At 40.2% G+C, this 72,089-nt stretch overlaps 7 non-coding genes across 7 annotated transcripts; 5 read left to right on the top strand and 2 right to left on the bottom strand.

The window, feature by feature from the left end:
• Nucleotides 1-6,443: 6,443 nt before the first annotated feature.
• Nucleotides 6,444-6,516, top strand: TRNAV-UAC (transfer RNA valine (anticodon UAC)). Its single transcript has one exon. It is a non-coding gene; the product is annotated as a tRNA-Val (tRNA).
• A 7,132-nt stretch (nucleotides 6,517-13,648) lies between these two features.
• Nucleotides 13,649-13,722, top strand: TRNAI-AAU (transfer RNA isoleucine (anticodon AAU)). The gene has a single exon. It is a non-coding gene; the product is annotated as a tRNA-Ile (tRNA).
• Nucleotides 13,723-37,689: 23,967 nt separating this feature from the next.
• On the top strand, nucleotides 37,690-37,763 carry TRNAI-AAU (transfer RNA isoleucine (anticodon AAU)). Its single transcript has one exon. It is a non-coding gene; the product is annotated as a tRNA-Ile (tRNA).
• A 3,477-nt stretch (nucleotides 37,764-41,240) lies between these two features.
• Nucleotides 41,241-41,313, bottom strand: TRNAV-AAC (transfer RNA valine (anticodon AAC)). Its single transcript has one exon. It is a non-coding gene; the product is annotated as a tRNA-Val (tRNA).
• Nucleotides 41,314-49,840: 8,527 nt separating this feature from the next.
• On the bottom strand, nucleotides 49,841-49,913 carry TRNAV-UAC (transfer RNA valine (anticodon UAC)). Its single transcript has one exon. It is a non-coding gene; the product is annotated as a tRNA-Val (tRNA).
• A 611-nt stretch (nucleotides 49,914-50,524) lies between these two features.
• On the top strand, nucleotides 50,525-50,597 carry TRNAV-UAC (transfer RNA valine (anticodon UAC)). The gene has a single exon. It is a non-coding gene; the product is annotated as a tRNA-Val (tRNA).
• Nucleotides 50,598-65,593: 14,996 nt separating this feature from the next.
• On the top strand, nucleotides 65,594-65,667 carry TRNAI-AAU (transfer RNA isoleucine (anticodon AAU)). Its single transcript has one exon. It is a non-coding gene; the product is annotated as a tRNA-Ile (tRNA).
• The last annotated feature ends 6,422 nt before the right edge of the window (nucleotides 65,668-72,089 follow it).

The raw sequence follows: 72,089 nt of genomic DNA, 5'->3' as shown, positions 1-72,089 counted from the left end.
AGACAGCGATTGCATTCAACACCTATGTTTGTTCGTTAACCTTTCTCAAAAATTTGCCTTAATACCTATTTTGAAGAAATTATGGAGCAGCCCAATCTCATGCTGGTGAATAGAAGTACCAGATGTCCTTAGGGAAATGAAATGATAGAAGGAGGAAAGGGGCACCTAAAGTGATCATTATGAGAAATTTTCCCATAGTAATTTAGTTATAGTAAAATTGGTGAGTAGAACAACCGATAAAAATCACAGGGTTTTCTCAGAGGAGCACAGAAAAGGGGCCTCACCCCCAGTCCTAGTGATCACCACATTGGTTGCTAAACAACACTTCAGTTAATTAAAAAAAAAAAAAAAAAAAACTGAGTTGGTTGAAGAGAAGTTGAATGGAGGGGGGATTCCGACCTTGGGTGAACAGGATAGAGAGTAAGCGGAGTACAGAGAGCTTCAGGTGTAGGTTTGAATCAGAGCCCTCAGAGAAGAGAAGGTAAGTGGAATAACAGGTGCAAGAACAGGGAGGTCAGGGAAGGTCCTGTACAGTATGGAGGTTAGATTTCAATCTGAATATGATGAGCAGGAAAGAAGTGACTGCTTTTAAGACGAACACAACTTTGCCCATTTTGATCCCAAGGCTTCTTTGGCTTTTGGGTAAACATTGGACAGCCTCAGAACTCAGACCTCAGACTTCTCCTCTTCTCTATTTATTCTAATATCATAAAAGCTAAGGTCATCATCTTGTGATTAATCAGCTTATTATCTCAACATTTCATATGAAAAGAAGCCAATTGCACTGTAGTCAATTCATCTAATATGACGTGTACCTAAATCATTATCTTAATATACTAAATAACGTCTGTATTTCAACATTCTACATAAAGAAATAGTTATAGCATGATTACATTCTTAGGGATTATATTTTTCTATTTTCATTACTTCTGAGCATTTCAAGAATTGGATCAATGGTAGAATTTCTAATTTCATTTCCATTATTTTTGAGTATTAAGGTTCATGTGCATATTAATCATAAACGGGATGTATTGTTTTATGACTCATGCATTCAGTAAAATAAAAAATCAAAAGAAATACACTTCTTATGTGGGCATCACAACCTTTCTTCCTGTCAGGGTGTCCTGTTGGCGCTTCTTCAAAATGATACAACATTCTCGACTACTGAAGTGCTATGAATTTGGCCCAAACTACCTCTATTTCTTGTCCGAATTATTGCAGTAGCCTAACAACCTTCCTCCTGCTGGTTATCAGCTGCCTGCTAAGCCTGCCTCCAACCTTATTCTCTGTGATGTGTTGTGCCACCCAGGTTTCCTCCTTTCAGGACCAAGGCATTCATTTCCCCAGCTGACAGGAGTGTTACTCCCTCATGGAACAAATTTGAAGCCTGCTCTAGGAATTGCCCTCAGGTGAAAGGAACTGCTTCTATCAAGGCCATGTCCCCTCTCTGAAAGCAGCCCACACTAATGACTGCTCAGTACATGCCTATAAAGGTCTGACTCTCTTGCATCAACTCTGAAGGTCCATCCTATTTTCACAGCTCCTCAAGGGATCAGCTCAGGCCTCTGTTGCTCCCTGTCAACTTTTCCCCTTGTAATCGTGCTTCCCTCACTCCCTCACAGGTGTGGTTCCCATAGCATCCCCTAATAAACTTCCTGTGTACAAATATCTAACCCATTTGCATACAGTTTGTGCCAGGAGTGGTCCAAGAAACCACACACTAAATGGGATTTTGAAGCTGGATCGCTCTGTATTCCTGTGGCAATTAATATAGTGAACCCATGTTATCCTATACAAATGTCCAGACAGTCTTACTTTTTTTTTTTTTACTAGCCATGGACAATATAAGGCTCATGAGATAAAAGTCTCTTTAGATACTTTTACAGAGGTATTTTGCCTATTACATTTTGCCCTAAATTGTAATTAATCAACTTTAGCCTTCCCAGAACACAGAGAAGGGGCATCTCCCCAGGATTTAGTAGCAGGTGGGGCTGATCCACCTGGGACATTCTGGAGAGGAATCCTCTTGTCCTGAGCTGGGGCCAAATTGAACAAATCCTTCCCAGGGGTCTCTGAATCTTTCTCAAAGGCTTCTTGGGGTAGTATGAAGGAACCTTCTCTAGTGAAAGTTTCTATCGGATGAATTCCATGAGCTCCAGAACGTCTTATTTTGCGACGGAGGAGCGAAGTTTGTTTTTGCTGGAGGTGCAGATTTTATGTTTCTTCTTCTTTTTGCTGGAGTGTGGAAAAGGGAAATAGGAAACATAAAGAGAAACTTGAAAACATAGTATCATTTAGTAATAGTCAAGATTGGGTAAATGAGAGGGTTCTTTTGATGAGTGATGAGTGAGTCAACATACTTAGCAGTTCCTAAATGTAAAATAACTTTTTTACTGGTGGCGGGTTAGTTCAGCTGGTTAGGAGGTGCTAATAAAGACAAGGTGCCCAGTTTGATGCCCATGCTGCGTCAAGAGAATACGTTGCTGTGCTCACTTCACACCCAGCTGAACTACTGGAAAGAGCCTCTTTGACATAAAACCTAGATTAAATGTCAACTTTATTTCTTTAATCCTAGGTAGTGACTCCTACCCTCTTTGCTCTCCCTCTAAAGGGGTGGGTGAGGAGAAGAAGAAAGAGGTTTTTGAAACAAGTGACATAAAGCCTTAAGATAGAAATTTCAGTGAAGAAAATGATGCTGGGAGTGGAGATGGCCTTGGAAGTGGGTTGTGTGTCTAATGGCCACTGTGCATCTGACATCTTGTTCTCCCTGTCCCTTTTTCAGGGTCCAGTGCACTATATCCATATGACTGTCAAGCACTTTCTCTACCTGATTATCTCCTTATCTGACCTCTTTGGCTTTTGGGTAAACATTGTAAAGTCTCAGAGCTCAATCCTCAGGCCTCTTCTGTTTTTGTTGTCCTTCCCTGGCTAAGCTCATCATCTCATGGTTACATCTTCCATGGTCTTCATTGGAGTACCATTGTGTATCTCTAGCCAACTGATTATCTCCTCTTAGAAGTCTTACAGTAAGCATCTTAACCTGAACATATCCCAAATTGGAATTCATATCTATCCTCTGAAACTGTTCCAAACATATTGATCTCTATCTCATTTAACTGCAACTCCATCCTTCCAGCTGTTTAGGACTAAGAATTTGGGACCTTCACTGACTCCATTTTTGCTCTATTCAGCATATCCAGTCACTCTGAAAATTGTCCTTGCTTTATCTTCAAAATATATCTGGAATATGGCCAGTTCTCAGATACTTCCATTACTATTAGCTTGGCTCTAGCCATAATATTCTGTAATGTCGAATATTATTACCTGTTGCCATGGAGTAGATTCCAACTCAGGGTAATTCTATAGAACAGAATTGAACTGCCCCATCGGGTTTCCAAGTAGCTGGTGGATTCTAACTGCTGACCTCTTGGTTAGCCACCAACGAGCTCTTGACCATGCACCACCAGGGGTCCAGAATATTATCAATATCTCTTATTATGTCTTGAGTTTCCTTCCATTGCCTTTAACAAGTTACTGTCTACAGAATATTTAAAACCTGACAATGGCTCCTTATTGTTCTCTACTAAAAATGCATCAGTGGATCCTTACTGTACTCAGAGGAAAAAAAAAAAAAGCCAAAATCCTTGTAATAATCTACCAGGCTCTACATAATGTCCCTCCTCCCTAATCAATTTCCTCTCTGACCTTTTCTCCTACTCCTCTCCCCCTTGCTCACTCTGCTAAAGTTATCATTGAGCTTCTAGTTGTACTTTAAATACATTAGACATCTTTCTGCCTCAGGACCTTCGCACTAACCACTGCCTTTGCTTTCAACACTCTATTCCAGATACGTGCACTAACTCATCTTCTTCAAATATCACATTATTAGTGAATCCACCGTGGACTTCCAGAGTTTCACTATTCCTGAACGCCTTATCCTCATTCCTGATTTTTTTTGTCAATATATTTATGTACATCTAATAAACTATGTAATTTACTTAATCATTTTGCAATCTGCCTTTCTTTATCACTGGAACGTAAGGTCTATGAGGGAAAAGACTTTTTTGTGTGTTTTTAAAAATGTGTATTGTAATCAAACACCTATGCTCATCTAAAGACTTCACCAAAAGAGTAAAAAGACCACCTACAGACTGGGAAAGAATTCTCAGCTATGACATCTCCGACCAGCGCCTGATCTCTAAAATCTACATGATTCTGTCAAAACTCAACCACAAAAAGACAAACAACCCAATCAAGAAGTGGGCAAAGGATATGAACACACATTTCACTAAAGAAGATATTCAGGCAGCCAACAGATACATGAGAAAATGCTCACGATCATTAGCCATTAGAGAAATGCAAATTAAAACTACGATGAGATTCCATCTCACACCAGCAAGGCTGGCATTAATCCAAAAAACACAAAATAATAAATGTTGGAGAGGCTGCGGAGAGATTGGAACTCTCATACACTGCTGGTGGGAATGTAAAATGGTACAACCACTTTGGAAATCTATCTGGCGTTATCTTAAACAGTTAGAAATAGAACTACCATACAACCCAGAAATCCCACTCCTAGGAATATACCCTAGAGATACAAGAGCCTTCATACAAACAGATACATGCACACCCATGTTTATTGCAGCTCTCTTTACAATAGCAAAAAGTTGGAAGCAACCACGGTGTCCATCGGCGGATGAATGGGTAAATAAATTGTGGTATATTCACACAATGGAGTACTACGCATCGATAAAGAACAGTGACGAATCTCTGAAACATTTCATAACATGGAGGAACCTGGAAGGCATTATGCTGAGCGAAATGAGTCAAAGGCAAAAGGACAAATATTATATAAGACCACTCTTATAAGATCTTGAGAAATAGTAAACCTGAGAAGAACACATACTTTTGTGGTTACGAGGTGGGGAGGGAGGGAGGGTGGGAGAGGGTTTTTTATTGATTAATCAGTAGATAAGAACTGCTTTAGGTGAAGGGAAAGACAACACTCAATACATGGGAGGTCAGCTCAATTGGACTGGACCAAAAACAAAGAAGTTTCCGGGATAAAATGAATGTTTCAAAGGTCAGCGGAGCAAGTGCGGGGGTCTGGGGAACACGGTTTGCGGGGACTTCTAAGTCAATTGGCAAAATAATTCTATTATGAAATAATTCTGCATCCCACTTTGAAATGTGGCGTCTGGGGTCTTAAATGCTAACAAGCGGCCATCTAAGATGCAGCAATTGGTCTCAACCCACCTGGAGCAAAGGAAAAATGAAGAACACCAAGGCCACACGACAACTAAGAGCCCAAGAGACAGAAAGGGCCACATGAACCAGAGACCTACATCATCCTGAGACCAGAAGAACTAGTTGGTGCCCGGCCACAATCGATGACTGCCCTGACAGGGAGGACAGCAGAGGACCTCTGAGGGAGCAGGAGATCAGTGGGATACAGACCCCAAATTCTCATAAAAAGACCAAACTTAATGGTCTGACTGAGACTGGAGGAATCCCGGCGGCCATGCTCCCCAGACCTTCAGTTGACACAGGACAGGAACCATCCCCGAAGACAACTCATCAGAAATGAAAGGGACTGGTCAGCGGGTGGGAGAGAGACGCTGATGAAGAGTGAGCTAATTATATCAGGTGGACACTTGAGATTGTGTTGGCAACTCTTGTCTGGAGGGGGCATGGGAGGATAGAGAGAGAGGGAAGCCGGCAAAATTGTCAAGAAAGAAGAGACTGAAAGGGCTGACTCAAGAGGGGGAGAGCAAGTGGGAGTAGGGTGTGAGATGTATGTAAACTTATATGTGACAGACTGATTGGATTTGTAAACGTTCACTTGAAGCTTAATAAAAGTTATTAAAAAAAAAAAATGTCTTGGAAGAAGTACAGCCAGAATGCTCATTAGAAGCGAAGGTGGTGAGGCCTCCTCTTAGATGCTTTCCACATATTATCAGGAGGGACCAGTCCTTTGGGTGGCTTAAAGAACAGGATTTTTTTTTTTTTTTCTTTCTTTTTCACAGTTCAGGAGGGTAGAAGGCCAACTTCAGTATGTGTCTCTGGGGGGAGGTTCTTTCTCGTCTAGTTCAACTTTTTGATTTTGTTGTTTTTCGGTGCCATGGAGCTGGTTCTGACTCACAGCAGACCCTACAAGAAAACAAAACGCTGCCAGCTCTTGTGCCATCCCCACAACCATTGTTATGCTTGAGGCCATTGTAGCAGTGCTGTGTCAGTCCATTTCATTGAAGGTCTTTCTGTTCTTCACTGACCCTCTCATTTACCAAGCAGAATGTCCTTTCCAAAGGGCTGATCCCTTGTGATATCACGTCATATGTGAGAGGAAGTCTTGCCATCCTCACTTCTAGTGAGCATTCTGGCTGGACTTCTTCCAATACAGATTTGTTAGTTCTTCTGGATGTCCATGGGACTATACTTATAGTGGTTCCATGGTGTAGTGGTTAGCACATCTGCTTTACACGCAGAAGATCCTGGGTTCAATCCCCAGTGGAGCCAACTTAACCTTTTAACAGCCTGCAATCCTACTTCCTGTGCTGCTTTATGTGCTTCTAAGTAGATTCACCTGCGTCTGTTTTCTGGTAGCACCTGTCTTCCACCCAGCGTGTGCTCCCTTCTCTTTGACTCTAACCTGATGTTTTCATCTCAAGTGTTAGTAGGTTTAGGACACATTCTACAGCGATACGGCCTCACTGATAGAACAAAGAAATCCTATTGCCAAATGGGATTTCGTCTAGAGATATAGGGGTTAAATTTTTCAACACATATTTCTGGAGGATTCAATTCAACGTGTAACAACAATATGTTAAAATTATTATTAACCTTTTTAAAAACAGTCAAACTGTTTTCTAAAGTGGCTGTGTCATTTTGCATTCCCACCAGCACTGTATGAGAGTTCAAATGTGTCCACATCATCAGTAACACAGGTTATCATCTATGTTTTCTGGTATAGGCACAGAGTAAGTGTGAAGTGCTATGTCAATGTGGTTTAATTTATACATCCATGATGACTGTGAGTAGTACTGGTTGTATAGTGGTTAAGTACTACAGCGGCTAAGTAAAGGTTTGCAATTCAAATCTACCAGCTGGTCTTTGGAAACCTTATGGGGCACTTCTACTTTCCTATATGGTGGTTATGTGTTAGAACTCGACAGCAAAGAGTTTGGGCTTTTTTCTTTTTTGGTTTTATAACTATGGTGTTGAACATCTTTACATGTGTTCATTAGCCATTTGCATGTCTTATTTGCACAAATGTCTATTCAAATCTTCTGTGTTTTTAAATTTGGTTCTTTATCTTAGTATTATTGATTTATAAAATTTCTTTACATATTCTGGATACAAGTCCTTGATGAGATATTTGATTCACGGATATTTTCTCCCAGCCTATGGTTAGTCTTTTCATTTTCCTAATGGTGTCTTTCGAAGTGCAAAAGATTTTAATTTAGTTCTGTTAGTCAATTTTTTTCTTTATGGATAGTGCTTTTGGTGTCCAAGGTCACAAAGATTTTCTTCAGTGTTTTCACCTAAAACTTTCATAATTTGAGGTCTTACATTTCAGTCTATGATGGATTCTAAGTTAACGTTTGTATATGGTTTGAGGGAAGGCTCTAAATTCTTCTTTTTGTGTGTGGATATCCAGTTGTCCCAGCACTAATTATTAAAAAGCTATCCTTTTTGCCTTGATTTGCCTGGGTATTTTTCTGAAAAGGGTCGCTATGAATCGGAAAGCACCACTTGGCTATGAATGAGAAGATTCTATGCTTCGCTCTCACTAGCTAAATAAATTTGGGGAAAAAATCCATTCCTACTTTTCATTTATAGAAGTTGATTTCATTTTCTAAAATTAATATTTTAGGGCATAAAAATAGTACTAGCATAATTTGGTCAATATTTTTCTTTGTTTTATTCTTTAAAATATTTTTAAAATAGTTCATTAGGGACACAGAGTTCTACAGCTTGTTAGGAGAGATTCTGCTTTAGACATTGTCTTCAAAATTGATTTCATCCACAGTCACATGGATTTCTTTGGCACCACTGGCCCTGACAAGAGATTACTAATTCTTCCTTGTGGGAAAAGAAGCCATTTAAAATTTATATAAATTAATCTTTACCATTTTAAATGAGAGCGAGCCATTAGCAAAGTAATCAATCTAATCCCATATTCATCTGAAATTATTATCTTAAGCTAGTAAAAACTTCCATATTTTAAAATTCTGTATAAAAGAAATAGTCATAGCATGATTATAATTTTAGCTATTATGTGTTTCCATTTTTATTACCTATGGGAGCTTTTCAAGAATTATGGGAGCTTTTCAAGAATTGGATCAATGGTAGAATTTCTAATTTTGTTTCCATTACTTTTTAGTATGAAGGTTCATGTGCCTATTAATCATAAATTGGATATAATATTGTTTCATGACTCAAGTGTCCTCTAAAATCAAAAGCTGGAAAATGAAATGCACTTCTTACCCAGGCATCAGAACATTTCCTCCTGTAGGGATGTCCTGTTGGTGCTCCTGGGACATGATACAAAATTCTCAGCTCCTGAATTGCTTCCAATCTGGCCCAAACTACCTGCATCTCTTGCCTGAATTACTGCAGTAACCTAACAACCTTCCTACTGCTGCTTAGCAGCTGCCTGCTAAGCCTGCCTCCAACCTTGTTCTCTGTGTTGTGTTCTGGGTTGCGACACCCAGATTCCCTCCTTTCAGGAACAAGGCATTCATTTCCCCAGCTGTCACAAGTGTTGCTCCCTCATGGCACAAAGTTGAGGTCCTCTCTAGGAATTGCCCTCAGCTGAAAGGAACTGCCTCAGTCAAAGCCATGTTCCCTCTCTGAACGCAGCCCACAGTAACGGATGCTTAATACATACCTATAAAGGTCTGACTCTCTTGCCTTAACTCTGAAGGGCCATCCCATTTTCAAGGCTCCTCATGGGATCAGCTCAGTCCTCTGTTGCTGCCTGTCGACTTTCCCCCTTTAACCCTGCTTCCCTCACTCCTTTACAGGTGTTGTTCCTATATCATTCCCTAATAATCTTCCTGCACACAAATATCTAATCCACATGAATACAGCTTGTGCCAGGAGTGGTCAAGAAACCATACATTGAATGGGATTTTGGAGCTGGATCATTCTCTATTCATATGGCAATGAATCATATGTCATTAATATAGTGAACCAACGTTATCCCCTACAAGGACCCTGAGAATCTAAATATCCATGGACCATACAAAGCTCAGGAGATAAAAAGTCTCTTTAGGTGCTTTCACAGGGGTACTCTGCCTATTACATTTTGCCCTAAATTGGAAATTAATCAACTTTAGCCTTTGAGGGAGCACAAAGAAGAGGCCGTCTCTCCAGGATATAGGAATGCACAGGGTGGATCCAACAGGGATCCTCTTTCCTGTCTGGAAGGGAATCCTCACGTCCTGATCCACCTGATCCTTTCCAGGGGTTGCAGTAACCTTCTCAAAGGCTTCCTGGGGAAGGATGAAGGAGCACTCTCTAGTCAATGTTTCTCTAGGGAAGAAATAGACAAGCTCCAGAACGTCTTATTTTGCAATGGAGGAGCGAAGTTCATTTCTGCTGGAGGTAGTTTTTGAGTTTCTTTTCTTTTTGCAGGAGTGCAGAAAGGGGAAATTGAAAACATAAAGAGAAGCTTGAAAAAATAGTGTCATCTAGTCATCGTTAAGATTATGTATATGACAGTCTCCTTTGGATGAGTGAAGAGGAAGACAACAAAGACAGATCTATCTGAATGTAAAAGAGTACTTTTTTTTTTTTTTAAACAGTTGTCTGGTTAGACTGTTTGTTTAGAGTGTGGTGTTAATAATGCCAAGTTCCCAGCTTTGGTCTATGTTTGAGCCAGAGAAACAAGATTTCTGTTGATTAAAAATAAATACACAAATAACTTTGCACTCAATTCACACCCAGCTAAACTGAGAAAATAGGCACTCTGATATAAAATCTAGTTCAAATGTCAACTGTATGTCTTTAATAATCCTCAGTAGTGACACCTACCCTCTTTGCTCCCCCTCAAAAATGGGCATGGTGAAGAGAAGAAAGAAAGAGATTTTTGAAACAAGTGACACAAAGCCATAAGATGGAAATTTTAGTGAAGAAAAGGAGGCTAGGAGTGGGGATGGCCTTGGGGATGGGCGGTGTGCATGGAGGCCATTGTCCATCTGACACCTTGTTCTCCTTGTCCCTTTTCCAGGGTCCAATGCACTGTGTTTCCATGGGACTGTCAAGTACTTTCTCTACCTGATTATCTCTGCTACCTGATTGTCACCTCAGCCCTTGCACTGCTCTTTCTTACCGCTGAAACTAATCCCTATAGATTTATAGCAATCGCAGTCAGACACAATGCATATTTTCCTTCCTTCTTTCTTTTTTTTTTAAGGTATCAATTGACTTCCACTCTAATTGCTGTGCATGAAGAGAGTTTTTTTTTTTTTTTTTTCCTTTTCTGGATCTCCAAGACCTAGAATGATGCCAAAGCCAGAGTGAATGTATGAAACCTCTTAATTTTCTCTTGACTTTCATGTTACTTCCATAAATATTCATATATGCCATTTGTCTCCTGCCTGAAAATAATGAATTTTGATACATTTTGATACATAATTTGTGGGCAACACATATTCCAAAACACGTAAAACTTTTCAAATATGCTGCAAAATCCATTTGGTTGCATTGATTTCTCAAATACTCCACACCCCCCGCCCCCAAAACATAGACACACACACTTGCACAACCCAAAGCCACCAGGCCTCTCTAACTATGACCCAGGAATCGTAAATGTGCTTATAAGACTTATCCTGCTGTACAAAAGCCAAAAAAGACAAAAGTTTGACCCAACCAGACTTCTTGGGTGCATTGCCTCATACTTAAGCTAATATTTCCCAAAGAACTTTTATTTTTCAACATTACACCAACCCCCACTGGAGGGCAGCAAATACTTTCAGTGGAAGAATCCCCTTCCAAGAATCCTAACCAAAAACAAAAAACCAAACCCATGGCCACGGAGTTGATTCTGACTCATAGCGACCCTATACGACAGAGTAAGAATCCTAAGATCCCAAAAATGTTTGTGGACACTTTCTTTCCAACGTGTCATGCAAGAGTTTTAACTGGGAAATTCACATTGTTTACCCATGAAAGTTTTCATTAGAAAAAATTTAATAATCTTCATATATTCTTGGTATGCCCTAACTATTTAATATTCCAAGATTATTCTATGTTCTGTCGAAAGCTCTTTGAAATTAATGGTAATCATTATGTTTAAAAATACTTTAAAATTTGCTTTATTTAGCCTTACATTAGTTATATAAATAATTCCCCTAAAGTCTTTCCCTTTTAAAAATTCTCAACATATTAATGACATCATGTTGATTAAACCAAATGAACAAGACCTTTGGAAAGAAGAAAAAAATTGATGGAGACTCCTGATGACATTTGATTTGAAACCGGAAGTCCCTAGGGGTCGATTTCAAAGCGGGTAAGCTTTTGAGGTCCTCACTTGACAAAAAACCTGTACATTCCACGCTCTGAATCTGAAGGGAGCCACGTCCACCGGATCCACTCAGAGGGGCATCTTTGGGGCAGGGGCCTTCTCTTAAGACCCGCCTCCATCCTCTTGGAAACCTCGGAAACAGAGCGGAACCCGGCAGGGGAGGAGCTGGCACTGGCTATGGGTAGGGGAAGACCTGAGTGTCAGAGTCTCTAGGGAGAAGATGTACTGCTTTCAAGCCCAGACCAACAGAGAGGGCAGGAGAGTTCTTGCGTTGGTTACAATATATACGCTCTTCTATCTTCGGTTAATGGCAATAGGTGGTTGCTTTTTATATGTTTGGTAAGGAGGAAGGATCTCCGGAATAAAATTAGTTCATTTCTAAGCTCAGAAAACAGATGTTTTCCCACCGTGTTTCATAGCAAGCAAGGCCTTTCCTATATTGGGCAAACCCAATCACTGCAATTACGATGAAACTGGCCTTCAGTCTCAAGTTCCCTCATAGAGTTTTTCTAGATGCCCCAGGCTGGATAATCTCAAAGCCGTCTTTTCCTCCAGGAAATTCTCCTAGTGACGGTACACTTCTTTCACTCATACTTTTTGCCTATTAAAACGACCAAGCAAACTCCACTATTCATAACAATCAAAGTCTTCCCTCATAGATCCCATTCCTTTACAAACACAGGCGAGCTGGCGACAGGAATGAAGGATTTAATTTTAAGAAACTCCTCAGTATTGTCCCACGGAAATTACTCTTGTGTATGCCCCTCTAGGGAAAGAAATTACCCTTTAGGAAGCAGAACCCCAGACCCTCAGGACCGAACTCTGGAAGCCCGTGAGTCCGCACTAGGGGCCGGGCAGCTAGCTGCAGGGATATGACCCTGGAATGTCAAGCTGCGCGCCAGATACAGGGGAGGGGTGACTTGTAAGACTGGACTCTATATTGTTCATCCCTGGGACATCACACATCTTTATATTAGGCTTCACAGATGCCTAGTTCTTTTAAGTTTGTCTACAGTTTCTTGTTGCATTTAGTTGATTTACTGAAGGAAAATGAAAACTGTGATATGTTTTTGTTTTCTTTCTTCTTCCCGCCGTTTTCACTATCTTCCCTTAACATTCCCTTTTGTGCTTATGCAAAGGGAGTCGCCTTTTTCCAGGTTTTGCCTTAAGCATCGCTTAGTATAGCGGACCCACACACTCAGTACCTAGTGTATGATGGCAGGTGCCCCCAGATCAGTAGGGAGAAGATGGTGGTGTCTGAGCTTCTCCACTCCAGCATCCATGTTTTATGGGAGTGGCTAGAAAAGAGCAGCTTGAAACCTCCAAAATAATCTGAGCGTCAAGACCTACACTTTTTGAATATTGCAGGCAATGATTAAAAGAATATATTGGCCAGTTAGCAAAATCTAGAGCCTTTGTTTATTTTTCCAAAACCTGATTATCAGCCAAGATGATATTCTGTACACTTTTTCCAATTCTTGAACTGAAATTATTGACCAACCCACCATGCTGTGCAGGCACCCGGGACCCTAGAGGAGTAAAGAACGAGACAACACAGTCCTCGTCCTTAGAGAAAGGAAAGAGGGACATGAGCGGTGAATGACAACAACAACAAAAAAAAGGACCCACAGAGATCCACGCTGCAGGGCGTTTTCTCGAACACAGAGAAGGGTCATCTGCCCAGGATTTCGGAACAGGCAAGGAAGATCCACCGGGACGTTCCTTCCTGTCAGGAGGGGAATTCTCAGGACGTCAGCAGGGACCAAATCAACCAGGTCCTTCTCCTGAGGTGTCTGAATCGTTCTCAAAGATTTGCTTCCTGGGGTAGGCTGAAGGAGCCCTCTCTAGTAATATTTCTGTTGGGATGAAATCGACGGCGCCAAAATTTCTTATTTTCCATAGGAGAAGCGAATTCATCTCTGCTGGAGGTAGAGATTTTGTGTCTCTTTCTGCGGGAGTGAGGAAAGAGGAAATAAAAAAACATACAGAGAAGCTTGAAAAAGGAGTGTCATTTATTCATAGTTAAGATTATGTAAAAGCAAGTATCGTTTGGATGAGTGAAGAAGGTGTGAAAAACCTTCCTAGTATCTGAACATAAAAAAATCTTATCCCTCGGGTGGCCGGTTAGCTCAGTTGGTTAGAGCATGGTGCTAATAACGCCAAGGTCGCGGGTTCAATCCCCGTACTGGCCAAGGGGAAAAGTTTTCTGATTAAAAAAAAAATCTTGCTATCCTCACTGTACACCCAGCTGCACGTTGAAAATAACCTCGGTGATATCAAATCTAGGTCAATTGTCGACTTTATTTCCCTAATCCTCAGTAGTAACACCTATACACTCTTTGTTCCCCCTCTAACGGTGGGCGGCGGAGGGGGCAGTTTTTTGGAACAAGTGATATAAAGCCTTCAGACAGAAATTTGAGTGAAGAAAACCAGGGTAAGAATGGAGATGGTTTTGGAGATGAGGTGTGCCTCTGATGGCCGCTGTGCATCTCAGCATCTCATTTTCCTTGTGCCTTTTTCAGGGTCCAGCTCACTCTGACTCTGTGTCGCCGTCAAGCACTTTCTCTACCTGATTATCTCCTCTACCTGAGTGTTTATTCATCCCTTATAATGCGCTTTCCTACTCTTGAACATGGTGTTTCTACTTATTAAATAAAGACAGTCAAATATAATGCATATTTCCATTTTTTTAACCTACAAGTTGGCTTCTGTCCATGATACAATTTATGTCCATGAAGACAGATTTTTTTTTTCTTTTTCTGGATCTCCAAGATCTAGAACGGTGCCAAAGTCAGATGAACACAGGAAACGTCTGGATAGTCTCCTGACTATTGTGTTATTTCCACGAATATTCACATGTGCTGTCTCCTAACTTAACAAGGTTTCTCTTGACCCAACATGTCCCTCTAGCTACTACCCTGTTTCTCAGATGGCTTTATAAAAACATCCCCTAGAGCATTATCCAGATTTCCTAGCTCCAGTTTTGAAATCCACTACTTTCCAGTTTTTGACACCACCAGTTCATGGAAGCTTCTTGTCAAGATTAGCAATGACTTCTCACTTTTTCAAGAACTTCTCTTCCTTGACTTCTGTTAAGGATTCAATTGTGTTCCCCTAAAATTTGTGTTGAAATCCAAACCCCTATACCCGGGAATTTATTCCCATTGGGGAACCAGTTTTCTTTGTTCTGTTAATGAGGCCATAATCAGTGTAGGGTATGTCTTAAGTGTAATGACTTTTGAGATACAAAAAGAACAGATTAGGCCCTGTGACAAAGGAGGACAAACTGAGGAAGACAGAAGCACATGTGAGGGTTAACAAGGACCCCAGGAACTCTGAGGCTATGGAAACTGAGGCAAGGATCTTCCCCCAGGGCCAACAGAAAGAAAGAATTCCCCTAGAGCTGTGCCCTGAATTTGGACTTCCAGACTTCTACACTGTGAGAAAATACACTTCTGCTTCTTAAAGAAAACAATTGTGGTATTCCTGTAACAGTAGCCCTAAGGAAATAAGACTTCTCAATGTCAGTAAACACTATCTTAAAACTTCTTTTTTTTTTTCCAACTTCTAAGACACGGCTGTCCTGACTGCCTTTCTAGCTCACTGGCTCATTCTTCTCAATAGTTTTTGTTGGTGTCACCTCTCCTCACCCATCCTATAGGAGAATGTCCCACAGATTGGTCCTTGAACATTTTCTCTATACTTCCTCCCTCCCTGGTAATCTCACCCATTCTCATGCTTTCAATCATCAACACATTAGAGCTGCCCCATAGGGTTTCCAAGGTTATCATCTTTCTGGAAGCAGACTGCCACATCTTTCTCCCATGGAGTGACTGGTGGGTTTGAACTGGTGACCCTTTGGCTAGTAGACAAACCCTTAACCACTTGATGAAAACGGGTTTGGTTTTTTGGTTTATATGCCTACAACTCACAAATATGTATCTGCGTTCTAGACCACTCCATGAACCTCACATCTTGTATATACAACTGATTCTTTGACATTACCACTTGGAAGTTTTATACTAGGCATCTAAAAGTTAGCATGTGTAAAACTGAACTCCCATTTTTCTCTAATAATCCTACTATATACAGTCTTTCATATTTCCATTAATTGCAACTCAATTTTTTCACTCTTTCAGGCTAAAAGACCTTGAAGTCATCATTTATTTTATTCTCTCTCTCATATCTCACATCCAGTTTGTCAGGAATTTCTCTTCTATCTTCAAAATATATCCAGACTCTGACTACTTCTTATTACTCTTGACAGCCACCATCTTGTCTGGCGTTGGAGAAAAAGACCCCAGAATCAAATTTCATGAAAAGAGATATTTCTTAAACATATACAAAGGTGATCGTTACAATGAGAGATGTGCCAGTGTGCACCAGACACAAGAGACTAACAGAATCCACTGAATCACAATCAGGGAGTCTCTAATATACTACTACAGAAGGAAGTAAATTAAGAAAAATTACACTATTGTCAAAGGTCAGAAACATATCATATGGGAATACATGATTGGTTTAAGGAGTCTTCCCTGGCTCTGTAACCATTTAGTTGCTAGGGGGATATTTCATTGGGAACAATCTGGGAACATCCACTCTTGCTTTAGCGACTTGGAATGGGTTGTCAGGTCAGTCACGAGGAAGTTGCAATACACTGCTTTGTGCGAGCATAATTTCCCTATAGCATAGCCTCTTTGTAGGCTAAGATCAAGTACCTTTGGTGGAACATCCCTCCCCTACGTATGGGAAACGATGAAACAATGAGTTTCTGTGTGTACTGTCTCTCATTTCTTTCTGGAACTTTTCATAATGATTTTAAATGTTCACACAAAAAGGAATCCAGCATTATCTACTACCCCTTAAGAAACTTTTGTATAAAAATAGACTCTAGCCCTTCAACTTTATTCAGCCTCGCTACTTCTGGCAAGGCACCTATATAAATTTAAGGCTCCCTAGGTCATGCCCAGAACCCTGGTGGAGCAGTGGTTAAGAGCTATGGCTGCTAACCAAAAGGCTGGCAATTTCAATCCACCAACACTCCTCGGAAACTCTATTGGGGGCAGTTTTGCTCTGTCCTATAGGGTCACTACTTGGCTGAGTCAACTCCATAGCAATGAGTTTGACTTTTTTAGGGGGGGATGTCACGTTCAAGTCATTGTCATTTCTCACATGTAGCACGAGGAAAGGGACTTAACAAATCTCCAGTATTTATTCTTCTCTCTGTAAAAAACCCTGTAAAAAACATTCTCCACAGAACTGGCAAAGGGATGCTTTAAAAAACATAGTCACATGGAGTTACTTCACTGCTTAAAACCCATCATCCACTCATTTTATCAGAATAAAAGTGGCCTTAAAAAATGGCATGTAAAAAGGTCATGGAAGCTCCATACAAATCCAAACTCCCTGAGGGAGTGAACTGCTGGGCTGAGGGCTGTGGGAACCATGGTCCCTGGTTACAGCTAGCTAAATTGGCATAACATAGTTTATAAAGAAAATCTTCTATGTTCTACTTTGGGTATTAGCATCTGGGGTCTTAAAAGCCTGTGAGCAGCCATCTAAGATACACCACAGGTCTCTCCCCTTTGGGAACAAGGAAGAATGAAGAAGACTAAAACAAGACAGATTAGCCCCAAGGACTAACGGACCACATCTACCACCAGACTGAGTCCAGTACAGCTAGATGATGCCTGGCTACCACCACTGACCACTCTGACAGAGATCACAATAGAGGGTCTGGGACAGAGCTGGAGAAAAATGTAGACGAAAATTGTCAATCACAAAAAAGACCAGACTTACAGGCCTGACAGAGACTGGAGAAACCCTGAGAGCATGGCCCCCCGAAATCCTTTCTGCTCAGTAATGCAGTCAAGCCTGAGGTTCACCCGTCAGCCAAAGATTAGACAGGCCCATGAAACAAAACAAGACTACAGGGGACACAACAGCACAGAGGCAAAGACTAGAAGGCAGGAGGGGACAGGAAAGCTGGCAATAGGGAACCCAAGGTGGAGAAGGCAGAGTGTAACTGACACAGATTTGAATCCAAACTTCCCTTTGTCTTATGTCCCCTTTGTCCTCTTCTTTCAGCATATGTGTACCCTCCACCTCTTGAGTGAACAACCATGTAGTCACACTATGATAAATATGTTTTGTTCTCAGAAAGAACACTTGTAACTGATGTATGACAAAGTCGTAGTTCATGAATAAAAAAGCAATAGAATGTTCCAGGAAGGTAATGCCCATATGCTCCCTAGAAAGTTGTTTATGTACACTGTTTGCACACAGAAAGTCCATGATGATTAACTGAGCTTGTGAAAACTTTACTTGTGACTCATATGTGACACATGTGTAACACCCAGCCCTCAGGTATAAAAACCTTCCTCCCTTTTTAGAGTTTGGAGCACCTCCCAGTGCTACTGCAACATGGGGGCACTTCTCAGTGCTGCCTCCAAACTGGGCTGTTGCTTTGGTTGTTTTCTATTCTACAGTAAAATCTATCATTTCTCTCCTTACAGAATTCTTGTTAGCTTGCACTTTTACTTATCTGGTGTCACAAGTGGGATTTGATGGTGCATTATCTTTTAGGCAACTGAGATGCTGAGGACCCAGACCCTGGTCTCCAATGCCATGATTTCTCAGAGTCTGCTTAATAACTTCTTGAAAATGAGCTCTGCTTTCTTGGATCAAAGTTTTTTGAGTTTTAGTGTAGGTTTCTTCTGGTTCTTGAAGTTTTTATTGTTTGTTGGGTTCTTGTTTAGTTTTTTGTTCTTGTTGTTTTGATTCTTGCAAGTCAAAGTTTGTATTTGGATTTTTATTTGAGCTCCCTCTAGACAGTTTTTGTTTTTTGGTTTTACTTTCTTGCAAGACACTGTCTCTAAGTTACTAAACAGAATAAAAAATTGCAGAGTTAAATTTCAACTCCTACTCCCCTCTGTTGAATTGTCAGCTGCTCCTCCTTTTGGTTCTGCTAACAAAGCTGACTGAACTTACTTTCTTTTCAATGAAACTAGGCAACAAACCTCTTTCAAGTGCCTTTTAAAATCTGTCCTAATACACTAATTTAGAATTTCAGTGATCACTTTGGGAAAATGAGTTCCTACTTGCACTTGTCTTTTCTTTCCTCTGGGCAACCTTTTGTTTAATTTTCAGCTTTAGTCAAAATATCTGAATAAAATCCATCCAACTAAACATGCATATGAGGCAATTGAAAAGAATATGGCTTCAGTCAGGTACACCTTAGTCCTCAAAGTGACATGTTTCCTCTTGAACACTTTAAAGTTTTTTTCAGAGGGCTTTCTCAAATTTCAGCTTATTTCTCTCTTACTCTTGTTTCATAATCTAGGCTTTTAATAACTCTCCTAAGAAACTTTGGTATCAATGGCTCTGTTTAAAAACACACCTGAAAATAAAATAAGTTATTTTAATTGGTGTAGCAAAGCCTTAAAAAAGGACAAATTATTTCTCTAAAGATCCTGCACTGCATGCCAAAGACAACACTATGAAAATACAATAATTTCCAACCTCCATATGGTATTACTAAATTAGATTATAATATTTCTTCAAAGAACTTACTGTGATCGGTCTGATGATAAATGAGCATCTACAGAAATTGAGTAATCCTAATATTTTTAATATTCCCAAGAATTAATGAAAAGGAACTTGCTCTGCAGAATTTTTTACGTTTTGTCGTAAGTGAATTTAAAAGCAGTTTCCAACATTTCCTTAAGTAACGAAGGCTAGATTAAATATATGAAATGTGTTTTAGTAAAAGAATTTGGATGCATATAGAAAGTTGTAGAAGGCTAGCGGGAAGGTGTAGAAAATTACCGAGATGAAAAAGAGGTAAGGATGGAAAAAGAATTTAGATGATTATTCAGCGTTATAGAATGTTGGAAGAAGGTCAAATAGAAAGCTAGTATGCCACAGAAAGAAGTGTATATTTTTGTGTTTTGAGGGTTTGTGTTTGTGTACTGAAGGATTGTAAAATGAGAGATACATCCCAAAGGCAAGAAATTTGAAAGTTTTCTTAAAGAAGGAATTTGTTTGATGTAGTCTGTGTTTTTATACTGCTGCAGCTAAAGTTTGATGAGTCAATCCATGAGAATTTTTTTTTCCCCCTCGTATTTTCTTTCTTTTTTTATTATAATTTTTATTGAGCTTTAAGTGAATGTTTACAAATCAAGTCAGTCTGTCACATATAACCTTATATACACCTTACTCCCACTTACTCTCCACCTAATGAGTCAGCCCTTCCAGTCTCTCCTTTCGTGACAATTTTGCCAGTTTCTAACCCTCTCTAGCCACCTATCTCCCCTCCAGACAGGAGATGCCAACACAGTCTCAAGTGTCCACCTGATACAAGTAGCTCACTCTTCATCATCATCTCTCTCCTACCCATTGTCCAGTCCCTTCCACGTCTGATGAGTTGTCTTCAGGAATGGTTCCTGTCCTGGGCCAACAGAAGGTTTGGGGACCATGACCACCGGGATTCCTCTAGTTTCAGTCAGACCATTAAGTCTGGTCTTTTTATGAGAATTTGGGGTCTGCATCCCACTGTTCTCCTGCTCCCTCAGGGGTTCTCTGTTGTGCTCCCAGTCAGGGCAGTCATCGGTTGTGGCTGGGCACCATCTAGTTCTTCTGGTCTCAGGATGATGTAAGTCTCTGGTTCATGTGGCTCTTTCTGTCTCTTGGACTCATAGTTATCGTGTGACCTTGGTGTTCTTCATTCTCCTTTGATCCAGGTGGGTTGAGACCAATTGATGCATCTTAAATGGCCGCTTGTTAGCATTTAGGACCCCAGACGCCACATTTCAAAGTGGGATGCAGAATGTTTTCATAAAGGAATTATTTTGCCAATTGACTTAGAAGTCCCCTTAAACCATAGTCCCCAAACCCCCGCCATTGCTCCGCTGACCTTTGGAGCATTCAGTTTATCCCGGAAACTTCTTTGCTTTCGGTCCAGTCCAGTTGAGCTGATCTTCCCTGCATTGAGTATTTTCCTTCCCTTCACCTAAAGTAGTTCTTATCTACTAACTAATCAGTAAATAACCCTCTCCCACCGTCCCTCCCTCCCTCCCTCGTAACCACAAAAGTATGTATTCTTCTCAGTTTATACTATTTCTCAAGGTCTTATAATAGTGGTCTTATACAATATTTGTCCTTTTGCCTCTGACTAATTTCACTCAGCATAATGCCTTCCAGGTTCCTCCATGTCATGAAATGTTTCACCGATTAGTCACTGGTCTTTATCGATGTGTAGTATTCCATTGTGTGAATATACCACAATTTTATTTAACCATTCATCGGTTGATGGACAGCTTGGTGGCTTCCAGCTTTTTGCTATTGTAAACAGAGCTGCAATAAACATGGGTGTGCATATATCTGTTTGTGTGACGGCTCTTATTTCTCTAGGGTATATTCCGAGGAGTGCCATTTCTGGGTTGTATGGTAGTTCTATTTCTAACTTCTTAAGAAAACGCTAGATAGATTTCCAAAGTGGTTGTACCATTTTACATTCCCACCAGCAGTGTATAAGAGTTCCAGTCTCTCTGCATCCTCTCCAACATTTATTATTTTGTGTTTTTTGGATTAATGCCAGCCTTGTTGGAATGAGATGGAATCTCATTGTAGTTTTAATGGCTAATGATCGAGAGCATTTTCTCATGTATCTGTTAGCTGCCTGAATATCTTCTTTAGTGAAGTGTGTGTTCATATCCTTTGCCCACTTCTTGATTGGATTGTTCGTCTTTTTTGTGGTTGAGTTTTAACAGAATTATATAGATTTTAGAGATCAGGTGCTGGTCAGAGATGTCGTAGCTGAAATTTTTTCCTAATCCGTAGGTGGTCTTTTTACTCTTTTGGCGAAGTCTTTAGATGAGCACAGGTGTTTGATTTTTAGGAGCTCCCAGTTATCTGGTTTCTCTTCGTCATTTTGGGTAATGTTTTGTATTCTGTTTATGCCTTGTATTAGGGCTCCTAACGTTGTCCCTATTTTTTCTTCCATGATCTTTATCGTTTTAGTCTTTATGTTTAGGTCTTTGGTCCCTGTGGAGTTAGTTTTTGTGCATGGTGTGAGGTATGGGTCCTGTTTCATGTTTTTGCAAATGGATATCCAGTTATGCCAGCACCATTTGTTAAAAAGACTATCTTTTCCCCAATTAACTGACACTGGGCCTTTGTCAACTATCAGCTGCTCATATATGGATGGATTTATGTCTGGGTTCTGAATTCTGTTCCATTGGTCTATGTGCCTGTTGTTGTACCAGTACCAGGCTGTTTTGACTACTGTGGCTGTATAACAGGTTCTAAAATCAGGTAGAATGAGGCCTCCCACTTTCTTCTTCTTTTTCAAGAATGCTTTGCTTATCCGGGGCTTCTTTCCCTTCCATATGAAGTTGGTGATTTGTTTCTCCATCACATTAAAAAATGTCATTGGAATTTGGATCGGAAGTGCATTGTATGTATAGATGACTTTTGGTAGAATAGACATTTTTACTATGTTAAGTCTTCCTATCCATGAGCAAGGTATGTTTTTTCACTTAAGTAGGTCCTTTTTAGTTTCTTGTAGTAGTACTTTGTAGTTTTCTTTATATAATATAGGTATTTTACTTCTTAGGTAAGATTTATTCCTAAGTATTTTATATTCTTGGGGACTACTGTGAATGGTATTGATTTGGTGATTTCCTCTTCGATGTTCTTTTTGTTGATGTAGAGGAATTCAAGCGGTTTTTGTATGTTTATCTTATAACCTGAGACTCTGCCAAACTCTTCTCTTAGTGCCAGTAGTTTTCTGGAGGATTCCTTAGGGTTTTCTGTGTATAAGATCATGTCATCTACAAATAGAGATAATTTTACTTCTTCCTTGCCAATCCTGATGCCCTTTATTTCTTTCTCTAGTCTAATTGCTCTGGCTAGGACCTCTAGCACAATGTTGAATAAAAGGGGTGATAAAGGGCATCCTTGTCTGGTTCCCGTTCTCAAGGGAAATGCTTTCAGGTTCTCTCCATTTCGAGTGATGTTGGCTGTTGGCTTTGTATAAAAAAAAAAAAGTATAGATGCCTTTTATTATGTTGAGGAATTTTCCTTCACTTCCTATTTTGCTGAGAGTTTTTATCATAGATGGGTGTTGGACTTCGTCAAATGCCTTTTCTGCATCAATTGATAAGATCATGTGGTTTTTTTCTTTTGTTTTATTTACATGGTGGATTACATTTTTTTTTTTTTTTTTTGCATACCTGGTATAAATCCCACTTGGTCCTGATGGGTTATTTTTTTGATATGTTGTTGAATTCTATTGGCTAGAATTTTGTTGAGGATTTTTGCATCTATGTTCATGAGGGATATAGGTCTGTAATTTTCTTTTTTTGTGATGTCTTTACTTGGTTTTGGTATCAGGGACATGGTGGCTTCATAGAATGAATTAGGCAGTATTCTGTCATTTTCTATGCTTTGAAATACCTTTAGTAGTAGTGGTGTTAACTCTTCTCTGAAAGTTTGGTAGAGCTCTGCAGTAAAGCCATCCGGGCCAGGGCTTTTTTTTGTTGGGAGTTTTTTGATTACCGTTTCAATCTCTTTTTTTGTTTTGGGTCTATTTAGTTGTTCTACTTCTGAATCTGTTAGTTTAGGTAGGTAGTGTTTTTCCAGGAATTCACCCATTTCTTTTAGGTTTGCAAATTTGTTAGAGTACAATTTTTCGCAATAATCTGATACGATTCTTTTAATTTCAGTTGAGTCTGTTGTGATGTGGCCCATCTCGTTTCTTATTCTGGTTATTTGTTTCCTTTCCTGTATTTCTTTAGTCAGTCTGGCCAATGGTTTATCAATTTTGTTAATTTTTTCAAAGAACCAGCTTTTGGCTTTTTTAATTCTTTCAATTGTTTCTCTGTTCTCTAATTCATTTAGTTCAGCTCTCATCTTTATTATTTGTTTTCGTCTGGTGCCTGATGGATTCTGTTGTTTTTCACTTTCTATTTGCTCAAGTTGTAGGGACAGTTCTCTGATTTTGGCTCTTCTTTTTGTATGTGTGCATTTATCAATATGAATGGGCCTCTGAGCACTGCTTTTGCTGTGTCCCAGAGGTTTTGATAGAAACTATTTTCATTCTCGTTGCATTCTATGAATTTCTTTATTCCCTCCTTAATGTCTTCTATAACCCAGTCTTTTTTCAGGAGGGTATTGTTCAGTTTCCAAGTGTTTGATTTCTCTTCCCCTAATTTTTCTGTTATTGCTTTCCACTTTTCTGGCCTTGTGGTCTGAGAAGATGCTTTGTAATATTTTGATGTTTTGGATTCTGCAAAGGTTTGTTTTATGACCTAATATGTGGTCTATTCTAGAGACTGTTCCATGTGCGCTAGAAAAAAAAGTATACTTTGGAGCAGTTGGGTGGAGAGTTCTGTACAAGTCAATGAGGTCAAGTTGGTTGATTGTAGTAATTAGGTCTTCCGTGTCTCTGTTGAGCTTCTTACTGGATGTCCTGTCCTTCTCCGAAAGTGGTGTGTTGAAGTCTCCTACTATAATTGTGGAGGTGTCTATCTCACTTTTCAGTTCTGTTAGAATTTGTTTTATGTATCTTGCAGCCCTGTCATTGGGGGCATAAATATTTAATATGGTTATATCTTCCTGGCCAATTGTCCCTTTTATCATTATGTAGTGTCCTTCTTTATCCTTTGTGGTGGATTTAACTTTAAAGTCTATTTTGTCAGAAATTCATATTGCTACTCCTGCTCTTTTTTGCTTATTGTTTGCTTGATATATTTTTTTCCATCCTTTGAGTTTTAGTTTGTTTGTGTCTCTAAGTCTAAGGTGCGTCTCTTGTAGGCAGCATATAGACGGATCGTGTTTCTTTATGCAGTCTGAGACTCTCTGTCTCTTTATGGGTGCGTTTAGTCCATTTACATTCAGTGTAATTATAGATAAGTATGTGTTTAGTGCTATCATTTTGATGCCTTTTTATGTGTGTTGTTGACAATTTCATTTTTCCATTTAATTTTTTGTGCTGAGACGTTTTCCTTTGTAAATTGTGTGTTCCTCATTTTCATAGTATTTGACTTTATGTTTGCTGAGTCCTTACGTTTTTCTTGGTTTTTATTTTGAGTTATGGAGTTGTTATACCTCTTTGTTGTTACCTTAATATTTACCCCTATTTTTCTAAGTAAAAACCTAACTTGTATTGTCCTATATCACCTTGTAACCCTCTCCATATGACAGTTCTGTGCCACCTGTATTTAGTCCCTCTTTTTAATTATTGTGATCTTTTACATATTGACTTCAATGATTCCCTGTTTTGAGCGTTTTTTTTTTTAATTAATCTTAATTTGTTTTTGTGATTTCCCTATTTGAGTTGATATCAGGATGCTCTGTTCTGTGCCTTGTGTTGTGCTGGTATCTTGATATTATTGGTTTTCTGACCAAACAATTTCCTTTAGTATTTCTTGTAGCTTTGGTTTGGTTTTTGCAAATTCTCTAAGCTTGTGTTTTTCTGTAAATGTCTTAATTTCGCCTTCATATTTCAGAGAGAGTTTTGCTGGATATATGATCCTTGGCTGGCAGGCAGTTTTTCTCCTTCAGTGCTCTGTATATGTCATCCCATTGCCTTCTTGCCTGCATGGTTTCTGCTGAGTAGTCTGAACTTATTGATTCTCCATTGTAGGAGACCTTTGTTTTATCCCTGGCTGCTTTTAAAATTTTCTCTTTATCTTTGGTTTTGGCAAGTTTGATGATAATATGTCTCGGTGATTTTCTTCTTGGATCAATCTTAAATGGGGTTCAATGAGCATCTTGGATAGATATCCTTTCGTCTTTCATAATGTCAGGAAAGTTTTCTGCCAACAGATCTTCAACTATTCTCTCTGTGTTTTCTGTTGTCCCTCCCTCTTCTGGGACTCCAATCACAGGCAAGTTATTCTTCTTGATAGAGTCCCACATGATTCTTAGGGTTTCTCCATTTTTTTTAAATTCTTTTATCTGATTTTTTTTCAGCTATATTGGTGTTAATTCCCTGGTCCTCCAGATCTCCCACTCTGCATTCTACTTGCTCGAGTCTGCTCCTCTGACTTCCTATTGAATTGTCTAATTCTATAATTTTATTGTTAATCTTTTGTATTTCTGAATGATGTCTCTCTATGGATTTTTGCAACTTATTAATTTTTTCACTATGTTCTTGAATAATCTTTTTGAGTTCTTCAACTGCTTTATCAGTGTGTTCCTTGGCTTTTTCTGTAGATTGCCTTATTTCATTTCTGAGGTCATCCCTGATGTCTTGAAGCATTGTGTAAATTAGTTTTTTATATTCTGTATGTGGCAATTCCAGGATTGTATCTTCATTTGGGAAAGATTTTGATTCTTTAGTTTGGGGAGTTGTAGAAGCAGTCATGGTCTGCTTCTTTATGTGGTTTGATATTGACTGCTGTGTCTGAGCCATCACTAAGATATTGTAGTGATTTATTCTATGTTTGCTCACTGAGTCTTATCTTGTTTTGTTTTCTTCCAATATACATAGATGGGCTACTAGATTGAGCTGTCTTGATTGTTGTAGCCCTTGACTCACTGTCCTATTACCAGCTGGTTTGGGCTGTTACCAGATATATAAGCCTGAGTCCATTCACTATTCTTAGGTAGAATCTGATTTTGGGTCCACCTAAAGAAGCAGTGGTGATAGTTGTGTGCACCAGACCTTAGGCCCCCAATGCAAGTACCTCTACAGATTGGTAGGTATGAGAATTAAAAAAAAAAAATTGAATATCAAATAACATAGAAAACAAAGAAACGAGTTTCTCATTGTTAAACAAAATTTTCCTTGTTTACTGGGTTGTAGATTTAATTTTTTTCTTGTGCAATCTGCCTTAAAAGGAAGAGTTATAACACAATAAATTTCTGAATATGGTAATTTGAATATCCTGACTATTTTCAAATCTCATAGAAAGCCAGAAAAGATTTGTTTCCATTTCATAGAGAAAAATGCTTAAGAATTTTATGAAATATGTTATGAATTACATGGAATATATTGTCATACTGAGAACATTAGCACATTCGACCTGAGTTAAAGTTTATGTCATAATTTTATAACTTCAATTTCTGACTTAGTTACAGTTATTGCTTCTTGTAAATCGAATATCATCAAGACCCTATTACTTTAACCTTTGGAAAAAATTTTGATGCCTTGTGTTTTCAGTAGTGGAAGGCATGTTGAATCAAGAAGACATTCAGAATACAGGTTTTGAATTACAAATTTTGATACATAACTTGTGAGTAACACATGTCCCCCAAAAGTAACACTTTTCAAAAATGAGAAAAGTCCTTTTGGTTGCATTGGTTTTTCAAATATGACACACACGCAAAATCTAAAGCTGCCAAGACGCTCTAAAGCTGACCAAAAAAGGCCATAAATGTTCTTGGAAGACTTATGAAGCTGTACAAAAGCCAGGAAGTATGACCCAATCCCACTTTGTGGTAGAACTGCCTCTTACCTAAGCCTCCTACTGTAGTGAATGTTCACCAAAGAACTTTTCTTTCATATTTTCAACATTAATCAAGCCCCCACTGGACGGCAGCAAATACTTTCAGTGGGAAAAGTACCCTCCCAAATAACCTGAGATCCTGAAAATATTTATGGACAGGTTCTATCCCACATGTCATGAAAGGGTTTTAACTGAGAAATTCACATTGTTTATCCAGGAAATTTTTTGTGACTATTCAGATTTTAAAAAACTTAGTAACCTTGGTATAGCCTAACTATCCAATATTATGTTCCAAGATGATTATATATCTAAAGCTCTTTGAAATTCAGGTGATTCATTACATTTAACAATATTTTCATCTAAAGATTTCTTTGAATTGACATTGTTTAATTCTATATTAGTTATATACTTAATTTCCATCGTGTCCATCACTTTTTAGAATTATTATTAAAGTCATCCATAGCCATTTTGAAGTTTGTCATTTGCAAGTAAATTTTACTTTGCTAATTCCCTGAAGATGCTTGACCATAATATTTCAATATATTTTACCACATTGTACTTATGAAAAGGACCATAATTAGTTCTCCCCACCATTCCATGTACAACCAAACTCCAAAAATTAAACCTTGGATCTCTTTATCTCAATTTAAGAAAGCCAAAAACATCTCTTTGGGTACACCATCCTTCTGGGTCCTTAAAGATTATATCCAAGGGCCTCAGTGGCCAGAAGGAGACTCTACCTGAACCTGACAACTCCTCCCAAGATCAAGGAATGAGACCTCATGCACGTTACTGAATTTTAAGGATTTTGTTTAGTGTTAGCCCATGCCATTGGGAATACTTCTTATTATGACTAGGTAAACACTACAGGGAGAAATGCAACAACATATCAGAAAATTTCACCAAAAAGCTACTTAACTTCATTCAGTGCCTCCTATGCCTGATATTCCTTTTCTTCATTTTTTTTAGTTACCTAATAATATTGGCTCTTAGTTGTGTTCTTTCTTACTGGTTGGGCTAATTATCTTAATCATATACACTACTTTTTTAAATGTTTGTAACCCAACTCCTATTTTCCCACCAATGTAAAAAAAAAATTCCTAAACAAATTTGTAGGGAAATCTAGTTTCAAACCTGGAGTTAATGTTTTGAAATGTCAAGTTATTCCTCCAAATGTGGTCTTACTCTGTATGTGTCCCCATCCAGAAGATCACAGAAGCAGAGTATATGAGTTATGGCATGGTAACGCAGGGAGTCTGCATAGGATATGATAAGTGCAGAAGTAAACATCCATAGAGTACATCCATGCAAAAGAAAAAAAAAAAACACCCAAACCCATTGCTGTTGAGTGAATTCCAAGCCATAGCAACCCTATGAACAGAGTACAACTGCCCAAAGGGGTTTCCAAGGAGCAGCTGTTGGATTGGAACTGCTGATCATGTAGTTAGCAGCCAAACTCTTAATCACTGCACCACCAGGCCTCCAGGGAAAAGAAAGCACTCTTATAATGGGGTCAAGAAACGTCTGTGAAGATCTATCATCAGAAGGGGCATATGCGAAAGATCACCTTAAAACTGAGATTACCGCCATGACTGTGATGGACACAGGTTTGAACTGAAACTTCCCTTTGTGCTTTATCCCTTTTTTCATCTGCTTTCAAATATGTGAGCCCCACCTTAAGTGAACAACTATGTAGTGATATTATGACAAAAATATTATTCGTCTCAGAAAGAAGACTTGTTACTGATGTATGACAACGTTATGGCTTATGCATAAGCATGTGATAAGAATGTTCCATAAAGGGAAAGGTGAGAATATTCACTGAAAAAATGTTTATGTATGCCATTTGTCCCCCCAAAATCTGTGATCATTAACTGACATGAAAGTTTTATTTGCACTTCATATGTATCTGATGGAGACTGGGTGGCGCACTAGTTAAGAATTCTGCTGCTAGCCAAAAGGTCAGCAGTTAGAATTCCATCAGCCCCCTCCTTGAAAATCCTATGGGGCAGTTTTACTCTGTCCTATAGGGTCACCATGAGTCTGAATCAAATTGAAAACAAGAGGTTTAGTATCCCATGTGTGGTCCCTAGCCCTCATGCATAAAAACACTTCTCTTCTTCAGAATTTGGAGCACTTCCCAATGATATCCCAACTTGGGTTGTTGTTTTTGTTACCTACTCTTCAATGCAACTATCATTTCTCTTCTTAGAAAATTCTCCTTATTTTTACACTTTGACAGGCCTGACAATCCTCCAGTCGATTTGTTTGCTCCTACTACTCTCTCCCCCCACATGTCTGTCAGTTTGTTCTACTGTGGGGGCTTGTGCGTTGCTGTGATGCTGGAAGCTATGCCACTGGTATTCAGATACCAGCAGGGTCACTCATGGAGAACAGGTTTAAGCTGAGCTTCCAGACTAAGAGAGACTAGGAAGAAGGACCCAGCAGTCTACTTCTGAAAAGCATTAGGCAGTGAAAACGTTATGAATAGCAGCAGAGCATTGTCTGATATAGTGCTGGAAGTTGAGCCCCCCAGGTTGGAAGACACTCAAAAGATGACTGGGGAAGAGCTGCCTCCTCAAAGTAGAGTCGACCTTAATGACGTGGATGGAGTAAAGCTTCCAGGACCTTCATTTGCTGATGTTGGATGACTCAAAATGAGAAGAAACAGCTGCAAACATTCATTAATAATCAGAACCTAGAATGTATGAAGTATGAATCTAGCGAAATTGGAAATCATCAAAAATGAAATGGAATGCATAAACATCGATATCCTGGGCAGTAGTGAGCTGAAATGGACTGGTATTGGCCATTTGGAATCAGACAATCATATAGTCTACTACGCTGGGAATGACAACTTGAAGAGGAATGGTGTTGCATTCATCGTCAAGAAGAACGTTTCAAAACCTATCCTGAAGTACAATGCTGTCAGTGATAGGATAATATCCATATGCCTATAAGGAAGACCAGTTAATAAGACTCTTATTCAAATTTAGGCACCAACCACTAGAGCCAAAGATGAAAAAGTGGAAGATTTTTATCAGCTTCTACACTCTGAAATTGATCGAATATGCCATCAAGATTCATTGATAATTACTGGGGATTGGACTGCAAAAATTGGAAACAAAGGAGAAGGATCAGTAGTTGGAAATATGGCCTTGGGGACAGAAACAATGCCAGAGATCGAATGATAGAATTTTGCAAGACCAGCGACATCTTCATCACAAATACCTTCTTTCACCAGCATAAATGGCGACTATGCACGTGGACCTCGACAGATGGAACACACCAAAATCAAATTGACGACATCTGTGGAAAGAGACAAAGGAAAAGCTCAATATCATCAGTCAGAACAAGGCCAGGGGCTGACTGTGGAACAGACCATCAATTGCTCATATGCACATTCAAGCTGAAACTGAAGAAAATCAGAGCAAGTCCATGAGAGCCAAAATATGACTTTAAGTATATCCCACCTGAATTTAGAGACGATCTCACGAATAGATTAGACGCATTAAACACTAGTGACCACAGACCACACGAGTTGTGGAATGACATCAAGGACATCATCCATGAAGAAAGCAAGAGGTCACTGAAAAGACAGGAAAGAAAGAAAAGACCAAGATGGATGTCAGAGGAGACTCTGAAACTTGCTCTTGAGCGTCAAGCAGCTAAAGCAAAAGGAGGAATTGATGAAGTAAAAGAACTGAACAGAAGATTTGAAAGGGCGACTTGAGAAGACAAAGTAAAGTATTATAATGGGATATGCAAAGAGCTGGAGATGGAAAACCAAAAGGGAAGAACTCACTCGGCATTTCTCAAGGTGAAAGAACTGAAGAAAAAATTCAAGCCTCGAGTTGCAATAGTGAAGGATTCCATGGGGAAAATATTAAAGGATGCAGGAAACATCAAAAGAAGATGGAAGGAATACACAGAGTCATTATACCAAAAAGAATTAGTTGATATTCAACCATTTGAAGAGATGGCATATGATCAGGAACTGATGGTACTGAAAGAAGAAGCCCAAGCTGCTCGGAAAGCATTGGCAAAAAACAAGGCTCCAGGAATTGATGGAATATCAATTGAGATGTTTCAACAAACCGATGCAGTGCTGGAGGTGCTCACTCATTTATGCCAAGAAATATGGAAGACAGCTTCCTGGCCAACTGACTGGAAGGGATCCATATTTATGCCTATTCCCAAGAAAGGTGATCTACCTGAATGCAGAAATTATAGAACAATATCGTTAATATCACACGCAAGCAAAATTTTGCTGAAGATCATTCAAAAACGGCTGCAGCAGTATATCGACAGGGAACTGCCAGAAATTCAGGCTGGATTCAGAAGAGGACGTGGAACCAGGGCTATCATTGCTGATGTCAGATGGATCCTGGCTGAAAGCAGAGAATACCAGAGGGATATTTACCTGTGTTTTATTGACTATGCAAAGGCATTCGACTGTGTGGAACATAGCAATCTATGGATAACGCCGTGAAGAATGGCAATTCCAGAGCACTTAATTGTGCTTATGAGCAACCTTTACATGGATCAAGAGGCAGTTGTTCGGACAGAACAAGGGGATACTGATTGGTTTAAAGTCAGGAAAGGTGTGTGTCAGGGTGCTATTCTTTCACCATACCTATTAAACCTGTATGCTGAAAAATAATATGACAAGCTGGACTGTACGAAGAAGAACGGGACATCAGGATTGGAGGAAGACTCATTAACAACCTGCATTATGCAGATGACACAACCTTCCTTGCTGAAAGTGAAGAGAACTTGAAGCACTTACTAAGGAAGATCAAAGGCCACAGCCTTCAGTATGGATTACACTTCAATATAAAGAAAACAAAAATCCTCACAACTGGACCAATGAGCAACATCATGATAAACAGAGAAAAGATTGAAGTTGTCAAGGGTTTCATTTTACTTGGATCCACAATCAACAGCCATGGAAGCAGCAGTCAAGAAATCAAAAGATGCATTGCATTGGGCAAATCTGCTGCAAAGGACCTCATCAAAGTGTTGAAGAGCAAAGGTTCGTCTGACCCAAGCCATGGTATTTTCAATCATATCGTATTCATGTGAAAGCTGGACAATGAATAAGGAAGACTGAAGAAGAGTTGACACCTTTGAACTGTGGTGTTGGTGAAGAATATTGAATATGCCATGGACTGCCAAAAGAAGGAACAAATCTGTCTTGGAAGAAGTGCAGAGAGTATGCTCCTTAGAGGCAAGGATGGTGAGACTGCATCTTACATACTTTGGACATGTTGTCAGGAGGGATGAATCCCTAGAGAAGGACATCATGTTTGGCAGAGTACATGGTGGCGGAAAAGAGGAAGATCCCCAGGAGGTGGGTTGACACGGTGGCTGCAAGAATGAGCTCAAGTATAAGGATTGTGAGGATGGCGCAAGACCAGGCAGTGTTTCCTTCTGTTGTGCATAGGGTCGCTAGGAGTCGGAACCAACTTGACGGCACCTAACAACAACAACAACAGTTCTCTGTGCACCTTGCTCACTCTGCTGCAGTTACAATTGGCTTCTTGATCCTCCTTGCATACAGCAGCCACACTGCAGTCTCAGGACCCTTCACTCTGAATGCTGTGCTGAGAACTAATGGGGTTCTCGCCTCCTCCTATGGCTAGCTACTGCAGCAGGTGTAAGATATTTTCTGACCCAGTAGATAACCGAGGACCTCACAACCTGCTGTGGTGGACAAGGAGGCAAGTTGGCTACGCTATTCTGAGAATTTAAAGTCTGGGACTGCAAAGGCAACGGGAAGCTTAGGGGCTTGGTTGAAACTTAAGAGGATACCAGATGAAGAGTTTCTGGAGCAAATCCAGAATTCTCGAAAAGAACGACCAGTTTTTTTCCGACCTTTTTTCAGCTGGGAATCTTTCCGGTGTTAGGCTGTCTTGATAACCACTACACTACGTGATAACCACGACACCACGTGATAACCACGACACCACGTGATAACCACGACACTATGTGATAACCACTACACATAGAAAACTTCTTTGTGATAATGCTTTTGGGCTTCAGAGATGCTTCATCTGAAATCTGTTCCTTTTTTCCAGGATGTGTTCGTGGATGAACAGCATTTTTTTTTCCACTTACACTTTCCGATTCTTACAATCAACAATATGAAAACAAGATAAATCATAGCCAAGCAAATGCTACTCCCAAGGACCCAATTCCTTCACAAGCACCAGGGAGAAAAATCTCGGGCGAGTTCCAAGGAGTTTCTTGAGAAGTTCTAGGCTTATTTCTCTGGCGGTGCAAGATGCAATCATCTTCATCTCCCGGTGACCGAACTTTAACCTTTAGGAACTAGTAGGAACCATCTGAACTCAGCAGGGCTTCTGCACTTTGTGCCCCGGTAGTAGCGGAAGCGATTGAGGGCCAGGGGGTATGGGTCTCAAGCTGTGCCCAGTTCTGTGTCGTAGGCGTGGTGTGGACCTCGTGGAAGTGAAACCTGTGGCGAGTGAATCTATTAGACGTCAAATGAACTTCACTTCAGTTCTGTATCACTCATATCCGATCAACTCGGTGTCCCATACCGTTTAATCTGTTTTATAGTTTATAGCGTGTAAATGACCTTTATGATGTACCTGACTCTTCTTTGTTCTTCATTCATTTTAACTGTCTTAAATCACTGTCCTAACTCCCGGTATTGGAAACAATGGGCTTTCTACTAGATTCTAAATGAAACTTTCCCAAGGCAGAGTCCTGGCGAAAGTGCTGGCCAGTGAATATATGCTTGTCCAGGAAGTATTAGAAAGTCTTGACAAGAGACATTTCTCAGCCTCTGAGAAAGGTCACTTAATGTCTCCATCTGTGGCACAAACTGATGAAAATATTGTGGGTAAAGGAGGGGAAAAGCATGTTTCTTTCTTATTACCACCATCTCAAGCCTGACTCTATTTTGTTTTGAGATAAGATCAGCAGGATAAACAGAGATTCCATTTAACACATATGTTAATTTGTTAACTTTTCTCAAAACTTTGCCTTAATATTTATTTTAAAGAAACTATTGAGCAGCCCAGTCTCATGGTGGTCACTGGAAGTACCTGATGTCCTTAGGGAAATGGCAAACTAGAAAGTGGGAAGTGCACCTCAACTGATCATTATGACAAATGTTCTCACAGTAGTTTAGTTATAATAAAATTGCTGAGTAGAAAGACACATAAAAACCTCCGGGTTCCCTCAGAGAAGCACAGAAAAGAGGCATCAACACCAGTCCTGAGGATCCCGACTTGCTGGGGAAATTGGTGGCTAATCTATACTATATTTGATTAAAAAAATAAGTAAAGTGGTTGAAGAGCAGTTGAACGGAGGGGGGATTCTGGCCTTGGGTGAAGATGGAATAGAGAGGAAGTGGAGTGTGGGGAACTGCACTTGGAGGTTTCAGTCAGACTGTGCAGAGAGGGAAGGTAAGTGGGATAATATGCCCAGGATCAGGGAGGTCAGGGAGGGTTCTCGACAGTAGGGAGGTTAAATTTTGATCTGAACGTGGTGAGTAGGGAAGATGTGACTGTTTTAAAGAGGAACATGACATTGCCCGTTTTGATCCAAAGATGGCTTTGGCCTTTGCATGAACACTGGAACATTCCTCAGAGTTCGGTTCTTAGGCCTCTTCTCTTCTCTATTGATTCTAATCACCTGGCGAGGCAACATCTAATGGTTTACATTTTACATGGTCTTCATCTGAGGACCACTGTGTGCCCCTAGCCTACTGGATATCTCCTCTTTGAAGTCTCACAATAAACATTGTATAGTTAACATATCCTGAAATGGAATTCATATGTATCCTCTGAAACCGATCCAACCGTATTGATCCCTGTCTCACTTAGCTTCAACTCTCTTCCTCCAGCTGTTTAGGACTAAGAATTTGGCATCTTCACTGACTCCATTTTTGCTCTATTCCCCCATCCAATCACTCAGAAAACTTTCGTTGCTTTATCTTTAAAATATATCTGGAATTTGGCCACTTCTCCATACTTTAACTGTCACTAACATTCCCCAATCCATAATATTCTCTGATGTGGAGTATTACTGGTGTCTCTTAATGTGTTTTGCGGTTTCCTCCATTTCCTTTAACATGATGGTTTCTACAGAATGTTTAAGGGGTCCCTTTTAAAACCCCAAAAGGACTCCTTACTGTATTCACTGTTTAAAATCAAGCTACGGCTCATTAAGAAAAAAAAAAAAAAAAAATTACTGCACTCAAAAAAAAGAAAAAAGAAAGAAAAACTCAAAATTCTTATAATGACCTGCAAGTCTCTACACAATCTCCCTGCTCCCCACTCATTTTCCTCTCTGACCTTTTCTCCTAGGATTCTCCCCATTGCACTTTGGTGCAGTTACTATTGAATTTCTTGTTCTACTTTAGATACACAGACATCATTCTATTACAGAATACACCAGACGTCTTGCTCACTATATTAATAACATCATGTTAATTAAACCAAATGAACAAGATATTTAGCAAGAAATGAAAAATTGATGGAGACTTCTAATGATATTTGTCTTGACCCTGAAGGTCCTAGCGTTCGGTTTGGAAGAGGAGCCCTTTCCTTCTAGAATTTGAAATCCTCACTTGCCAGAAAGCAATAAATCCCATTCCCTGGGTTCTGAAGGGAGCCTGATCCACCTTACCTTGCAGACTGGGGCTTAAGGGGCAGGCACCTCATTCCATTGACACCCTCCTCCACCCACTTGGAATACACAGAAACAGAGAGAAATGGGGGAGGGAAGGGGCTGGTCCACACTGGAGGTGGGGTGAACACCGAGGTGTCAAGGCCTCTAGGGAAACAAAGCCATGCTTTCAAGCCCAGGAGTGCAGGGATGGCATGAGCTTTTTTGAATGTTGGTCAAAATATATTCACTCTTATTTGTATGTTGGGGTAGGAGGGAAAAGGTCAAATACAAAATCAATTCAATTCTAACTTTGAAAAAACAGACATTTTCCCACCTGCTTTCAAAGCAAGGCCTTTCCTGCATTGGGCAAAGGCTATAACCTCATCTACAATGGAACGTGTCTTCAGTCACAAGTTGCCTCCACAGGATAAAATAGAGTTTTTCTAGATACCCCGGGCTGGATAATCTTGAAGCCGTCTTTTCCTCAAGGAAATTGTCGTGGTGATGGTACGTTTCTTTCACTGATACTATTTGTGTATTAAAATTAAAAACCAAACACCATTATTCATAACAGTCCAAGTCTTCACTCAAGTCCCCAATTCCTGTACAAACACAGGCAGGCTGGCAAAAGCGAAGGATTTGATTTCGAGAAAGTCCTCAATGTTGTCCCTTGTCAGTTTCTCTTATGTATGTTTTCTAGTGAAAGAAAATGACCCTTTAGGAAGCAGGGCTCAAGGTCCTCAGGACTGAACTCTGGAGGTCTGTGGGTCCACACTTGGGCCTGGGCAGCTGGAGGGATATGACCTGGGAATGTCAAGCTTCAGGGCCAGATACATGGGGTTGGGGTGGTTTCCTAGACTGGACTGTATATCGTCCATCTCTGGGATGAGAAACATCCTTAGATTTTGCCTCACACATGCCTAATTCTTTGAATTGTGTCTGCAGTTTTCTTGTACCACTTATTTGATTTACTGGGGGAGAATGAAAACTCTGATATATTTTTCTTTTCTTTCTTCTACACTTTTTTTTCCCTTTTCACTATCTTCTTCTAACATTTCTTTTCTTTCTTTTGCTTAGCTAGAAGCTAGCTGCCTTTTTCCCTGTTCTTCCTTAAGCATCACTTGGCGTGGCGGACCCACACACTTTGGTTCAGTTTAGAGATGGCAGTTGTCCCCAGAGCAGTGGGAGATGGTGGTGATGACTGTGCTTCTTCATCTCAGAGCCCCTTTTTTTCTGGGGGTGCCTGGGACAGAGAGAGTAGCTGGACATCTCCGAAAGAATCTGAGGGTCTTGATCTCCAATGTTTGAATATTGCAGAAAATGATTAAAAGAATATATTTTCAGGTTAGCAAAATCTAGAGCTTTTTTATTTTTCTAGGACTTGTTCCTCAGCAAACATGATTTTCTGTACGCTTTTTCCCGTTCGTGACCTTCAATTATTGAGTTAACCGTCGTGCTGTGCGGGTACAGCGGCTACAGAGGACGAAAGAATGAGACGACACAGTCCTCAAGGAAAGGAAAGAGGAACATAGGCAGTTAATGATAATAAAACCGCAAAACGGACCAACAGAGATGCACGCGGCAATGCTTTTTCACAGAACACAAAGGTGCCTCACCCCAGGGTATAGGAAGACGCTGGGCACATCCAAGGCGGGGCGGGGGGGGTGTTGCTTCCCGTGTGGAAAGAAATTCTCACGCCCTGAGCGGGGAACAAATTCACCAGGTCCCTATCGGAGGTGTCTGCATCCTTTTCAAAGGCTTCCTGGGGTAGGATGGGGAGCCCTCTCTAGCGAATGTTTCTGTCGGGATGAAATCGAGGAGCTCCAGGACGTCTTATTTTCCATAGGAGGAGGAATTCATTTCTGCTGGAGGTAGAGTTTTTGTTTCTTTTTCTGTTTGCGGCAGTGAGGAAAGGGAAAACGGAAAACCTAAAGAGAAGCTTGAACACAGTGTCATTTCGTCAGAGTTAACGTTGCGTAAAAGAGAATATCCCTCGGATGAATGAGGAGGGAGTGAGCAATCATCGAACTTTGTGAATATGAAAGGATCTTTTGTGCAAGTGGCCGGTTCCCTCAGTTGGTTAGAGCGTGGTGGTAATAACGCCAAGGTCGCGGGTTCGATCCCCGTACGGGCCAAGCAAAGGAGTTGACTTTTGATTTGAAAAAATCTTGCGGTATACCTAGCTGCAGTTTGACAGTAACCTCTGTGACACCAATTCTGGATCAAAAGTCGATTTTATTTCCTTAATACACAGAAATGGCGACTATACCCCCTTTGCTCCCCTCTAAAGAGGTGGAGGGGAGAAAAAACAGTGTTTTGGAACAAGTGACATCAAGCTTTAGATAAAAATCTTAGTGAAGAAAACCAGGCTAGGAGTTAGAATGGTCTTGGGGATGGGGTGTGCGCCTGATGGCCGCTGTCCATAAGAGCGTCCCATTCTCCTTGTCCCTGTTTCAGTGTCCAGCGCACTGTCTACCATGTGGCCCTCAAGCACTTTCTCTATCTGATTATGTCCTCTACCTGACTCACAACTCATCCCTTGCGCTGCCCTTTCATAATGTCGAACTTGATACTTTTAGCTGTTAAAATAATCGCAGTCCAACATAATGCATATTTTCCTTCTTTTAAATTTTATCTACCAGTTGGCCTTCAGCATAATATTTGTCCACAAAGTCAGATTTTTTTTTTCTGGCTTACCATTACCTAGAATTGTGCCAAAGTCAGATTAAATGTGTGAAACCTCTCAATTTGTGCCTATTGTATTATTCCCATGAACATTCAAATATGCTATTTGTCTCCTTTCTTAAAAGGGTTTCTCTTGACCCAGCATACCCCTCTAGGTATTACCCTGTTTCTCAGATGGCCTTATAAAAATCACTTCTAAAGTGTTATCCAGATTTACTGTCTCCAGTTTCTCTCCTTGTGTTTTTAAATCCACTACATTCTGGTTTTTTTTTTTTTTTACACCATCAATTCATGGAAACTCCTTGTCAAGATTACTAATGAATTCTTGTCACTTTTTCAAGACCTTATCTTCCTTGCCTTCCGTTATGGGTTCAGTTATGTCCCCCCGAAATATGTGATAGAATCCAAACCTCCATACCTGGAGATTTAATCCCATTTTGGAATCAGTTTTCTCTTTTATGTTAATGAGGCTGTATCAGTGTAGGGTATATCTTAAATCTAATGACTTTTGAGATACAAAAAGAAGAGACTGGCACTGAGATAAGAGAGCACAAATTGAGGAAGAGAGAAACACACCTGATGATTACTAAGGAACCAGGAACTCTGGGGCTATAGAAACCAAGAGAAAGATTTTTTCCCAGGGCTAAGAGGGAGAGAGCATTCCCCTACAGTAGTGCCCTGAATTTGGACTTCCAGCTTCTTAAACTGTGAGAAAATAAATTTCTATTCCTTTTTTTTTTTTTAAAGAAAACCAGGTGTAGTATTTCTGTTACAGCAGCACTAAGAAATTAGACAACTTCTCGTTGTCGATAAACATACTTGCTGTCTTAAAAGTTTTGTTTTTTTTTTTTAATTTGGATTCCAAGACACTACTGTCCTGACTATCTTTCTGTCTCTCCGGCTCAACTTTCTCAATATCCTATGTTTCTTTCACCTCTCCTCACCAATTCTATTTTAGAAAGTCCCACAGATTGATCCTTGAGCCTGTAATTTATATACACTCACTCCCTGGGAATCTCACCCATTCTCATAGTTGAAATCATCTGTATGCCTACATCATCTCCTAGTAACCTTATAGGACAGAGTAGAGCTGCCCCATAGGGTTTCCAAGGCTATGATCTTTAGAGAAGCAGACTGCCACATCTTTCACTCATGGAGTGGGTGGTGGGTTTGAACTGGTGACCTTTCGGCTAGCAGCTGAGCCCTTAACTTCTTCATCAAAATGGGTTTGGCTTTTTGGTTTATATGCCTGCAACTCACAAATTTGTATCTGCAGTCTAGACCACTCCACCAACCTTGTGTCTTGTATATACAACTGATTCCTTGGCATTGCCACTTGGATGTTTTGTACTAGGCATCTAAAAGTTAGCAAGCCTAAAACTGAACTCCCATTTTTCTCTAATAATTCTGCTATATCCAAGCTTCACCATTTCAGTTAATGACATCTCAGTTCTTCTAGTCTTTGAGGCAAAAAAAAAACCCTCGAAGTCATCATTTATTTCACTCTTTCTCTCATACCTCCCACCCAGTATGTCAGGAATTTTCCTTCTATCTTCAAAATATATCCAGACTGTGACTATTTCTGGCTCCTTTGACAGCCACCATCTTGTCTGTCATAGGAAAAAATGACCACAGAGTCAAATTTAATCAAAAGAGGTTTTTATTAAGCAAGGACAAAGATGATCATTGCCACGAGGATTTTGCCAGTGTGTGCTGGGCGCAAGAGACTAGCAGAAGCCACTGAATCACAATCAGGGAGTCTCCAATATACTCTTACAGAAGGAACTAAATTAAGAAAATTTACATTATTGTCAAAGGTGGGAAACATCACCTATGGGAATACATGAGTGATTTAAGGAATCTGTTGGCTAGATTCCATTTCCTTGGGAACAGCCTGGCAACATCTGTTCTTGGTTGGGTGACTTTCAACAGGTTCTCAGGGCAGGCAAAAGGAAATTACAATAAGCTCCTTTGTGAGAGCATAACTTCCCTGTGGCACAGTTCTTTGTTGGTTAAGATACAGTACCCTTCACGGAACAGTCCACCCATAGGTAGGGAAACAATGAATATAATGAGTTTCAGCTTGTACTGTTATTCCTTTCTGGAGCTTTCCATACTGATTTTAACAAACACTCACACATAGTGGTTTCCAGCATTAACTATGACTGCTTACAAAACTTATAAATAAAAATAGATTTTAGTCTATGAGGCTTGCTTCAGCCTCACTACTTTTGGCCAAGCACAACATACCTTTAAGATCCCCTATTTCATGTCCGGAAAACCTGGTGGTGTGGTAAGGTGCTATGACTGCTAGGTAAAAGGTTGACAGTTCGAATCCACCAAGCGCTCCTTGGAAACCTTGTGGGGCAGTTCTACCCTGTTGTATGGGGTTGCTATGAGACAGAATTGATTCCATGGCAATGGGCTTTTTTTTTTTTTTAATTTGTTTTATTTTTGGTTTATTTCATGTCCAGAGCCTTGGTGGCGATTTGCTTAACAGCTTGGTTGTTATCCGAAACGTCAGTAGTTCGATTCTAAGGGCTACTCTAGGAAAATTAATCCGGCCGTTATGCTGAGTCCCATAGCGTCTCTGTGAGTGGTAAGTGAGCTGATGGCACCTTTTTTTTTTTTTTTTTTGTATACAGCAGCCACTCTATTTTCTCAGGCCTCTTCACTTTGAAGCCTGTGCCAGAGAACGATGGATACCTCCCTTTTTTACCGGGTGCAGAAACTTTTGTAACCCAGAAGGAAATGGAAAACCTGACAAGCGTCCGGGGGCGGGCGAGGAGGGAAGTGAAGTACATTATTCTTTTAATTTAAAGTCAGGTACTACGAAAGGAAAGCGAAGGTTAGGGGGTTCGTTGAAGCAAGTTCGGATTAAGAGTTTGTGCAGTGAAAATCAGAACTCACAAAAGCAACACCCAGTTTGTTTCCGCCCGGTTTCAAACCGGGGACCTTTCGCGTGTTAGGCGAACGTGATAACCCCTACACTACGGAAACTCACTTATCTGATTTGCTTTCCCGTGTATAACTGATTGATAGGAAATATGTGCTTTCCTTCAGGATATTTTCAGGTTGAGAAATGTTTTTTCCCCTTGTACTTTCCCATTCTTATAATCAGCAGTATCAAAACTCGAGAAATCATAGTCAAGCAAATGCTACTCCCAGGGTCCCAATTCCTTTACAAGCACCTGGAAAATCACCGGCAAGTTTCAAGAAATTTCTTGATAAATTCTGATCTCATTTCTCTGCTGGTGCAAGACGCAATGATCTTCATCTTCGGATGACTGAACATGAACCCTTAGGAAACAGGATGAAAGGGCTGGTTTCAGTAGGCCCTCGGCAATTTGTGCCTCGGCACTAGCGAGAGAGACCGAGGAGCAGAGGGTGTGGGTGTCGGGCTGTGCCCAGTTTTCTGCTAACCGAGGGTCGTGAGGGTGGTGGGGATCTATGGAAGTGTAATATGTGGCGAGTGAGTCTATTAGACGTCAAATGAAGTTCTATTCTGAACGTCAAACGAAGTTCTTTCTGAACGTCAAACGAAGTTCTATTCTGTATCACTCATATTTTCTGTTCTGGAACGTGTAAACTCTGTGTCCGAAACCCTTTAATCTGTTGTATAGCAGGAAGATGACCATTGTGATGTACCTGACTCTTATTTGTTATTCATTTCATCTCAGCTGTCTTAAATCACTGTCCTTCCTTCGGAGACTGGAAGCAATCTGCCTATTCTTGTTCCTGTCAGGTGCCGCCCGGTCGTTTCTGACTCACATAGACCCTGTAGGACAGAGTAGAACTGTCCCATAGGGTTTCCAAGGAGCCGCTGGTGGATTTGAACTGCTGAGTTTTTGGTCTGCAGCTGAGCTCTTAACCATTACACCACCAAACGAAAAAGGCAAACCCCTTGCTGTCGAGTAGATTCCGACTCGTGGAGACCCTATAGGATAGAGTAGAACTGCCCCATAGAGTTTCCAAGGAGCGCCCGGTGGATTTGAAGTGCTAACCTTTTTGATTAGCAGCCCGGGCCTAAGCACTACACCACCAGGTCTCTAAAATTAAACTTTCCCAAGTTTGAGTCTGGGTCAAGGTGTTCAGCAGCGAAAATGTGCTTGTCCCCAAGTATTAGAAATTTTTGACTAGAGAGATTTTTCAGTCTCTGAGAAAGATCACATTATGTCTCCTTCTGTGGCAGCTAAAAAACGACCTGATGAAAATACTGGGGGTAAAGGAGGCGAAAAGCATGTTTCTTATTAGCACAATCTCAAGCTTGGCACTATTTTCAGATCAGATCTGCAGGTTAGACAGCGATTGCATTCAACACCTATGTTTGTTCGTTAACCTTTCTCAAAAATTTGTCTTAATACTTATTTTGAAGAAATTATGGAGCAGCCCAATCTCATGCTGGTGAATAGAAGTACCAGATGTCCTTAGGGAAACGAAACGCTAGAAGGAGGAAAGGGGTACCTAAAGTGATCACCATGAGAAATTTTCCCATAGTAATTTAGTTACAGTAAAATTGGTGAGTAGAACGACCGATAAAAATCACAGGGTTTTCTCACAGGTGCATAGAAAAGGGGCATCACCCCCAGTCCTAATGATCACGACATTGGTGGCTAAACAACACCTGAGTTAACTGAAAAAAAAAAAAAAAAAACTGAGTTGGTTGAAGAGCAGTTGAACGGACGGGGGATTCTGATCTTGGGTGAACAGGATAGAGAGTAAGCGGAGTAGGAGAGCTTCAGGTGTAGGTTTGAATCAGAGCCCTGAGGGAGGAGAAGGTAAGTGGAATAACAGGTACAGGAACAGGGAGGTCAGGGAAGGTCCTGTACAGTATGGAGGTTAGAATTCAATCTGAATATGATGAGTAGGAAAGAAGCGACTGTTTTAAAGAGGAACATGACATTGCCCATTTGGATCCCAAGGCTTCTTTGGCTTTTAGGTAAACATTGGACAGCCTCAGAACTCAGTCCTTAGACGTCCCTTCTTCTCTATTTATTCTATTATCATAAAAGCTAAGATCATCATCTTGTGGTTAATCAGCTTATTATCTCAGCATTTTTTATGAGAAGAAGCCAATTGCACCGTAGTCATTTCATCTAATAAGACACTCACCTAAAATCATTATCTTAATATAGTAAATAACGTCTGTATTTCAACATTCTACATAAAGAAATAGTCATAAAGAAAAATTATAAAAAATGTCATAGCATGATTATATTCTTAGGGATTATATTTTTCTATTTTCATTACTTCTGAGCATTTCAAGAATTGGATCAATGGTAGAATTTCTAATTTCATTTCCATTATTTTTGAGTTTTAAGGTTCATGTGCATATTAATCATAAACTGGGTATATTGTTTTAGGACTCATGTATCTAGTAAAATCAAAAATCAAAAGAAATACACTTCTCACGTGGGCATCACAACCTTTCTTCCTGTCAGGATGTCCTGTTGGCCCTACTTCAAAATGATACAACATTCTCGACTACTGAACTGCTACGAATTTGGCCCAAACTACCTGCATTTCTTGTCTGAATTATTGCAGTAGCCGAACAACCTTCCTCCTGCTGGTTATCAGCTGCCTACTAAGCCTGCCTCCAACCTTGTTCTCTGTGACGTGTTGTACCACCCAGGTTTCCTCCTTTCAGGACCAAGGCATTCATGTCCCCAGCTGCCAGGAGTGTTGATTCCTCATGGAACAAATTTGAAGCCTGCTCTAGGAATTGCCCTCAGGTGAAAGGAGCTGCCTCTATCAAGGTCATGTCCTGTCTCTGAAAGCAGCCCACACTAATGACTGCTGAATACATGCCTATAAAGGTCTGAATCTCTTGCGTCAACTCTGAAGGGCCATCCTATTTTCAGAGCTCCTCAAGGGATCAGCTCAGGCCTCTGTTGCTGCCTGTCAACTTTTCCCCTTGTAATCCTGCTTTCCCTCACTCCCTCACAGGTGTGGTGCCCATAGCATTCCCTAATAAACTTCCTTTGTACAAATATCTAGCCCATTTGAATACAGTTTGTGCCAGGAGTGGTCCCAGAAACCATACACTAAATGGGATTTTGAAGCTGGATCGCTCTGTATTCCTGTGGCAATTAATATAGTGAACCCATGTCATCCTCTAGAAATGTCCAGACAGTCTTACTAGCCATGGACAATATAAGGCTCATGAGAGAAAAGTCTCTTTAGACACTTTCACAGAGATATTTTGCCTATTACATTTTGCCCTAAATTGTAATTAATCAACTTTAGCCTTCCCGGAACACAGAAAAGGGGCATCTCCCCAAGATTTAGTAGCAGGTGGGGCTGGTCCACCAGGGACATTCTGGAGAAGAATCCTCATGTCCTGAGCTGGGGCCAAATCCAACAAATCCTTCCCAGGGGTCTCTGAATCTTTCTCAAAGGCTTCTTGGGGTAGGATGAAGTAACCCTCTCCAGTGAAAGTTTCTCTCGGATGAATTCCATGAGCTCCAGAACATCTTATTTTGCGACGGAGGAGCGAAGTTCGTTTTTGCTGGAGGTACGGTTTTTGTGTTTCTTTTTCTTTTTGCAGGAGTGTGGAAAAGGGAAATAGGAAACATAAAGAGAAACTTGAAAACATAGTATCATTTAGTAATAGTTGAGACTGGGTAAATGAGAGGGTTCTTTTGATCAGTGATGAGGGAGGCAACATACTTAACAGTTTCTAAATGTAAATTAAGTTTTTTACTGGTGACAGCTTAGTTCAGCTGGTTAGGTGGTGCTAATAAAGACAAGGTCCCCGATTTGATGCCCGTGCTGGGTCAGGAGAAGACGTTGCTGTCCTGACTTCACACCCAGCTGAATTACTGAATATATCCTCTTTGACATAAAACCTAGATCAAACGTCGACTTTATTTCTTTAATCCTAGGTAGTGACTCCTACCCTCTTTGCTCTCCCTCTAAAGGGGTGGGTGGGGAGAAGAAGAAAGAGGTTTATGAAACAAGTGACATAAGAGAGAAATTTTAGTGAAGAAAATGATGCTGGGAGGGAGGATGGCCTTGGATATGGGTTGTGTGTCTGATGGCCACTGTCCATCTGACATCTTGTTCTCCCCGTCCCTTTTTCAGGGTCAAGTGCACTATATCCATATGACTGTCAAGCACTTTCTCTACCTGATTATCTCCTTTCCCTGACCTCTTTGGCTTTTGGGTAAACATTGTAAAGTCTCAGAGCTCAATCCTCAGGCCTCTTCTGTTTTTGTTGTCCTTCCCTGGCTAAGCTCATCATCTCATGGTTACATCTTCCATGGTCTTCATTGGAGTACCATTGTGTATCTCTAGCCCACTGATTATCTCCTCTTAGAAGTCTTTCAGGAATCATCTTAAACTTAACATATCCCAAAGTGGAATTCATATCTATCCTCTGAAACTGTTCCAAACATATTGATCTCTATCTCATTTAACTGCAACTCCATCCTTCCAGCTGTTTAGGACTAAGAATTTGGGATCTTCACTGACTCCATTTTTGCTCTATTCAGCATATCCAGTCACTCTGAAAATTGTCCTTGCTTTATCTTCAAAATATATCTGGAATATGGCCAGTTCTCAGATACTTCCATTACTATTAGCTTGGCTCTAGCCATAAAATTCTGTAATGTCGAATATTATTACCTGTTGCCATGGAGCTGATTCCAACTCAGGGTAATTCTATAGAACAGAGTTGAACTGCCCCATCGGGTTTCCAAGTAGCTGGTGGATTCTAACTGCTGACCTCTAGGTTAGCAGCCAAAGAGCTCTTCACCATGCACCACCAGGGGTCCAGAATATTATCAATATCTCTTATTATATCTTGAGTTTGCTTCCTTTGCCTTTAACAAGATACTGTCTGCAGAATATTTAACACCCGACAATGGCTCCTTATTGTTCTCTCTACTAAAAATGCATCAGTGGATCCTTACTGTACTTAGAGAAAAAAAAAAGCCAAAATCCTTATAATAATCTGCAAGGCTCTACATAATGTCCCTGCTCCCTAATCAATTTCCTCTCTGACCTTTTCTCCTACTCCTCTCCCCCTTGCTCACTCTGCTAAAGTTATTATTGACCTTCTTGTTGTACTTTAAATACATTAGACTTCTTTCCGCCTCAGGACCTTCGCACTAACCACTGCCTTTGCTTTCAACACTCTATTCCAGATACGCGCACTAACTCATCTTCTTCAAATATCACATTATTAGTGAACCCACCATGAACTTCCAGAGTTTCACTACACCTGAACATCTTATCCTCATTTTCATCAATATATATATATGTACATCTATTAAACTATGTAATTTACATAATCATTTTGCATTCTACCTTTCTTTATCACTGGAATGTAAGGTTTATGAGGGAAAAGACTTTTTTCTGTGTTTTTAAAAATGTTTACTGTGTTTTAGGTGAAAATTTACACAGCAAATTAGGTTCCCAATTTACAATTTTTGTACAAATTTTCTGTGACATTGGCTACAGTTTTTGCAATGTGTCAGCATTCTCATTATTTCCGTTCTGTTTGTTCTATGTCCATTTATCTAGCTTCCCTACCCTTCTTTGCCTTCTCATGTTTGGGTAAATGTTGACCATTTGGTCTCGCATAGTTGATTGTTGAAGGGAGCACATTTCTCACAGGTGATATTTATTTTCTAAGCCAATCTATTATTTGACTGAAAGGAGGCCTCTGGAGGTGACTTCAGTTCCAAGTTAAAAGGGTGTCTTAGGGCAATAGTCACAGGGATTCCTCTAGTCTCTATCAGTTCAGTAAACCTGGTCTTGGTTAGGAATGCCGGTTTTGGTCTACATTGAGGGAAAACTCAAAAGACTTTTTTTGTTCGTTTACTACTGTAGCATTTGTTACTAGAACCATGCTTGGCACAGAATGTAGTTGTTGTTAGGTGCAATCTTATAGTGACTCCATGTACAACAGAATGAGACACTGCTCGGTCCTGCACAATCCGCACAATCATTGCTATGTTTGAGCTCATTGTTGCAGCCACCGTGTCAATCCATGTCATTGAGGGTCTTCCTCTTTTTTGCTGACTCTCTACCTAGCATGTGACCTTCTCCAGGGACTGGTCCCTCCTGAAAACATGTCCAAACATATAAGACAAAGTCTCAACATCTTCCCTTCTGAGAAGTATTCTGGCTTAATTTTTCAAATAGCAAATGATGAAAATGAGATCTAGAAAGATCACTGATTTTCCCTTTTCTGTAACAATGTAATAAATATTATATGGAAACAGATGTGACTGGATGTCATACCTTGGGTTCCTTCTAGTACACCAAGGTTATTGACCTCCAATAAGTGTGTTGTCCGAAAAGGTGCAGGGACATGGTCTTTGTGACCTAGGAGTTCAAATTGGGGCCATTATTCCCTGTCCGTGAGTATAAAGTGACCTAGCTGGAGCTGGACTCACAAGGACAGATCAACTGGGTCCTGAGGTATAAAAACAATAGCTAGGAAAACCTAGAAAGCATCTTTTAGGGAAAATTTCATGTAAACAAATCTTAAGCAGAGCACAAAAGATCCATGTACTTTCCACTCTTTTTTTTGTCTTTTAGCATTTAGTAAAGAGTAAGATTTGTTGAACCTATGAAGACCATCCTGACTGCCATTGCTCAAATCTGAACCAATGCTTATGAAGAAAGACAATTCCAAATGTAGAATCATGTATATTTAGCAGTTTTTAGCCAGTTTGAAAAGGTGAAACTTTTAATGATATTACCCATCTGTAACGTTAATATATACTTGATTCTGTAACATTCCTTGAACTGCGGCAGACATGGCTCTGGCAGTATGCTTGTCTATTTTCCATTTTTGCCTCTTTGAACTTTTGCGGAATACATTCTTTCTTCTTGCTTTATTATAACCTTGTGATGATTTCAGCCGAGAACATCCCTCACTTCCATGTTAGTTTCTATTATCAGAAAGAGCGTTTGAACTTGTTTTAACCTTCACACTGTTTGGGGTCAGCTTTCCCATCAGCAGCTATCATGTGTAACAACTTCATCATATCACAGCCAGCATTTCTGAACATAAAGGCTCTACTATGTGGGGAGGCTAGGCTGAATTAGGACCCTGTACATCGGGAGCTCACAGATTCTTTGACCTAAAAGTACACAATAAAAGTGTCAAAGTTTTAAGGCTGCTGGAAATACAGTTTGAACAGTTTGAGCTCATTTCAGAGGTGAATGAGAATAAGGAGGCCTGATTAGCACAGGAACTCAATACAAAATTTGGTATGGCCCACTATCCGTCTGAAAGGTTTGTGTTTCACAACAATTCAGTTTGAACGATTTATTTCTGCATTTCCAGACAAGATAAATAGCCATATAAAAACATAACCCCATTGAGATGCTGCTGGTTTTTCAACTCAACAGCTTAACTACTTATCCTTCATACTTTTCGGGTAATGTCAACTGTTGTTGTTGTTGTTATGTGGTGTTGAGTCAGTTCTGACTCAAAGTGACCCTATGCACAACAGAACGAAACACTGCCTGGTCTTGAGCCATCCCTACAACCGTTATGCTTTAGCTCATTGTTGCAGTCGCTGTGTCAATCCACCTCGTTGAGGGTCATCCTCTTTTCCGCTGACCCTGTACTCTGCCAAGCACGATGTCCTTCTCCAGGGACTGATTCTTCCTGACAACATGTCCAAAGTATGTAAGACGCAGTTTCAGCATCCTTGCCTCTAAGGAGCATTCTGGCTGTACTTCTACTAAGACAGATTTATTCGTTCTTTTGACAGTCCATGGTATGTTCAATAGTCTTTACCAGCACCACAATTCAAAGGCGTCAATTCTTCTTCAGTCTTCCTTATTCATTGTCCAGCATTCACATGTGTATGATGCGATTGAAAATACCATGGTTTGGGTCAGCACATCTTAGTCTTCAAGGTGACATCCTTGCTCTTCAACACTTTGAAGAGATCCTTTGCAACAGATTTACCCAATGCAGTGCATCTTTTGAATTCTTGACTGCTGCTTCCAGTGCTATTGATTGTGGATGCAAGAAAAATGAAATCCTTGACAACTTCAATCTTTTCTCCATTTATCATGATGTTGGTCATTGGTCCAGTTGTCACTATCCCAGACCAAAGACAAGTTTAGTTCAATGGACTTTCAAATCAGTGAGGAACTGATCCTGAGAGAAGATTGGACAATGCTTGACCCCACGAGAATTGCTTCCAAGGGAAGGATTTAATCTTTAGACTAGCCATAGCTCCATGGGCCTCACATCACACTAAAATTCTGTGCCTGCCTCACCTCCCCAAGACAGCTGAGGGATTTCCCCCAACATGTAGCAGATACATTGATATAGAAAGGCCCTGGTGGCACTGAGGTTAAGAGCTCTGCTGCTAACTAAAGTGTTAGCAGCTGCTTCATGGAAACCCTATGGGACAGTGAATTGGCTTGATGGCAACAGGTATTGATGTACTATTGTGTGCCAGTCCCTGCCAATACAAAGGTAGCAAAACAGATGTGGTCCCTGACCTAATGATGTGTTAGTTTCTTCGTGCTGCTCTGACTGAAATACCACTGGCTCCACTGGGGATCAAACCCAGGATCTTCTGCATGTAAAGCAGATATGCTAACCACTACACCATGCAACCACAACAAGTACAGTCCCATGGACTGCCAGAAAAACTAACAAAATGTCTTGGAAGAAGTACAGCCAGAATGCTCATCAGAAGAGAGGATGGTGAGGCCTCCTCTTATAGGCTTTCCACATGTTATCAGGAGGGACCAATCCTTTGTTTGACTTAAAGAGCAGTACTTTTTTTCCCCCTTTGTTTCTTTCTCACAGTTCAGGAGGCTAGAAGGCCAACTTCAATGTGTGTTTCTGGGAGGCGGTCCTTTCTCATCTAGTTCAACTTTTTGATTTTGTTGTTTTTCGGTGCCATGGAGCTGGTTCTGACTCACAGCAGACCCTACAAGAAAACAATACACTGCCAGGTCTTGTGCCATCCCCACAACCATTGTTATGCTTGAGTCCATTGTAGCAGCGCTGTGTCAGTCCATTTCATTGAAGGTCTTTCTGTTTTTCACTGACCCTCTCATTTACCAAGCAGAATGTCCTTATCAGAGGGCTGATCCCTTCTGATATCACGTCATATGTGAGAGGAAGTCTTGCCATCCTCACTTCTAGTGAGCATTCTGGCTGGACTTCTTCCAATACAGTTATGTTAGTTCTTCTGCATGTCCATGGGACAATACTTGTAGTGGTTCCATGGTCTAGTGGTTAGCACATCTGCTTTACATGCAGAAGATCCTGGGTTCAATCCCCAGTGGAGCCAACTTAACCTTTTAGCAGCCTGCAATCCTATTTCCTGTGCTGCTTTGTGTGCTTCTACGTAGATTCATCTGTGTCTGTTGTTTTCTGGTAGCACCTGTCTTCCACCCAGTGTGTGCTCCCTTGTCTCTGAGTCTAATCTGCTGTTTTCATCTCAAGTGTTAGTAGGTTTAGGACACACTCTACACTGATACGGCCTCGCTGACAGAACAAACAAATCCTATTGCCAAATGGGATTTCGTCCAGAGATATAGGGGTTAAAATTTTCAACACATATTTCTGGAGGATTCAGTTCAACGTGTAACAACAATATGTTAAAATTATTATTAACCTTTTTAAAAACAGTCAAACTGTTTTCTAAAGTGGCTGTGTCATTTTGCATTCCCACCAGCACAGTATGAGAGTACAAATTTGTCCACATCATCAGTAACACAGGTTATTTTCTATGTTTTCTGGTATAGGCACAGAGTAAGTGTAAAGTGGTATGTCATTGTGGTTTCATTTATACATCCATGATGACTGTGAGTAGCACTGGTTGTATAGTGGTTAAGTACTACAGCGGCTAAGTAAAGGTCTACAGTTCAAATCTTCCAGCTGTTCTTTCGAAATCTTATGGGGCACTTCTACTTTCCTATATGGTGGTTATGTGTTAGAACTCGATAGCAAAGAGTTTGGGCTTTTTTCTTTTTTGGTTTTACGACTATGATGTTGAACACCTTTTCATGTGCTCATTAGTCATTTGTATGTCTTCTTTGGACAAATGTCTATTCAAATCTTCTGTGCGTTTAAATTTGGTTCTTTATCTTAGTATTATTGATTTATAAAATTTCTTTACATATTCTGGATACAAGTCCTTGATGAGATATTTGATTCACGGATATTTCCTCCCAGCCTATGGTTTGTCTTTTCATTTTCCTAATGGTGTCTTTCAAAGTGCAAAAGATTTTAATTTTGATTTAGTCCTGTTAGTCAATTTTCTTCTTTATGGGTAGTGTTTTGGTGCTATATCTAAGAACTCTGTCTAACGCAATGTCACAGAGATTTTCTTCAGTGTTTTCACCTAAAACTTTCAAAATTTGAGGTCTTACATTTCGGTCTATGATGGATTCCAAGTTAAGGTTTGTGTATGGTTTGAGGGAAGGCTCTAAATTCTTCTTTTTGTGTGTGGATATCCAATTGTCCCTGCACTAATTGTTGAAAAGGCTTTCCTTTTTGTCTTGATTTGCCTGGGTGTTTTTCTGAAAAGGGTCGCTATGAACTGGAAACCACCACTTGGCGATGAACTAGAAGATTCTATGCTTCACTCTCACTAGCTAAATACCTTTGGGGAAAAAATCCATTCCTACTTTTCATTTATAGAAGTTGATTTCATTTTCTAAAATAAATATTTTAGGGCATAAAAAATAGTACTAGCATAATTTTGTCAATATTTTTCTTTGTTTTATTCTTTAAAATATTTTTAAAATAGTTCATTAGGGACACAGAGCTCTACAGCCTGTTAGGACAGATCCTGCTTTAGACACTGTCTTCAAAATTGATTTCATCCATAGTCACATGGATTTCCTTGGCACCACTGGCGCTGACAAAAGATTACTAATTCTTCCATTAAAAAAATATAAATTAATTTTTACCATTTTAAATGGGAGCAAGGCATTGGCAAAGTAATCAATTAATCTAATCCCACATTCATCTGAAATTATTATTTTAAGCTAGTAATAACTTCCATATTTTAAAATTCTATATAAAAGAAATAGTCATAGCATGATTATAATTTTAGCTATTATGTTTTTCCATTTTTATTACCTATGAGCATTTCAAGAATTGGATCAATGGTAGAATTTCTAATTTTGTTTCCATTACTTTTTAGTATGAAGGTTCATGTGCCTATTAATCATAAATGGGATATAATATTGTTTCATGACTCAAGTGTCCTCTAAAATCAAAAGCTGGATAATGAAATGCACTTCTTACCTAGGCATCACAACATTTCTTCCTATCAGGATGTCCTGTTGGTGCTCTTGCGACATGATACAAAATTCTGAGCTCCCGAACTGCTACCAATCTGACCCAAACTACCTGCATCTCTTGCCTGAATTACTGCAGTAACCTAACAACCTTCCTACTGCTGCTTAGCAGCTGCCTGCTAAGCCTGCCTCCAACCTTGTTCTCTGTGTTGTGTGCTGGGTTGTGACACCCAGGTTCCCTCCTTTCAGGACCAAGGCATTCATCTCCCCAGCTGCCACAAGTGTTGCTCCCTCATGGCACAAAGTTGAGGCCCTCTCTAGGAATTGCCCTCAGCTGAAAGGAACTGCCTCAGTCAAGGCCATGTTCCCTCTCTGAACAGCCCACAGTAGTGGATGCTCAGTACATACCTATAAAGGTCTGACTCTCTTGCCTTAACTCTGAAGGGCCATCTGATTTCCAAGGTTCCACATGGGATCAGCTCAGGCCTCTGTTGCTACCTGTCAACTTTTCCCCTTCTAACCCTGCATCCCTCAGTGCTTTACAGGTATTGTTCCTATATCATTCCCTAATAAACTTCCTGCACACAAATATCTAATCCACGTGAATATAGCTTGTGTCAGGAGTGGTCAAGAAACTATATACTAAGTGGGATTTTGGAGCTGGATCATTCTCTATTCATATGGCAATGAATCATATGTCATTAATATCGTGAACCAATGTTATCCCCTACTAGTGCCCTGAGAGTCTAAATATCCATGGACCATACAAAGCTCAGGAGATAAAAAGTCTCCTTAGGTGCTTTCACAGAGGTACTCTGCCTATTACATTTTGCCCTAAATTGGAAATTAATCAACTTTAGCCTTTGAGGGAGCACAAAGAAGAGGCCTTCTCTCCAGGATATAGGAATGCACAGGGCTGATCCAACTGGGATCCTCCTTCCTGTCTGGAAGGCAGTCCTCACCCCTGATCCACCTGATCCTTTCCAGGGGTCGCAGTATCCTTCTCAAAGGCTTCCTGGGGAAAGCTGAAGGAGCACTCTCCAGTGAATGTTTCTCTAGGGAAGAAATAGACAAGCTCCAGAATGTCTTATTTTGCAATGGAGGAGCGAAGCTCATTTCTGCTGGAGGTAGTTTTGTGTTTCTTTTCTTTTTCTTTTTGCAGGAGTGCAGAAAGGGGAAATAGAAAACATAAAGAGAAGCTTGAAAAAATAGTGTCATCTAGTCATAGTTAAGATTATGTAAATGACAGTCTGCTTTGGATGAGTGAAGAGGGAGGCAGCAAACATAGGTCTATCTGAATGTAAAAGAGTACTTTTTTTTTTTTTTTTTAAAGAGGTGTCTGGTTAGCTTGTTTGTTTAGAGTGTGGTGTTGATAATGCCAAGTTCCCAGCTTTGTTCTATGTTTGGGCCAGGAAAACAAGATTTCTGTTGATTAAAAATAAATAGACAAATAACTTTGCACTCAATTCACACCCAGCTAAACTGAGAAAATAGGCACTCTGATATAAAATCTAGTTCAAATGTCAACTGTATGTCTTTAATAATCCTCAGTAGTGACACCTACCCTCTTTACTCTCCCTCAGAAATGGGCATGGTGAAAGAAGAAACAAAGAGATTTTTGGAACAAGTGACAGAAAGCCTTAAGTTAGAAATTTTAGTGAAGAAAAGGAAGCTAGAAGTGAGGATAGCCTTCTGGATGCGCTGTGTGCATGGAGGCCATTGTCCGCTTGACATCTTGTTCTCATCCCTTTTCCAGGGTCCAACACACTGTATTTCCATGGGACTGTCATGTACTTTCTCTACCTGATTATCTCCACTACCTGATTGTCACCTCAGCCCTTGCACTGTTCTTTCTTACCGCTGAAACTAATCCATATAGTTTTATAGCAACCACAGTCAGACACAATGCATGTTTTCCTTCCTTCCTTCTTTTTTTTTTTAAGGTATCAATTGACCTCCACTCTAATTTCTGTCCATGAAGACAGTTTTTTTTTTTCTGTTTTCCTTTTCTGGATCTCCAGGACCTAGAATGATGCCAAAGCCAGAGTGAATGTATGAAACCTTTTAATTTTCTCCTGACTTTCATGTTAATTCCATAAATATTCATATATGCCATTTGTCTCCTACCTTAAAATAATGAACTTTGATACATTTTGATACATAATTTGTGGGCAACACATGTTTCAAAAAACGTAAAACTTTTCAAACATGCTGCAAAATCCATTTGGTTGCATTGATTTCTCAAATACTACTACTACTACTACACACACACACACATGCACAACCCAAAGCCACCAGGCCTCTCTAACTATGACCCAGGAATCTGTAACTGTGCTTATAAGACTTATGCTGCTGTACAAAAGCCAAAAAAGACAAAAGTTTGACCCAACCAGACTTCCTGGGTGCATTGCTTCATAAAAGAACTAATATTCCCCAAAGAACTTTTCTTTCATTTTTCAACATTACACCAACCCCCACTGGAGGGCAGCAAATACTTTCAGTGGAAAAATCCCCTTCCAAGAATCCTAACCAAAAACAAAAACCCAAACCCATTGCCATGTAGTGGATTCTGACTTATAGCGAACATATAGGACAGAGTAAGAATCCTAAGATCCCAAAAATGTTTGTGGACACTCTCTTTCCAACGTGTCATGAAAGAGTTTTAACTGGGAAATTCAATTGTTTACCCATGAGATTTTTTTTTTTTTTTTTTTTTAACAAGCAGAAATTTATTCTCTTATAGTTTAGGAAGCTAGAAGTCCAAATTCAAGGCCCCAACTCCAGGGGAAGACTTTCTCTCTCTGTCAGCTCTGGGGGAAGGTCCTTCTCTCCTTTCAATATCTGTGGGCCTGGCATTCCTTGGAAATCTCCAAGTGTCTTGGCATCAATCTTCCTCTGGATCTAGGAGGTTCTCAGAGCAGGAACCCTGGGTGCAAAGAATGTGCTCCACTTCTGGCTCTTTCTTCTTGGTGGTAGGAGGTCCCCCTTTCTCTGGTTGCTTCTCTCTTTCTCCCTTTATCTCTTGTAAAATAAAAGGTGATGCAGGACACATCCCAGGGAATCTCCTCTTACATTGGATCAGGGCTGTGACCTGAGTAAGGGTGTTGCACCCAACCTAATCCTCTTTTTTTTTTTTTTTTTTATAATAACTTTTATTAAGCTTCAAGTGAACGTTTACAAATCCAATCAGTCTGTCACATATAAGTTTACATACATCTCACTCCCTACTCCCACTTACTCTCCCCGTCTTGAGTCAGCCCTTTCAGTCTCTCCTTTCTTGACAATTTTGCCGGCTTCCCTCTCTCTCTATCCTCCCATCCCCCCTCCAGACAAGAGTTGCCAACACAATCTCAAGTGTCCACCTGATATAATTAGCTCACTCTTCATCAGCATCTCTCTCCCACCCTCTGACCAGTCCCTTTCATGTCTGATGAGTTGTCTTCGGGGATGGTTCCTGTCCTGTGTCAACTGAAGGTCTGGGGAGCATGGCCGCAGGGATTCCTCCAGTCTCAGTCAGACCATTAAGTTTGGTCTTCTTATGAGAATTTGGGGTCTGCATCCCACTGATCTCCTGCTCCCTCAGGGGTCCTCTGCTGAGCTCCCTGTCAGGGCAGTCATCGATTGTGGCCGGGCACCAACTAGTTCTTCTGGTCTCAGGATGATGTAGGTCTCTGGTTCATGCGGCCCTTTCTGTCTCTTGGGCTCTTAGTTGTCATGTGGGCTTGGTGTTCTTCATTTTTCTTTGCTCCAGGTGGGTTGAGACCAATTGCTGCATCTTAGATGGCTGCTTGTTAGCATTTAAGACCCCAGACGCCACATTTCAAAGTGGGATGCAGAATGATTTCATAATAGAATTATTTTGCCAATTGACTTAGAAGTCCCCGCAAACCATGCTCCCCAGACCCCCGCGCTTGCTCCGCTGACCTTTGAAGCATTCATTTTATCCCGGAAACTTCTTTGCTTTTGGTCCAGTCCAATTGAGCTGACCTTCCATGTATTGAGTGTTGTCTTTCCCTTCACCTAAAGCAGTTCTTATCTACTGATTAATCAATAAAAAAAACCCTCTCCCACCCTCCCTCCCTCCCCCCCTCGTAACCACAAAAGTATGTGTTCTCAGGTTTACTGTTTCTCAAGATCTTATAATAGTGGTCTTATACAATATTTGTCCTTTTGCCTCCGACTAATTTCGCTCAGCATAATGCCTTCCAGGTTCCTCCATGTTATGAAATGTTTCAGAGATTCGTCACTGTTCTTTATCGATGCGTAGTATTCCATTGTGTGAATATACCACAATTTATTTAACCATTCATCCGTTGATGGACACCTTGGTTGCTTCCAACTTTTTCCTATTGTAAACAGAGCTGCAATAAACATGGGTGTGCATATATCTGTTTGTATGAAGGCTCTTGTATCTCTAGGGTATATTCCTAGGAGTGGGATTTCTGGGTTGTATGGTAGTTCTATTTCTAACTGTTTAAGATAACGCCAGATAGATTTCCAAAGTGGTTGTACCATTTTACATTCCCACCAGCAGTGTATGAGAGTTCCAATCTCTCCGCAGCCTCTCCAACATTTATTATTTTGTGTTTTTTGGATTAATGCCAGCCTTGCTGGTGTGAGATGGAATCTCATCGTAGTTTTAATTTGCATTTCTCTAATGGCTAATGATCGAGAGCATTTTCTCATGTATCTGTTGGCTGCCTGAATATCTTCTTTAGAGAAATGTGTGTTCATATCCTTTGCCCACTTCTTGATTGGGTTGTTTGTCTTTTTGTGGTTGAGTTTTGACAGAATCATGTAGATTTTAGAGATCAGGCGCTGGTCGGAGATGTCATAGCTGAAAATTCTTTCCCAATCTGTAGGTGGTCTTTTTACTCTTTTGGTGAAGTCTTTAGATGAGCATAGGTGTTTGATTTTTAGGAGCTCCCAGTTATCGGGTTTCTCTTCATCATTTTTGGTAATGTTTTGTATTCTGTTTATACCTTGTATTAGGGCTCCTAGGGTTGTCCCAATTTTTTCTTCCATGATCTTTATCGTTTTAGTCTTTATGTTTAGGTCTTTGATCCACTTGGAGTTAGTTTTTGTGCATGGTGTGAGGTATGGGTCCTGTTTCATTTTTTTGCAAATGGATATCCAGTTATGCCAGCACCATTTGTTAAAAAGGCTGTCTTTTCCCCAGTTAATTGACACTGGTCCTTTGTCAAATATCAGCTGCTCATACGTGGATGGATCTATGTCCGGGTTCTCAATTCTGTTCCATTGGTCTATGTGTCTGTTGTTGTACCAATACCAGGCTGTTTTGACTACTGTGGCTGTATAATAGGTTCTGAAGTCAGGTAAGGTGAGGCCTCCCACTTTCTTCTTCTTTTTCAGTAGTGCTTTGCTTATCCGGGGCTTCTTTCCCTTCCATATGAAATTGGTGATTTGTTTCTCTATCCCCTTAAAATATGACATTGGAATTTGGATCGGAAGTGCGTTAAATGTATAGATGGCTTTTGGTAGAATAGACATTTTTACTATGTTAAGTCTTCCTATCCATGAGCAAGGTATGTTTTTCCACTTAAGTATGTCCTTTTGAATTTCTTGTAGTAGAGCTTTGTAGTTTTCTTTGTATAGGTCTTTTACATCCTTGGTAAGATTTATTCCTAAGTATCTTATCTTCTTGGGGGCTACTGTGAATGGTATTGATTTGGTTATTTCCTCTTCGGTGTTCTTTTTGTTGATGTAGAGGAATCCAAGTGATTTTTGTATGTTTATTTTATAACCTGAGACTCTGCCAAACTCTTCTATTAGTTTCAGTAGTTTTCTGGAGGATTCCTTAGGGTTTTCTGTGTATATAATCATGTCATCTGCAAATAGTGATAACTTTACTTCTTCCTTGCCAATCCGGATACCTTTTATTTCTTTGTCTAGCCTGATTGCCCTGGCTAAGACTTCCAACACGATGTTGAATAAGAGTGGTGATAAAGGGCATCCTTGTCTGGTTCCCGTTCTCAAGGGAAATGCTTTCAGGTTCTCTCCATTTAGAGTGATATTGGCTGTTGGCTTTGCATAGATGCCCTTTAGTATGTTGAGGAATTTTCCTTCAATTCCTATTTTGGTAAGAGTTTTTATCATGAATGGGTGTTGGACTTTGTCAAATGCCTTTTCTGCATCAATTGATAAGATCATGTGGTTTTTGTCTTTTGTTCTATTTATGTGATGGATTACATTAATGGTTTTTCTGATATTAAACCAGCCTTGCATACCTGGTATAAATCCCACTTGATCAGGGTGAATTATTTTTTTTGATGTGTCGTTGGATTCTATTGGCTAGAATTTTGTTGAGGATTTTTGCATCAATGTTCATGAGGGATATAGGTCTATAATTTTCTTTTTTTGTAATGTCTTTACCTGGTTTTGGTATCAGGGAGATGGTGGCTTCATAGAATGAGTTGGGTAGTATTCCGTCATTTTCTATGCTTTGGAATACCTTTAGTAGTAGTGGTGTTAACTCTTCTCTGAAAATTTGGTAGAACTCTGCAGTGAAGCCGTCCGGGCCAGGACTTTTTTTTGTTGGGAGTTTTTTGATTACCGTTTCAATCTCTTTTTTTGTTATGGGTCTATTTAGTTGTTCTACTTCTGAATGTGTTAGTTTAGGTAGGTAGTGTTTTTCCAGGAATTCATCCATTTCTTCTAGGTTTTCAAATTTGTTAGAGTACAATTTTTCATAATAATCTGAAATGATTCTTTTAATTTCATTTGGTTCTGTTGTGATGTGGTCCTTCTCATTTCTTATTCGGGTTATTTGTTTCCTTTCCTGTATTTCTTTAGTCAGTCTAGCCAATGGTTTATCAATTTTGTTAATTTTTTCAAAGAACCAGCTTTTGGCTTTGTTAATTCTTTCGATTGTTTTTCTGTTCTCTAATTCATTTAGTTCAGCTCTAATTTTTATTATTTGTTTTCTTCTGGAGCCTGATGGATTCTTTTGTTGCTCACTTTCTATTTGTTCAAGTTGTCGGGACAGTTCTCTGATTTTGGCTCTTTCTTCTTTTTGTATGTGTGCATTTATTGATATAAATTGGCCTCTGAGCACTGCTTTTGCTGTGTCCCAGAGGTTTTGATAGGAAGTATTTTCATCCTCATTGCTTTCTATGAATTTCCTTATTCCCTCCTTGATGTCTTCTATAACCCAGTCTTTTTTCAGGAGGGTATTGTTCATTTTCCAAGTATTTGATTTCTTTTCCCTTGTTTTTCTGTTATTGATCTCTAGTTTTATTGCCTTGTGGTCTGAGAAGATGCTTTGTAATATTTCGATGTTTTAGACTCTGCAAAGGTTTGTTTTATGACCTAATATGTGGTCTATTCTAGAGAATGTTCCATGTGCGCTAGAAAAAAAAGTATATTTTGCAGCAGTTGGGTGGAGAGTTCTGTATAAGTCAATGAGGTCAAGTTGGTTGATTGTTGTAATTAGATCTTCCGTGTCTCTGTTTAGCTTCTTACTGGATATCCTGTCCTTCTCCGAAAGTGGTGTGTTGAAGTCTCCTACTATAATTGTGGAGGTATCTATCTCGCTTTTCAGTTCTGTTAAAATTTGATTTATGTATCTTGCAGCCCTGTCATTGGGTGCGTAAATATTTAATATGGTTATGTCTTCCTGATCAATTGTCCCTTTTATCATTATATAGTGTCCTTCTTTATCCTTTGTGGTGGATTTAAGTCTAAAGTCTATTTTGTCAGAAATTAATATTGCTACTCCTCTTCTTTTTTGCTTATTGTTTGCTTGATATACTTTTTTCCATCCTTTGAGTTTTAGTTTGTTTGTGTCTCTAAGTCTAAGGTGTGTCTCTTGTAGGCAGCATATAGATGGATCGTGTTTCTTTATCCAGTCTGTGACTCTCTGTCTCTTTATTGGTGCATTTAGTCCATTTACATTCAGGGTAATTATAGATAAATAAGTTTTTAGTGCTGTCATTTTGATGCCTTTTTATGTGTGTTGTTGACAATTTCATTTTTCCACACACTTTTTTGTGCTGAGGCGTTTTTCTTAGTAAATTGTGAGATCCTCATTTTCATAGTGTTTGACTTTATGTTAGTTGAGTCGTTACGTTTTTCTTGGTTTTTGTCTTGAGTTATAGAGTTGTTATGCCTTTTTGTGGTTACCTCATTATATACCCCTATTTTTCTAAGTAAAAACCTAACTTGTATTGTTCTATATCGCCTTGTATCACTCTCCATATGGCAGTTCAATGCCTCCTGTATTTAGTCCCTCTTTTTGATTATTGTGATCTTTTACCTATTGACTTCCATAATTCCCTGTTATGTGTATTTTTTTTTTAATTAATCTTAATTTGTTTGTTTTTGTGATTTCCCTATTTGAGTTGATATCAGGACGTTCTGTTTTGTGACCTTGTGTTGTGCTGATATCTGATATTATTGGTTCTGTGACCAAACAATATCCTTTAGTATTTCTTGTAGCTTTGGTTTGGTTTTTGCAAATTCTCTAAACTTGTGTTTGTCTGTAAATATCTTAATTTCGCCTTCATATTTCAGAGAGAGTTTTGCTGGATATATGATCCTTGGTTGGCAGTTTTTCTCCTTCAGTGCTCTGTATATGTCGTCCCATTCCCTTCTTGCCTGCATGGTTTCTGCTGAGTAGTCAGAACATATTCTTCTTGATTCTCCCTTGAAGGAAACCTTTCTTTTCTCCCTGGCTGCTTTTAAAATTTTCTGTTTATCTTTGGTTTTGGTGAGTTTGATGATAATATGTCTTGGTGTTTTTCTTTTTGTATCAATCTTAAATGGGGTTCGATGAGCATCTTGGATAGATATCCTTTCGTCTTTCATGATGTCAGGGAAGTTTTCTGTCAGAAGTTCTTCAACTATTTTCTCTGTGTTTTCTGTCCCCCCTCCCTGTTCTGGGACTCCAATCACCCGCAGGTTATCCTTCTTGATAGAGTCCCACATAATTCTTAGGGTTTCTTCATTTTTTTAAATTCTTTTATCTGATTTTTTTTCAGCTATGTTGGTGTTGATTCCCTGGTCCTCCAGATGTCCCAGTCTGCATTCTAATTGCTCGAGTCTGCTCCTCTGACTTCCTAGTGTGTTGTCTAATTCTGTTATTTTATTGTTAATCTTTTGGATTTCTACATGTTGTCTCTCTATGGATTCTTGCAACTTATTAATTTTTCCAGTATGTTCTTGAATAATCTTTTTGAGTTCTTCAACAGTTTTATCAATGTGTTCCTTGGCTTTTTCTGCAGATATCCTAATTTCATTTGTGATATCATTAAGCATTCTGTAAATTAGTTTTTTATATTCTGTATCTGATAATTCCAAAATTGTATCTTCATTTGGGAAAGATTTTGATTCTTTTGTTTGGGGGGTTGGAGAAGCTGTCACGGTCTGCTTCTTTAAGTGGTTTGATATGGATTGTTGTCTCCGAGCCATCACTGGGAAACTAGTTTTTCCAGAAAATCCGCTAAAAAAAAAACTGCAGTCAGATCCCTATCAGAGTTCTCCCTCTGGCTCAGGCTATTCAGATGTTAATGAAGCCGCCTGGGGAGGGTGGGGGAGGGAACAGAGAGATAGGAGAGTAGCACCTCAGAATATAGCCAGAGTTGCTTGTCTTGCTTGGAATGACTGTTATATCTGAGATTCCCGCGGGCGCGTCGCCTATGTGTGCTGGCTGTGTGGAGATTGCCCCCAGGGGGTCTGGCCTGCTGGAGTCACGGTCAGATCCTCCGCTTCCAGCCCCACACCCAGCGTCAAGGCTCCCCTACTGGGACGGTGCACTCTCAACTCCAAAATCAGTCACTGCCTCCCGGGGACTTCTCGGTCCCTCCAGCCACGTGGCCGTGCCGCCCCCGTGAACCAGGTGGGCCCCCTCCCGGGGTTAGTTCAGATGGGTGGAGTAGCTCCCCGTGCTTGTGCCGCGACCAAGTGTCCCGGCTGGAACGCTGTTCTCCCCACTCCAATACCAGTCGCTGCCTCCGGGGGACTTCTCCTACCGGCTGCGTCCCATGCCGCCCGCGCGACCCGGCTGGTCCCCTTCCCGGGGTTAGTTCAGGGGGTGGAGCAACTCTCCGTGTTTATGGCGTACCTGCGAGCAGTCCAAATCCCTGCGGGACGGTTCCCCGGCTCGGATGCTGCTCTTTCTGCTCCAAGATCAGTCACTGCCTCCCGGGGACTTCTCCTACCGGCTGCGTCCCACGCCGCCCCTGGAACCGGCTGGTCCCCCTCCCGGGGTTAGTTCAGGGGGGTGGAGCAGGTCTCTGTGCTTGTGCCGTACCTGACTGGTACGCTGGCTCCAGGCTCTGGAAACTATCGCTGCTTCCCCGTATTAGTTCGTTCTCCGTCTCTAAATCCGTGTTTGTTGTTCAGGGTTCGTAGATTGTTATGTATGTGATCGATTCACTTGTTTTTCCGTGTCTTTGTTGTAAGAGGGATCCGAGGTAACGTCTGCCTAGTCCGCCATCTTGGCTCCGCCCCCCCACCCGTGAGATTTTTTATTACTATTCAGAAGTTAAAAAAAACTTAATAATTTTAATATATTCTTGGTATGTCCTAACTATTTAATATTCCAAGATTATTATATGTTCTGTTGAAAGCTCTTTGAAATTAATGTTAATCATTATGTTTAAAAATACTTTAAAATTTGCTTTATTTAGCCTTACATTCGTTATATAAATAATTCCCCTAAAGTCTTTCACTTTGAAGAATTCTCAACATGTTAATGACATCATGTTGATTAAACCAAATGAACAAGACCTTTGGAAAGAAGAAAAAAATTGATGGAGATTCCTGATGACATTTGACTTGCCACCGGAAGTCCCAAGGGGTCGTTGTCAAAGCGGATAAGCTTTTGAGGTCCTCACTTGACAGAAAACCTGTACATTCCACGCTCTGAATCTGAAGGGAGCCAGGTCCACCGGTTCCACGCAGAAGGGGATCTCTGGGGCAGGGGCCTTCTCTTGAGACCCGCCTCCACCCACTTGGAAACCACGGAAACAGAGAGGAACCGGGCAGAGAAGGCGCTGACACTGGCAACGGGTGGGCCAAGACCTAAGTGTCAGCGTCTCTAGGGACAAGATGTACTGCTTTCAAGCCCAGGCCAACACAGAGGGCAGGAGAGTTCTTGCGTTGGTCACAATACATACGCTCGTATATGTTGGGTTAGGAGGAAGAATCTCCCGTATAAAATTAGTTCATTTCTAAGTTCAAAAAACAGATGTTTTCCCACCCTGTTTCATAGCAAGGCCTTTCCTATATTGGGCAAACCCAATCACTGCAATTACGATGAAACTTGCCTTCAGTCTCAAGGTCGGTCTGCAGAATAGAGTTTTTCTACATGCCCCAGGCTGGATAATCTCAGAGCAGTCTTTTCCTCCAGGAAATTCTCACAGTGGCGGTACACTTCTGTCATTCATACTTTTTGCCTATTAAAACGACCAAGCAAACTCCACTATTCATAACAATCAAAGTCTTCCTTCATGGACACCATTCCTTTACAAACACAGGCGAGCTGGCGACAGGAATGAAGCATTTAATTTTAAGAAACTCCTCACTATTGTCCCATGGAAATTACTCTTGTGTAATAAATACCTCTCTAGTGAAAGAAAATTACCCTTTAGGAACCAGAGCCCCAGGCCCTCAGGACCGAACTCTGGAAGCCCGTGAGTCCGCACTAGGGGCCGGGCAGCTAGCTGCAGGGATATGACCTCGGAATGTCAAGCTGCAGCCAGATACATGGGGTGGGGTGATTTGCAAAACTGGACTCTATATTGTTCATCCCTGGGACATCACACATCTTTATATTCGGCTTCACACAGTCCTCAAAAAAAAAAAAAAAACTTGATTTACTGGAGGAGAATGAAAACTGTGATGTATTTTTCTTTTCTTTCTTCTTCCCGCCGTTTTCACTATCTTCCCTTAACATTCCCTTTTTTGCTTAGGTAGAAGGGAGTCGCCTTTTTCCAGGTTTTGCCTTAAGCATCGCTTAGTATGGGGGACCCACACACTCAGTACCTAGTGTAGAGATGGCAGTTGCCCCCAGATCAGTAGGGAGAAAATGGTGGTGTCTGTGCTTCTCCACTCCAGCGTCCATGTTTTATGGGGGTGGCTAGAAAAGAGCAGCTTGAAACCTCCGAAATAATCTGAGCGTCAAGACCTACACTGTTTGAATATTGCAGGCAATGATTAAAAGAATATATTGGCCAGTTAGCAAAATCTAGAGCCTTTGTTTATTTTTCCAAACCTGATCATCAGCCACGAGGACATTCTGTACTCTTTTTCCCTTTCGTGAACTGAAATTATTGACCAACCCACAATGCTGTGCGGGGGCACGCGGGACACTAGAGGAGTAAAGAGCGAGAAAACACAGTCCTCGGCCTCAGGGAAAGGAAAGAGAACATGAGCGGTTAATGACAATAAAATCGCAAAATGGACGCACAGAGATCAGTGCCGCAGGGCGTTTTCTCGAACACAAAGAAGGGTCATCTGCCCAGGATTTCGGAACAGGCAGGGAAGATCCACCGGGACGTTCCTTCCTGTCAGGAGGCGAATTCTCAAGACGTCAGCAGGGACCAAATCGACCAGGTCCTTCTCGGGGGCGGGGGATGTCTGAATCGTTCTCAAAGGTTTGCTTCCTGGGGTAGGCTGAAGGAGCCCTGCTCTAGTGAATACTTCTCTTGGGACGAAATCGACGGCTCCAGAACTTCTTATTTTCCATAAAAAAACCCAGTGCGGTCGAGTCGACTCCGACTCATAGTGACCCTCTAGGACAGAGTAGAACTGCCTCATAGGGTTTCGAAGGAGTGCCTGTCTTATTTTCCATAGGAGAAGCGAATTCATCTCTGCTGGAGATAGAGATTTTGTTTCTTTTCTTTTTGCGGGAGTGAGGAAAGGGGAAATAAAAAACATACAGAGAAGCTTGAAAAACGAGTGTCATTTAATCATAGTTAAGATTTATGTAAAAGCGAGGATCCTTTGGCTGAGTCAAAAAGGTGCGAAAACTTTTCCTAGTGTCTGAATATAAAAAACATACCATCCTTCAGAAGGCCGGTTAGCTCAGTTGGTTAGAGCGTGGTGCTAATAACGCCAAGGTCGCGGGTTCAATCCCCGTACAGGCCAAGGGGGAAAGTTTATTAAGAAAAAATCTTGCTATCCTCACTCTAAGCCCAGCTGCACTTTAAAAATAACCTCTGTGAAATCAAATCTAGATCAATTGTCAACTTTATTTCCCTAATCCTCAGCAGTGACAGCTATACCCTCTTTGTTCCCCCTCTAACGGGGCGGGGGGAGGGGGGAGACAAAAAACAGTTTTTTGGAACAAGTGGTATAAACCCTCAAGATAGAAATTTTAGTGAAGAAAATCAGGGTAACAGTGGGGATGGTCTTGGAGATAGGGTGTGCCTCTGATGGCCACTGTACATCTCAGCATCTCATTTTCCATGTGCCTTTTTCAGGGTCCAGCTCGCTGTGACTCTGTGTTGCCCTCAAGCACTTTCTCTACCTGATTATCTCCTCTACCTGAGTGTTTATTCATCCCTTATAATGCGCTTTCCTACTCTTGAACATGGTGTTTCTACTTATTAAATACAGACAATCAAATATAATGCATATTTTCATTTTTTTAACCTACAAGTTGGCTTCTGTCCATGATACAATTTCTGTACATGAAGAGAGATTTTTTTTTTCTTTTTCTGGATCCCCAAGAGCTAGAACGTAGCCAAAGTCAGATGAACGTGGGAAACCTCTGGATATCCTCCTGACTATTGTGTTATTTCCATGAATATCCACATGTGCTGTCTCCTAACTTAACAAGGTTTCTCTTGACCCAACACATCCCTCTAGCTACTACCCTGGCTTTCAGTTGGCTTTATAACATCCCCTAGAGAATTCTCCGGATTTCCTATCTCCAGTTTCTCTCCTGCTGTTTTGAAATGCACTAAGTTCTGGTTTTTGACACCACTGGTTCATGGAAACTTCTTGTCAAGATTACCAATGACTTCCTCTCACTTTTTCAAGACTTTCTCTTCTGTTATGGATTCAATTGTGTCCCTCTAAAATTTGTGTTGAAATCCAAACCCCTATACCTGGGAATTTAATCCCATTTGGTCATCAGTTTTTTTTTTATATTAATGAGGCCATTATCAGTGTAAGGTGCGTCTTAAATGTAATCACTTTTGAGATACAAAAAGAACAGATTAGGCACTGAGACAAGGGTGGACAAACTGAGGAAGACAGAAGCACACTAAGGATCCACAAGGACCCCAGGAACTCTGAGGCTATGGAAACTGAGGCAAGGATCTTCCCCCAGGGCCAACGGAAAGAATTCCCCTAGAGCTGTGCCCTGTATTTGGACTTCCAGACTCCTAAACTGTGAGAAAATACACTTCTGCTTCTTAAAGAAAACAATTGTGGTATTTCTGTAATAGTAATAAGTAGCCCTAAGGAAATAAGACAAATTCTCAGTGTCAGTAAACACTATCTTAAATTTTTTTTTTTTTTACTTCCAAGACACTGCTGTCCTGACTGCCTTTCTACCTCACTGGCTCATTCTTTTCAATAGTCTTTGTTTGTGTCACCTCTGCACACCCATTCTATAGGAGAATGTCCCACAGATTGGTCCTTGAACATTTTCTCTATATGTACTCCCTCCCTGGTAATCTGACCCATTCTCATGCTTTAAATCATCAACATAATAGAGCTGCCCCATAGGGTTTCCAAGGTTATCATCTTTATGGAAGCAGACTGCCAAATATTTCTCCCATGGAGTGGCTGGTGGGTTTGAACTAGTGACCCTTTGGCTAGCAGACAAACCCTTAACCACTTGATGAAAACGGGTTTGTTTTTTTTGGTTTCTATGCCTACAACTCACAAATGTGTATCTGCAGCCTAGACCACTCCATGAACCTCACATCTTGTATATGCAACTGATTCCTTGGGATTACCGCTTGGATGTTTTATCCTAGGCATCTAAAAGTTAGCATGTCTAAAACTGAACTGCCATGTTTCTCTAATAATCCTACTGTATCCAATCTCCCCGATTTCAGTAATGGTAACTCAATTCTTTCACTCCCTCAAGCTAAAAAACCTTGAAATCATCATTTATTTCATTCTTTCTCTCCTATCTCACATCCAGTTTGTGAGGAATTTCCCGTCTCTCTATCTTCAAAATATATCTAGACTCTGACTACTTCTTACTACTCTTGAGAGCCACCACCATCTTGTCTGGCATAGGGGAAAAAGACCCCAGAATCAAATTTGATCAAAAGAGATCTTTATTAAGCAAATACAAAGGTGATTGTTGCCATGAGAGATGTGCCAGTGTGCACCAGACACAAGAGACTAACAGAATCCACTGAATCACAATCAGGGAGTCTCTAATATACTACTACAGAAGGAAGTAAATTAAGAAAAATTACATTATTGTCAAAGGCCAGAAACATATCATACGGGAATACATGATTGGTTTAAGAAGTCTTTGTTGGCTGTATAACCATTTAGTTAGTAGGGGGATGTTTCATTGGGAACAACCTGGGAACATCCACTCTTGCTTTAGTGACTTGGAAACAGTTGTCAGGTCAATCACAAGACAACTGCAATATGCCGCTTGGTAAGAGCATAATTTTCTATAGCATAGCCTATTTGTTGGCTAAGATAAAGTACCTTTCATGGAACATTCCTTCCCTAGGTATGGGAAACAATGAAACAATGAGTTTCAGTGTGTACTGTCTCTCATCTCTTTCTGGAACTTTTCATAATGATTTTAACAAATGTTCACACAAAACGGATTCCAGCATTAACTACTACCCCTTAACAAACTTTTGTATAAAAATAGATTCTAGCCCCTGGACTTTACGTCAGCCTCACTACTTCTGGCAAGACACCTATATAAATTTAAGGATCCCTATGTCATTTTATTTTTTTTCCTTAGGTCATGTCCAGAACCCTGGTGGAGCAGTGGTTAAGAGCTATGGATGCTAACCAAAAGGTTGGTAACTTGAATCCACCAACACTCTTTGGAAACTCTACTGGGGCAGTTCTGCTCTGTCCTATAGGGTCGCTACTTGGCTGAGTCAACTCCATAGCAATGAGTTTGACTTTTTTGGGGGGGTGATGTCACATTCAAGCCATTATCATTTCTTACAGCATGAGGAAAGGGACTTAACAAATCTCCTTGTACTTATTCTTCTCTCTGTAAAAAATATTGTCCACAGAACTGGCAAAGTGACCTTTTAAAAAACATTATCACATGGAGTTACTTCACTGCTTAAAGCCATCATCTCCTCATTTTATCAGGATAAAAGTGGCCTTATAAAATGGCATGTAAAAAGGTCACGGAAGCTCCATACACGTCCAAACTCCCTGAGGGACCGAATTGCTTGGCTGAGGTCTGTGGGAAGCATAGTCTGGGGTAACATCTAGCTCAACTGGCATAACATAGTTTATAAAGAAAATGTTCTACATGCTACTTTGGGGATTAGCATCTGCATTCTTAAAAGCCTGTGAGCAGCCATCTAAGATATGCCACTGGTCTCACCCCTTTGGGAGCAAGGAAGAATGAAGAAGACTAAAACAAGACTGATTAGTCCCAAGGACTACAGGACCACATCTACCACCAGACTGAGTCCAGTACAGCTAGAAGATGCCCGGCCACCACTGACCACTCTGACAGGGATCACAATAGAGGGTCTGGGACAGAGCTGGAGAAAAATGTAGAATGAAATTGTAACTCATAAAAAAGACCAGGCTTACTGACCTGACAGAGACTGGAGAAACCTTGAGAGTAGGGGCCCTGGAAACCCTTTCTGCTCAGTAATGCAGTCACGCCTGAGGTTCACCCTTCAGCCAAAGATTAGTCAGGCTCATAAAACAAAACAAAACTAAAGGGGCACAACAGCACAGAGGCAAGGACTAGAAGGCAGGAGGGGACAGGAAAACTGGCAATAGGGAACCCAAAGTGGAGAAGGCAGAGTGTTGACATGCTGCACGGTTGTTAACCAATGTCATAAAACAATATGTGTACTAAGTGTTTAAAGAGAAACTAGTTTGTTCTGTAAACCTTCTTCTGAAGTAAAATAAAAAAGAAGAACGTGCACGTTTCCAATGACTGCATGAAAGAGAAACCAAAATACCCTTTTCTCATTAAAAAAAAGGCCTGTGAAAGAACATGTTAAATCTGAGACACTTGACATGACTAACTGACACAGATTTGAATCCAAACTTCCCTTTGTCTTATGTCCCCTTTGTCCTCTTCTTTCAGCATATTTGTACCCTCTACCTCTTGAGTGAACAACCATGTAGTCATACTATGAGAAATTTCTTTTGTTCTCAGAAAGAACACTTATGACTGATGTATGACAAAGTTGTAGTTCATGAATAAGCAAGCAATAGAATGTTCCAGGAAGGTAATGTCCATATGCTCCCTAGAAAGCTGTTTATGTACACAGTTTGCTCACAGAAAGTCCATGATGATTAACTGAGCTGGTGAAAACTTTACTTGTGACTCATGTGTGACACATGTGTAACACCCAGCCCGCACGTATAAAAACCTTCCTCCCTTTTCAGAGTTCGGAGCACCTCCCAGTGCTACTGCAACATGGGGGCAGTTCTCAGTGCTGCCTCCAAACTGGGCTGTTGCTTTGGTTGTTTTCTATTCTACAATAAAATCTATCATTTCTCTCCTTACAGAGTTCTTGTTAGTTTTACTCTTTGACATATCTGGTGTCACAAGTAGGATTCGTTGGTGCATTATCTTTTAGGCATCTGAGATGCTGGGGACCCAGGCCCTGGTCTCCAATGCCATGATTTCTCAGAGTCTGCTTAATAACTTCTTGAAAACGAGCTCTGCTTTCTTGCATGAAAGTTTTTTGAGTTTTAGTGTAGGTTTCTTCTGGTTCTTGAAGTTTTTATTGTTTGTTGGGTTCTTGTTTAGTTTTTTGTTCTTGTTGTTTGGATTCTTGCAAGTCAAAGTTTGTATCTGGATTTTTATTTGAGCTCCCTTAAGACAGTTTTTTTTTTTTTTTGGTTTTACTTTCTTGCAAGACACTGTCTCTAAGTTACTAACCAGAATATAAAGAATTGCAGAGTTAAATTTCAACTCCTGCCCCCCCCCCCCCACTGAATTGCCAGCTGGTCCTCCTTTTTGGTTCTGATAACTAAGCTGACTGAACTTACTTTCTTTTCAATGAAACTAGGCAAAAACCTCCCTTTCAAGTGCCTTTTAAAATCTGTCCTAATACATTAATTGAGAATTTCAGTGGTCACTTTGGGAAAATGAGTTCCTACTTGCCCTTGTCTTTTCTTTCTTCTGGGCAACCTTTTGTTTAATTTTCAGCTTTAGTCAAAATATCTGAATAAAATCCACCCATCTAAACATGCATATGAGGCAATTGAAAAGAACATGGCTTCAGTCAGGGGCACCCTAGTCCTCAAAGTGACGTGTTTCCTGGTGAACACTTTAAAGTTTTTTCATAGGGTTTTCTAAAATTTCAGCTCATTTCTCTTACAGGGAAACTGCTTCTTACTCCTGTTTTACAATCTAGGCTTTTAATAGTTACCCTAAAAAAACTTGATATAAATAGGTCTGTTTAAAAACACACCTAAAGAAAATAAATTATTTTAATTGGTGTAGTAAACCTTAAAAAAGGACAAATTATTCCAAATTATTTCTCTAAAGATCCTACACTGCACGCCAAAGGCAACATTATGAAAACATAATTATTTCCATCCTCCATATGGTATTACTAAATTAGATTATAATATTTCCTCAGAAAACTTACTCTAATTGTTTTGATGAGAAATGAGCATCTATAGAAGTTGAGTAATCCTAATATTCCCGAGAATTAATGAAAAGGAATTTATTCTAACACTATTTTTTACGTTTTGTAATACGTGAATTTAAGAGCAGTTTCCAACATGTCCTGAAGTAACTAAGGCTAGATTAAACATATGAAATGTGTTTTAGTAGAAGAATTTGGATGGATATAGAAAGTTGAGGAAGGCTACAAGAAAGCTATAGAAAATTAGAAGGAGTTGAAGTAACTGAGGTGAGAAAGGAAGGGATGGGAAAAGAATTTAGGTGATTATTCAACTTTATAGAATGTTGAAAGAAGGTCAAATAGAAAGTAGATTGCCTCAGAAAAAATATATATTCATGTGTATTGAGGCTTTGTGTTTGTGTACTGAAGGATTGTAAAATGAGAAATACATAACAAAGGAAAGAAATTTGAAAGTTTTCATGAGGAAAGAATTTGTTTGATTTAGTCCGGGTTCTTATATGGCTGCAGCTAAAGTTTGATGAGATAATTCATGAGAATTTAAAAAATTTTTAATAACAAATAACATAGAAAACAAAGAAACGAGTTTCTTGTTAAAAAACCAAAATTTTCCTTGTTTACTGGGTTGAACATTTAATTTTCTTCTTGTGCAATCTGTCTTAAAAGCAAGAGTTTTAATACAATAAATTCCTGAACATGACAATTTGAATATCTTGACTATTTTCAATCTCATAGAAAGCTACAAAAGATTTGTTCCATTTCATAAAG

The sequence above is a fragment of the Loxodonta africana genome, chromosome 1 (assembly GCF_030014295.1).
Source record: "Loxodonta africana isolate mLoxAfr1 chromosome 1, mLoxAfr1.hap2, whole genome shotgun sequence".
NCBI classification, from domain to species: Eukaryota; Metazoa; Chordata; class Mammalia; order Proboscidea; family Elephantidae; genus Loxodonta; species Loxodonta africana.
This window is presented reverse-complemented; position numbering and strand designations above follow the sequence as displayed.